This window comes from Ranitomeya imitator, chromosome 2 (genome assembly GCF_032444005.1).
Source record: "Ranitomeya imitator isolate aRanImi1 chromosome 2, aRanImi1.pri, whole genome shotgun sequence".
NCBI lineage: Eukaryota > Metazoa > Chordata > Amphibia > Anura > Dendrobatidae > Ranitomeya > Ranitomeya imitator.
This window is the reverse complement of record NC_091283.1, coordinates 837,198,820-837,270,908: the sequence shown is the minus strand read 5'-3', so window position 1 is coordinate 837,270,908 and position 72,089 is coordinate 837,198,820. Positions and strand designations below refer to the sequence as shown.

The following is a 72,089-nucleotide window of genomic DNA, read 5'->3' as shown; positions in this document are numbered from 1 at the left end:
TTCTAGTACTGATATACTGCCACACAGTGTGTACATACTACCTTCTAGTACTGATATACTGCCACACAGTGCGTACATACTACCTTCTAGTACTGATATACTGCCATACAGTGCGTACATACTACCTTCTAGTACTGATATACAGCCACACAGTGCGTACATACTACCTTCTAGTACTGATATACTGCCACACAGTGCATACATACTACCTTCTAGTACTGATATACTGCCATACAGTGCATACATACTACCTTCTAGTACTGATATACTGCCACACAGTGCATACATACTACCTTCTAGTACTGATATACTGCCATACAGTGCGTACATACTACCCTCTAGTACTGATATACTGCCACACAGTGCGTACATACTACCTTCTAGTACTGATATACTGACATACAGTGCATACATACTACCTTCTAGTACTGATATACAGCCACACAGTGCATACATACTACCTTCTAGTACTGATATACTGCCATACAGTGCGTACATACTACCTTCTAGTACTGATATACAGCCACACAGTGCATACATACTACCTTCTAGTACTGATATACTGCCATACAGTGCGTACATACTACCTTCTAGTACTGATATACTGCCATACAGTGCGTACATACTACCTTCTAGTACTGATATACTGCCACACAGTGCGTACATACTACCTTCTAGTACTGATATACTGCCACACAGTGTGTGCATACTACCTTCTAGTACTGATATACTGACATACAGTGCATACATACTACCTTCTAGTACTGATATACTGCCACACAGTGTATACATACTACCTTCTAGTACTGATATACTGCCATACAGTGCGTACATACTACCTTCTAGTACTGATATACTGCCACACAGTGCGTACATACTACCTTCTAGTACTGATATACTGCCACACAGTGTGTGCATACTACCTTCTAGTACTGATATACTGCCATACAGTGCGTACATACTACCTTCTAGTACTGATATACAGCCACACAGTGCATACATACTACCTTCTAGTACTGATATACTGCCATACAGTGCGTACATACTACCTTCTAGTACTGATATACTGCCATACAGTGCGTACATACTACCTTCTAGTACTGATATACTGCCACACAGTGCGTACATACTACCTTCTAGTACTGATATACTGCCACACAGTGTGTGCATACTACCTTCTAGTACTGATATACTGACATACAGTGCGTACATACTACCTTCTAGTACTGATATACTGCCACACAGTGTATACATACTACCTTCTAGTACTGATATACTGCCACACAGTGCGTACATACTACCTTCTAGTACTGATATACTGCCATAGAGTGCGTACATACTACCTTCTAGTACTGATATACTGTCACACAGTGTGTGCATACTACCTTCTAGTACTGATATACTGCCATACAGTGCGTACATACTACCTTCTAGTACTGATATACTGCCACACAGTGCATACATACTACCTTCTAGTACTGATATACTGCCACAGTGTATACATACTACCTTCTAGTACTGATATACTGCCACACAGTGCGTACATACTACCTTCAAGTACTGATATACTGCCATACAGTGCGTACATGCTACCTTCTAGTACTGATATACTGCCACACAGTGCGTACATACTACCTTCTAGTACTGATATACTGCCGTACAGTGCGTACATACTACCTTCTAGTACTGATATACAGCCACACAGTGCATTCAAACTACCTTCTAGTACTGATATACTGCCATAGAGTGCGTACATACTACCTTCTAGTACTGATATACTGCCATAGAGTGCATACATACTACCTTCTAGTACTGATATACAGCCACACAGTGCGTACATACTACCTTCTAGTACTGATATACTGCCATAGAGTGTGTACATACTACCTTCAAGTACTGATATACTGCCATACAGTGCATACATACTACCTTCAAGTACTGATATACAGCCACACAGTGCGTACATACTACCTTCTAGTATGGATATACTGCCGTACAGTGCATACATACTACCTTCAAGTACTGATATACTGCCACACAGTGCGTACATACTACCTTCTAGTACTGATATACAGCCACACAGTGCGTACATACTACCTTCAAGTACTGATATACAGCCACACAGTGCATACATACTACCTTCAAGTACTGATATACAGCCACACAGTGCGTACATACTACCTTCTAGTATGGATATACTGCCGTACAGTGCATACATACTACCTTCAAGTACTGATATACTGCCACACAGTGCGTACATACTACCTTCTAGTACTGATATACAGCCACACAGTGCGTACATACTACCTTCTAGTACTGATATACTGCCATAGAGTGCGTACATACTACCTTCAAGTACTGATATACTGCCACACAGTGCGTACATACTACCTTCTAGTACTGATATACTGCCATAGAGTGCGTACATACTACCTTCTAGTACTGATATACTGCCATAGAGTGCGTACATACTACCTTCTAGTACTGATATACTGCCATACAGTGCGTACATACTACCTTCTAATACTGATATACTGCCATAGAGTGCGTACATACTACCTTCAAGTACTGATATACTGCCATACAGTGCGTACATACTACCTTCAAGTACTGATATACTGCCATACAGTGCGTACATACTACCTTCTAGTACTGATATACTGCCATAGAGTGCGTACATACTACCTTCTAGTACTGATATACAGCCACACAGTGCGTACATACTACCTTCTAGTACTGATATACTGCCATAGAGTGCGTACATACTACCTTCTAGTACTGATATACTGCCATAGAGTGCATACATACTACCTTCTAGTACTGATATACAGCCACACAGTGCGTACATACTACCTTCTAGTACTGATATACTGCCATAGAGTGCGTATATACTACCTTCTAGTACTGATATACTGTCATACAGTGCGTACATACTACCTTCTAGTACTGATATACTGCCATAGAGTGCGTACATACTACCTTCTAGTACTGATATACAGCCACACAGTGCGTACATACTACCTTCTAGTACTGATATACAGCCACACAGTGCCTACATACTACCTTCTAGTACTGATATACTGCCGTACAGTGCGTACATACTACCTTCTAGTATGGATATACTGCCGTACAGTGCATACATACTACCTTCTAGTACTGATATACTGCCGTACAGTGCATACATACTACCTTCTAGTACTGATATACTGCCATACAGTGTGTACACACTACCTTCTAGTACTGATATACTGCCACACAGTGCGTACATACTACCTTCTAGTACTGATATACTGCCGTACAGTGCGTACATACTACCTTCTAGTACTGATATACTGCCATACAGTGTGTACATACTACCTTCTAGTACTGATATACTGCCATAGAGTGCGTACATACTACCTTCTAGTACTGATATACAGCCACACAGTGCGTACATACTACCTTCTAGTACTGATATACTGCCATAGAGTGCGTACATACTACCTTCTAGTACTGATATACTGCCATAGAGTGCATACATACTACCTTCTAGTACTGATATACTGCCGTACAGTGCGTACATACTACCTTCTAGTACTGATATACAGCCACACAGTGCGTACATACTACCTTCTAGTACTGATATACTGCCATAGAGTGCGTACATACTACCTTTTAGTACTGATATACTGTCATACAGTGCGTACATACTACCTTCTAATACTGATATACTGCCATAGAGTGCGTACTTACTACCTTCTAGTACTGATATACAGCCACACAGTGCATACATACTACCTTCTAGTACTGATATACTGTCATACAGTGTGTACATACTACCTTCTAGTACTGATATACTGTCATACAGTGCGTACATACTACCTTCTAGTACTGATATACTGCCATAGAGTGCGTACATACTACCTTCTAGTACTGATATACTGCCATACAGTGCGTACACACTACCTTCTAGTACTGATATACTGCCACACAGTGCGTACATACTACCTTCTAGTACTGATATACAGCCACACAGTGCGTACATACTACCTTCTAGTACTGATATACTGCCACACAGTGCGTACATACTACCTTCTAGTACTGATATACTGCCACACAGTGCGTACACACTACCTTCTAGTACTGATATACAGCCATACAGTGCGTATATACTACCTTCTAGTACTGATATACTGCCATACAGTGCGTACATACTACCTTCTAGTACTGATATACTGTCATACAGTGCGTACATACTACCTTCTAGTACTGATATACTGCCACACAGTGCGTACATACTACCTTCTAGTACTGATATACTGCCACACAGTGCGTACACACTACCTTCTAGTACTGATATACAGCCATACAGTGCGTACATACTACCTTCTAGTACTGATATACTGCCATACAGTGTGTACATACTACCTTCTAGTACTGATATACTGCCATACAGTGCGTACATACTACCTTCAAGTACTGATATACTGCCATACAGTGCGTACATACTACCTTCTAGTACTGATATACTGCCATACAGTGTGTACATACTACCTTCTAGTACTGATATACTGCCGTACAGTGCGTACATACTACCTTCTAGTACTGATATACAGCCACACAGTGCCTACATACTACCTTCTAGTACTGATATACTGCCGTACAGTGCATACATACTACCTTCTAGTACTGATATACTGCCGTACAGTGCGTACATACTACCTTCTAGTACTGATATACAGCCACACAGTGCGTACATACTACCTTCTAGTACTGATATACTGCCGTACAGTGCGTACATACTACCTTCTAGTATGGATATACTGCCGTACAGTGCGTACATACTACCTTCTAGTACTGATATACTGCCGTACAGTGCGTACATACTACCTTCTAGTACTGATATACTGCCGTACAGTGCGTACATACTACCTTCTAGTACTGATATACAGCCACACAGTGCGTACATACTACCTTCTAGTACTGATATACTGCCGTACAGTGCGTACATACTACCTTCTAGTACTGATATACTGCCGTACAGTGCGTACATACTACCTTCTAGTACTGATATACTGCCATACAGTGCGTACATACTACCTTCTAGTACTGATATACTGTCACACAGTGCGTACATACTACCTTCTAGTACTGATATACTGCCATACAGTGCGTACATACTACCTTCTAGTACTGATATACAGCCACACAGTGCCTACATACTACCTTCTAGTACTGATATACTGCCGTACAGTGCATACATACTACCTTCTAGTACTGATATACTGCCGTACAGTGCATACATACTACCTTCTAGTACTGATATACTGCCGTACAGTGCGTACATACTACCTTCTAGTACTGATATACTGCCGTACAGTGCGTACATACTACCTTCTAGTACTGATATACTGCCGTACAGTGCGTACATACTACCTTCTAGTACTGATATACTGCCGTACAGTGCGTACATACTACCTTCTAGTACTGATATACTGCCACACAGTGCGTACATACTACCTTCTAGTACTGATATACTGCCATACAGTGCGTACATACTACCTTCTAGTACTGATATACTGTCACACAGTGCGTACATACTACCTTCTAGTACTGATATACTGCCATACAGTGCGTACATACTACCTTCTAGTACTGATATACAGCCACACAGTGCGTACATACTACCTTCTAGTACTGATATACTGCCACACAGTGCGTACATACTACCTTCTAGTACTGATATACTGCCATACAGTGCGTACATACTACCTTCTAGTACTGATATACTGCCATAGAGTGCGTACATACTACCTTCTAGTACTGATATACTGCCACACAGTGCGTACATACTACCGTCTAGTACTGATATACTGCCATAGAGTGCGTACATACTACCTTCTAGTACTGATATACTGCCACACAGTGCGTACATACTACCTTCTAGTACTGATATACTGCCACACAGTGCATACATACTACCTTCTAGTACTGATATACTGCCGTACAGTGCATACATACTACCTTCTAGTACTGATATACTGCCGTACAGTGCATACATACTACCTTCTAGTACTGATATAGTGCCGTACAGTGCATACATACTACCTTCTAGTACTGATATACTGCCGTACAGTGCGTACATACTACCTTCTAGTACTGATATACTGCCATACAGTGCATACATACTACCTTCTAGTACTGATATACTGCCATACAGTGCATACATACTACCTTCTAGTACTGATATACTGCCGTACAGTGCATACATACTACCTTCTAGTACTGATATACTGCCATACAGTGCATACATACTACCTTCTAGTACTGATATACTGCCATACAGTGCATACATACTACCTTCTAGTACTGATATACTGCCATACAGTGCGTACATACTACCTTCTAGTACTGATATACTGCCATACAGTGCATACATACTACCTTCTAGTACTGATATACTGCCATACAGTGCATACATACTACCTTCTAGTACTGATATACTGCCATACAGTGCATACATACTACCTTCTAGTACTGATATACTGCCGTACAGTGCGTACATACTACCTTCTAGTACTGATATAGTGCCGTACAGTGCATACATACTACCTTCTAGTACTGATATAGTGCCGTACAGTGCATACATACTACCTTCTAGTACTGATATACTGCCATACAGTGCATACATACTACCTTCTAGTACTGATATACTGCCATACAGTGCATACATACTACCTTCTAGTACTGATATACTGCCATACAGTGCATACATACTACCTTCTAGTACTGATATAGTGCCGTACAGTGCATACATACTACCTTCTAGTACTGATATACTGCCGTACAGTGCATACATACTACCTTCTAGTACTGATATACTGCCGTACAGTGCATACATACTACCTTCTAGTACTGATATACTGCCGTACAGTGCGTATATACAGTGGGGAAAAAAAGTATGTAGTCAGCCACCAATTGTGCAAGTTCTCCCATTTATAGAGATGAGAGGCCAGTAATTGACATGATAGGTCGACCACAACTATGAGAGTCACAATGAGAAAACAAATCCAGAAAATCACCGCGTCTGATTTGGGAAGATTTATTTTGCAAATTATGGTGGAAAATAAGTATTTGGTCATTACCAAAATTTCATCTCAATACTTTGTAATATATCCTTTGTTGGCAATGACAGAGGTGAAACGTTTTCTGTAAGTCTTCACAAGGTTGCCACACACTGTTGTTGGTATGTTGGCCCATTCCTCCATGCAGATCTCCTCTAGAGCAGTGATGTTTTGGGCCTGTCGCTGGGCAACACGGACTTTCAACTCCCTCCAAAGGTTTTCTATTGGGTTGAGATCTGGATACTGGCTAAGCCGCTCCAGGACCTTCATCTTCTTCTTACGAAGCCACTCCTTCATTGCCCTGGCGGTGTGCTTGGGATCATTATCATACTGAAAGACCCATCCACGTTTCATCTTCAATGCCCTTGCTGATGGAAGGAGGTTTGCACTCAAAATCTCTCGATACATGGCCCCATTCATTCATTCATGTACATGGATCAGATGTCCTGGTTTCTTTGCAGTGAAACAGCCCCAAAGCATGATGTTGCCACCCCCATGCTTCACAATAGGTATGGTGTTCTTTGGATGCAACTCAGCATTCTGTCTCCTACAAACAAGACGAGTTTTTTTTCTACCAAACAGTTCTGCTTTCATCAGACCGTATGACATTCTCCCAATACTCTTCTGGATAATCCAAATGCTCTCTAGCAAACTTCAGACGGGCCCGGACATGTATTGCCTTCAGCAGCGGGACACGTCTGGCACTGCAGGATCTGAGTCCCTGGCAGCGTAGTGTATTACTGATGGTAGCCTTTGTTACGGTGGTCCCAGCTCTATGCAGGCAATTCACTAGGTCCCCCCGTGTGGTTCTGGGATTTTTGCTGACCGTTCTTGTGATCATTTTGACCCCACGGGGTGAGATCTTGCGTGGAGCCCCAGATCGAGGGAGATTATCAGTGATCTTGTACGTCTTCCATTTTCTTATTATTGCTCCCACAGTTGATTTCATCACACCAAGCTGCTTGCCTATTGCAGATTCAGTCTTCCCAGCCTGGTGCATGGCTACAAGTTTGCTTCTGGTGTCCTTCAACAGCTCTTTGGTCTTCACCATAGTGGAGTTTGGAGTGTGACTGAGGTTGTGGACAGGAGTCTGCTATACTGATAACAAGTTCAAACAGGAGCCATTACTACAGGCAATGAGTGAAGGAAAGAGGAGACTCTTAAAGAAGTTACAGGTCTGTGAGAGTCAGAAATCTTGCATGTTTTTACATGACCAAATACTTATTTTCCACCATAATTTGCTAAATAAATCTTGGCAGATCAGACAAGGTGATTTTCTGGAGTTGTTTTTGGAGCGCCCCCAGACACAGGGCCACGAGTTCTCGGTTCCGGGCCTCTCCGGTTCGGTGCTGAGGCTGTCACGGTGGCTAGACCCGGTCCGCGACCCTGCTAAGGGGCGTCCAATAAAGGTGGTACAGTCTGTCAGGGGTTCGTGACGCCACCTGTGGTGTTCGGTCAGGGTGACCGATGCTGATGTGGGGTCCGCTGGGGTGATGGAATGGCAGCTGGATGGTATACCTTCCCACAGGTGAAGTATGTCCCCAGGGCTTCCCAGTAAGGTGGATGGTGAAGGTGTGAGGTGCAGTCAATAACGAGAACACAAGGTTGCAGTCTCTTTACCTCTTTACTGAAGACTTCAGGATCCTCAATCCAGAGCACGTTTAACAGGGCAATCTGAGACCGGCCGGTCCGATGGGCACATCCAGAGTTTCCTTCGCAGATGGAAATCGTTGCCCACCACTAGCGCCTGTGTGTTGTAGTCCTACCCTGCTGAGCATTCGGAATAGTCCTCACAACTGCTGTTCTCGTTCGTTCGTTCTCTACAGCTCTCTCTCTCGTTCTTTGGTTCCAGATGTTACTAGTTTCTAACGTCCCCCAGGTATGTTATGGCTAGGACGCCACCCGTATGACGGGAAGGCTCGGAGCTCTTCCGGGACCCTAGAGACGCCCCTCTCCACGCGTTGCCCCCTATGTCTTCGTAGGTGTAGTAAGGTAGACAGCCAACCTATAATTAACTGTCCGGCGGAGTTTGAAGTAAGGCCTGAAGTCAGTTACTCTTGCGGTGTTCCGGCCACCGGCTACGCGTCTCAGTAAGATGTTGCCTCTGTCTCTTGGCACGACTCTTACTGGCTCTCCTTTGTGCTTGATCTCGTTTACACTGTTCCACAATATCCTTCCCTTCGTGTCTCTCTCCTGGATACCGCCGCGGGGTGTGCAGGCGCTGTTCCGTTACGTTCTGTTCGTTAGGCACCTGCCAGGTTCCCACGCCTGACAGGGACCCCCCTGTGTCTTCTCCCTGCAACACCCCCTGCCACGGGATGTTGCCTGAATCCAACCCAGTCAGCTTCTGACTAACTTCCTCCCCAACCCCTAGTTTTACCAGTGTGAGGAGTGGCCCAATAAATAAAGCCTTTTGCTCCCCCTAGTGGCCGGAGTATGAAGTGTAAAGTGTTCTGGTGATACCTGGTCAGGAGAACTCCTTCAGTGCCATCAGACGTACCATCACTCCCCTTAGTGGCAGAGCGTCATACTGCAACGACCAGGTCTCTGGGGCGCTGCACTTTCTCATTGTGACTCTCATAGTTGTGGTCTACCTATGATGTCAATTACAGGCTGACTAAATACTTTTTTCCCCACTGTAATTCTGCCATACAGTATTGAAATACATCCGCACTGTAACAGTACCTCACAGAATATAACAGTGCCATACTGCCTCTCTGATCGTCCACAGGGGTCTTAGATTCTTCTGGCAGTGAGGCCCACCTGGTCACATGGAGTGCGACACTTCAGCACCAGAAGAACCAAAGATCAGCGCGGAACGTTGCGCTGTTGCGATGGTGTAAGGAGTCAGGCGAGGGCCTAGGACAGGGGAGTACAAAGTGTTTTATTATTTTTTTAACCCCTTCTCTGCCCCCGTTTATTATGCTTTGGAGTCTGGATAAACAGCAATTTGGGCACTTTTGGTTCGGACAGATTTTTTTCGGATCAAATTGAATCGAGCGAATCCGTCTGAAAATAAAATTGTGAGTTTCGCTCATCTTTACTCCTTCAGAAGCACAAATTAAACGGAGGTATGGAAAAAATTGCTACCACTGCACCGAGACCCTCCAAGCCCTACGCAAAGCATGGAAACCCCCACGTCCCCCCGTCCTGGCGCTGGGCCGCAGAATGCTAGCTCCACATACGCTATGGATAATGTATCCAGCAATGTCTACAGCTGGCATGGCAAATTAAGTTAGGAATCATTGCTTTCCCTCTCTTCCTCCTCGCTGCCCTCAGTATAACGAATGGAGAAAATGTTTTATTCAGGGAAAAGCTCTCGATAAATAATTGATTGTAACTTAATACATGCGGCGACGGGAATATCACATGGCCACGCTGCCACCTACTGGTAAACCTGCGCAATACCCGGCTATAACACAAATACCGCCATCTAGTGCTGAACCGAAAGCCAGGCAGCCCAGGAGAAAGGGTTAAAGGGGTTTGCCACTATAACAAAAGCGCTCTATAAAAGCTTCTATACTTGTAAATTAATAAACAGAGCAGAGACTCTCCTCTCCTGGGTACGGAGCCAACTCTCTGCTATTTCTAGCCTTTGTCTGCAACTACTGCCACACATCACCACTGCAGCCAATCACTATGCATCAATAACAGCATAGACTTTGTGCTTAGCGATTGGCTGTAGTGGTCATCACTGCTGCTAATACACAAAGCCCAAGCAGCCGCAGAGAGTCGACGCTGCCCCGTGCGTGGTCTGCTGTGCTTGTTATTTCACAAGTATAAGAGCGTTCATTAAAGTGGAAAAGTGATGACATATCGCTTGTACATCAGTCATAGACGACTACGTCAGGAAGAGTCTAAACATCGGAAACAAAATGATCCTGAGACCATATTTGGGCCACTCCCACCCATTTAATTAAGTCACATCCCTTTCAATAAGACACGTCCCTTTAATTAAGACACACAAATTGCTAGTTTTTCGCCAGCTTGGGATATTTAGTACTCTTCTGGAATTCTCATCTTACTACGGAACCTCGTGGACACTTGTCACGAACACCGGAGACAAAAGGAAGGTTTCCCTCCTCCAGTTTCCTTTTTTCTGCCTATCTACTGTTACTTTGCGGTGTGAATGATCCTCGGTGATGAGGAGGCCGGCACCCAGGTAGGAAACCGTCACAGCCACATCGGATGACAGTGTAGACCCCAAAATGTAACACTCGTGTTCTCCCCCTTGTGTTCACCCTCTTACAATATCAGGAGGATACTTTTTGCTACGAGTCGCCTCCTGGATGGTCTCGTGTTACTGGAGAATGGTTGTGGCGGTGGTCGCGCCTGTGGTGGTGGAGCCACCGGTTGTGCATATTTTATTAGCCTTAGTGTTTAATGGATGATCTGGAAGCTGCGCCGCAGTCAGGCCCCAGAGAGGGTCCAACGTAATATAACTTTAACTCTTTACCAGTCTGTGGTCATCAAACTTCAAGAGTCAAGTCATGAACGTCACCTCCACTGGTCATGGCGGAGCTACCAGTACCAGAGGTGGACACACCATTTGGTGCAACCTGAGGAGCCGCACAGGGGCCCAAGGGGTAACGGGGCCACTTCTCCCTTCAAAACTTGGGCCTTATGAGGAGCTATTGGGCTACTAAGGGCCAATATATTGTTCTTTCACAGGGGCCTCTTCTTTCTGTGTCCAACGCCGACTGCTACCCTACGCAAAATCCTGATCTACTGCTGGTGGCCAACTGAAGACTGATGGGAGGCAGCTCAGGTAAGAGGCACTTTTTATAGAATAGGGGCCAAGAACAGATGTGGCCTCTCAGGGGCCAAGTCCAGTGCCCACTGCTATCACCTTCCTGGAATAGTTCATGATCTGTCCACTTTCCTGAAAGCGACAGTCATAACACTGGCACCTGCTATGAGGGCAGCCTCAGCTCCACCTAAGCCCACTTGTCTGAGTGGTGTGAGCCTGCAATCAATAAGGAGGGGACAAATGCTCCCAGGGGCACATACTTTTCTGCACAGATTAGGTTTTATATTCAGAAGGCGGAGGTGTAACTATTGCAGTTGCACAGGTTGTGACCACGATCGGGCCCGTGCGGGTGAGTGGCCAGCCGACGTCAGTGCAAACTTCAACTGGATGTGCGTCCTCAGATGCACCTTCAGCCAAAGTGTATTGCGGCATAGAGACCTGTCGGGTTCGTGTGCTGCAATACATGCTGCCTGCAATCAGAGGCCAGCAGCTGACTTCAATATGCATGTAATTGGGGGCCTATGTTAGTGATATCATGTGCTCCCACTGCATGCACTCTGAAGTCAGTTGCCGGCTTCAGAAGAGGACACCTTACGGTGGGGGAGCAGAAGGAAGGTGACTGTAAACTGTACAGAGAGTTGCTCTGCATTCGGCTGCAGGTCTGCGTTTGGCATTGCATACGCCTTCTTAATCCTGACTTTTGGATCCAGTGGCAACCTCCCTCTGGCTCTAATTGACACAACGGGACCTGGGTGTTTATAGACTCTCAGTCTGCTTCAGGGAGTCGCCGGTGATATTCACATTTTCCCTTGTGAAGGCTTAGAGCTATAGCAGTCGGCTTACTTCCTCTATGGTGCTGTTAGAGGATGTTTACTGTTACCGCACCGAGTCTGCTCTAGTTAACCTGCTTCCCCTTGTTTGTCTCCCTTCTTCTCTTTAGTGTACAGTGGGGACTGACCAGTGCTCATCCCCCCATTCCCTATTCAGGGCCTAGCTCTAGGGATATAGAGAGCATAGGTTCCTGCTCGACGATTAGTGTGGAACGAATAAAGGGTAGGAGATGCAGGGCAGGGCTGGTCCCCTCCATGTCTTGCTTCCTGCCTCCTAAATGTGCAATTAAATCCCTAGAAACAAGGGACCTTTGAAAATTGCTGATTTCTGAGGGTCTTCAGCAAAAGGACCAGGGAAATTTGCCAATTCTTTCCCTCATTTCAGACCTTCTTGGAGAGTGGTTGTGATATAAAGCATAAGACTTTGATCATTTAGAGATTCCTTATTTTGGTTTTAGTGACAATGTCTTTTTGGAAGAAGGTAATGACAATTATCCACCAACCTTCTGGAACACTGCAGGATTCGGCAAAGCGGGACCAAATCCGGGAACATCATCCCGGGCAGTGACGGAGACCTGCAGACAAAATAGTAGTCATTCCCTCACTGCACAGACAAATCTTCACATAGAAACCAACAAGACTGACCCCGGTATCACGGCCTGAGGAAGCTGAGATATGGGGCGCTGTAGGTTGGGTTCCCACACTGGTCAGCTTCTTTACACCCCTGGTGATCACATTGCTTCCCCCACATTGTCGGCCCCACAGGGCCACTGGTAGCTCCACAGTGGGACGATCATCAAACAGCTCCTCAGATCTCAGCTTCCAGAACTCTTGAGAGGTATCATGTGGACGTTTTCTGTCTTTTTTTTTATATCCTCTTTGGTCTTCAACACTTATTAATATATAATTAGAAATGTACCAAGATGTCTCTGCAGCACCCCAGGGTCCTGGTCGTTGCAGTAATGTCATTCTCTTCTAGGGGGGGGGGGGGTGATATTATGTTTCCAGGTATCACAAACATGCAACATATTTCGCACTCCAGGCCACCAGGGGGAGCTATGCTCCTATTTATTAGGGCACTCCTCACACTTAGGTAAAACTGGTTGCCTGGGGAGGAAGTTAGGCAGTTGCTGGCTGAGCTTTGCTCAGGTAGTTGGTCCCTGAGAGGGGTGGGATCTGTCAGAGATCGAGACAGAAGGACACGGAGCTGTGCATGCCCTGAATGCGGCAGCTTCCAGAAAGAGACACTGAAGGAGAATTGTATTGTAGAGAGGGTGAAAAAGTCATAGCAAAGGAGTGGATACCAGAAGGGGATCAGCCCTACAAAGGCTGCCTCCTTCTGAGGCGCAGGCTCCCGGTAGCCAGAACACCGAGGGAGCAACGATCCTATATGCCTTGCTCCAGAGACCGGCAGGACAGCTGTTTTCACGTTACCTGCCCGCCCCTACACCCAGGAGGCAAGGTGGCACCGCTTAGAGGCTGGGGCATGATAGAGTCCCTGTAAAACGCCTCAAGCCACCAGTCATACGGGTTTGTCCTATCCATCTGGGGACAGAGAGAGACATAACATCTACAACAGTTGTGAGGACCTTATGAGAGGCTTAGCAGTAAGGTACTACAACACTACGGCACTAGAGGAAGGCTACTGATTTCCACCTGGATAAGGGGACTCTGGATTTGCCTCCAAACCGGCCGGACTCTGCCTGCCCTGTGATCGGGTGCTCTGGACTGTGGATGCTGAAGCCTTCAGTAAAAGGTAAAGAGACTGCAACCTTGTGTCCTCGTTCTTCACTGCGCCTCTCACCATCCACCATCTACACACTGGGAAGCCCTGGGGACACACTTCACCTGTGGGAAGGTATACCATCTAGCTGCCATAACATCGCCCCAGCGGACCCCTTAAAGCAGCGGTCACCCTGACCGAATACCACAGGTGGCATCACGAACATTTCCCCTTTAAAGACCCTTCCCTTTTATACGGACGTCCCAGGGCCACGGACTGGGTCAGCCACCGTGACATCCCCCTTGTGAACCGAAGGACCCGGTACCGAGTACCCCACTGCCCTTGGGGGCGCTCCATCTCCACCTACAGTAGTTTATATGGCGTGGACTCCAGTCTTTATGATGTATCATTTATATTAGATGGGATTTTACTTCGGCAATCACTTTTGTCTCGGGATTATTTTATCTTTATATATCTCTGCTAAAAGCTGGAGACATTTATTAACCTCAATGGAAAGTTATTGTGTCTTTTGCAGGAGGAACACAACGCAGGAAGTCAGAGACCACCACGGTCAAGCAAATTAGCTTTACTCCAGAAGTGCCCCCTATGGAAGTATGACCCTATAAAGAAGGAATTAAACCAAAATGGATGGGACTCCGTGCTGACAGAGGTGCCTAGGATTGGAGCAGGTCTGACTGCTGGGCCTCCATAGATCACAACTTCCAAGGGCTCATGACTCTAGATAAAAGGTCATGGTTCCTTCAGCTTTCACCAGACGCAGCGCCACCATTGTCATTACCCCACGTTTGGTATTGCAGTTATCCCCACTCTACTGGATAGGACACAGCTGCAATACCGAGCAGAACCTATGTGCAATGGTGGCACTGTGTGAAGTATGGAAGGTCCTCTGTTATGCACAGGTGTATAGCCCCGGTCACATTGATGGAATATAAAGATATCATCCAAGCCCAGGCTGCATTCACCCGCTGGGACATGAGGTCGTACCTTGTACAGGGAGTCACCGCTGAGGCTTGGGGGGCAGGACTGGATCACCATGTAGCAGTGCAGGAAATGGGAGGTAATGATATCGGGGGAGAAGACGGCGCCATCGTCCTGATAGACCAGGGACACAATGTCATTTCCAATGTGACGCTTCCTCTGGAGCTGAAAATACAAAACTCAGTGGCCTCTATATACTACTGAGATAATACACAGTAAAGTGGGGAAAATAAGGATGTGATACACTTCCGGTTTTGCAAGAATGGAAAGGTCTGTCATTTTTATCGTAGATACACTTTTATTGTAAGAGATAAAATCTTTAAAAAAAATCCAGAAAATCACATTGTATGATTTTTATAAATCATCAAAAATCATACAATTTTACACATACTTCTATTAGGCCAACACTGTTAGCGTTATAATAATAATAATATATTTATTTTTATATAGCGCTAACATATTCCGCAGCGTCTTATATACATACATAACTGTACTGGACACTTCTACCTAACACTTGTACGTTTATACTCATTGGTTTTTTTTTTATAGGGTTTAAACCATCACTTCTATTTTGTACAACCTTCATTTCAGTACAGATTGCTATTTGATTACACCACGCATGCAAATATTTCATTGTGATCACTTTTGCCACCATTTTGCTCTATTTGATCCATGTACAGTATATGGTTGACTGTTTGGCGGGGTGAAGCCGTATTGTGAGCTCTGTTATTTGTGTCTATTTTTAAATTTTTTTGTGTTTTTAATTTGTGTTTGCTGTTTGTTCCAATCCAATAAAATGTACTTGTTTTCATTTGGGGTGATCCCTGTGTTTATAGCGTGTGACTTTTTTTTGCTTTTCACATGACGTCTGGTGGTGCCTTCTATCTATGTAGTTTTTTGCCTCCTGGATGAACCCATAGCATTTCTTGGAGTCGAAGAACCTCACGGAACCGTGCATTATCCGATCGCCAACTGCTCCACCACCGGGGAGATCTAACTGGGTCCGTACCCACTTCTCTCACCTCTTTTTCCACTTACTGACTTCCGCCGCCCACTTAGCCTTGGCGTGGTCCAGGGCCCGGGGCCCCTCCACCATGTACATTGTACATAGTCGGGGTATGGGGGCTGCTTCCTTGACCGGTGCCCCTTTTGGGGGCTGTGGGGTACTCATCGCCCAGGATTCCAACAGAGACTTCAAGGTTTGCGCCCTGCCGCAGGGCCTTGACCACACCGACACGGCTGCCTCCATCTTGGAATCAGGCTCCAGATATGGGACCTCTGGTGTCCTAAGTCCATCTCCTCCTCCAATTGAGCCATCCTCTGCTTCCATTGCGACCGTCCTGGACCCCCGCGGAGCACAAAGCCATATGCCGGCCGTTTCTCTCCACAGGAAACCCGTAGCCTTCCATTTTTTGTTCCTCACTCTTCTCCTCGCTCCGTGTTGCCCTGACACTTTACAGGGAAATTTTGTCCCAGACCCAGTGTGCTGTCATATGTGGGGCACATCATACTCAGTTGCAGGCCGCAGGCCTCAGTTTTTTTTCACATCTTCGGTTGCAGGAGCCGCTGCACACAGATCAGGGGGACACCCAGTTCGATCTACCACTCAAAGATTTCCTGGACAGTTCAAGTTCATCAGATCATAGCACGCAGTATCCGGCACAGCATCCTACGTTTCTTGTTACCGTAATACAGGAGATTTTCAGCTTCTCTTTCTGCTCTACCTGGACTTTCTCTAAATTCACTGATCCTGTCAACCCCGGGGATTCCCAGTCCAGTTCCACAGTATTACCAAGATCAGTTACCTTTCCCAGACGCGGTTTCACGTCCATAATCCTCTGTATAGAAGGGTTTCAGGTACTCTCCATAGCACCTGTATTGAGCCTTGAGCTCCAGACATTGCAGGAATGTCCGCAGGAAATTTTGTAAGGCCTCATATTGCCCAGAACAATATGTACTCCTCCTGCTAACAGCTGACTGCACCTTGAACTTGACCTTATCACTGTTCCTAATGAATTCCTCATAAGGACACATGAGCAACATGAAGCACATGAGGAACATGAAGCACGTGAGTTGCATGACGCACAAAAGGAACATGAAGAACATGAGGAACATGAAGAACATGAGGAACATGAAGCACATAAGGAACAGGAAGCACATAAGGAACAGGAAGCACATAAGGAACAGGAAGCACATGAGGAATAGGAAGCACATGAGGAACATGAAGCACATGAGGAACATGAAGCACATAAGGAGCATGAAGAACATGAGGAACATGAAGCATATGAGGAACAGGAAGCACATAAGGAACAGGAAGCACATGAGGAACATGAAGCACATGAGGAACATGAAGCACATGAGGAACATGAAGCACATAAGGAACATGAAGCACATAAGGAACAGGAAGCACATGAGGAACATGAAGAACATGAGGAACATGAAGCACATGAGGAACATGAAGAACATGAGGAACATGAAGCACATAAGGAACATGAAGCACATGAGGAACATGAAGCACATGAGGAATATGACGCACATAAGGAACATCAAGCACATGAGGAACATGAAGGAGTTCTCTTTATATTTTAATTATCCCCTCCCAATGTTATCGAGTCCCAAACATTAACTGTATCTTGTATTAATGTCCTAGCTTACCTACAGTTAATGTCTAATTTAATCCTAATCACTAAGCTTAGCCTTATCATGTGATCACCCTGCATTATACTCTGTGCATTACTTACACATTACAATAATACATGGCAATTCACACTGTATCACTGAGTTTACAATATACACCGAAAAACCACCGGACATAATTCACACTTCACATTACACAATATACGTATAAAATGCATGACACTATTCACTATGCACTTTCTCCCTAAGGACGCGACGCTGTGTGGCGATACTCATGGGGTTTATCCCCCTCCTCTATGATGTGACCGGGTTACTCTTGTGGCACCCCTAGGGGTATTTGCCACAAAAATAGTTACTGACAGTAAATGCAAATACTAAAATAGCAAGACTGCACTACCACCTCCGGCCAGAAGGGGGAGCTCCAGAGACTCCCCTTGATCCATTCTGGTCTGAGAGAAGAACTGGCAGTTGGGCTAAGGATCTGATAGTGAGAGGTCATACAGTTGAATCTCTAACAGCCCTGTGACTGTTACCAGGCCTAAATCACCGGCCTGAGGAGAAGAGGGATAGAGAAAAAGGACATTGTGAGAACCGGGTAGCATTAATCACTACCCAGAACAGGCGCAAAGACAGATACCGGATCCGTGGCTGTATTCATTACATATAATACAGCAACCGGAAAAACGTGAGGTGATATCAGCTTCACTAGGGTCGGACGCAGCAACAGACACAGAGTTCAGCGGTACTCCTGGAGGGGGTAAGCCGATAAAAGGACTCGGGTTGCCCGTCGAACCAGGACCCGGAGGGGACAGATTGGGCCGGCAGCCAGTTCACATACAGCAGCAGGGCCACACAGATATTGCGTACAATAAGAGGCGAAGACCCCGGCAGGGTCAAAGTAACTCAGAGTTCCCATACAGACTCAGGTGACAGGACTGGTTGTAAATTTTTTTTTGTTAAAGTAAACTGGTTAAACGTTTCAGTGCCTCAGTCTTTCATTTGGACAATAGCCATCTATCCAGGATTGGGATCATCACCGCTGGGAGAACCTGCTGCTGATCAAGTAAGTGCCTGTTCCCTCACGATACCCTTTACACTGTGCATTGCCTGAGGCCACAGCACCGGGTCAAGCCACCCGTGACACCCCCCTCAAGAGACAGACCCCATTGGTCCGGTGCTGGGTACCCCGGTCTCTTGGGCGACACAATTGGCGTCACGAACAGGATCTAGCCAGCCCGTATACCGGGTATTGTGTGCCGTGATTGGAGCCCAAAACTGTGAAAACTTGGATGAAAAATCTTGAAAATTGACTTTATTAAAGAAAAATTCATTCTCCATTGAAAACTATTGAAAGTGACTTTTCTCCATTGGTTATAATGGAGTAAAGATGGCCGCCATCCCCTGAGGTAATCACTTCATAACCGTTAGGCACGAGACTGTTAATTGAGCTACGCTATCACCTGAGCCCCAGTCTAACTGAAAAACTTCAGAATCCGCCATTACAGAGCGCGCGGCGGGCGGGAGCAGCAGGGGGCGTGTCATTGTGGGCGGCACCAAGCTGAGCGCTCTGACGTCAGAGCAAGGGGAAAATCGATCCTGCTGCACAGCGGAACGAATCTACACTATCCCGACGGAAGCGGAGGACCGGAAGGGTCCGGATTAACTAAGGGGGCACAGTATGTCGCAGCACGGAGACGCCGCAGCACTCGGCGACGCTAATGCAGCTGAAAGACAGAGTGTCGATAGAGAGTCCGGTAGCGCAGCGGTGCAAGGAGTGGCGCCCATCATGCCGGTGCTGATGCCATATACCCCGGGTGGCCCGTGGCTTCCAATGTATGAAGGTGAGCCTAATACCCTTGACGATTTCAGAGAAAAGATGCTGGCCCATTTTGACATGTTCCCTGTGGGTGAAGTTCAGCGTGTTAGTCTCCTGATGATGCAGTTAAGTGGCCATGCTAAGCGAGAAGTCACAGCATGGGCAGCTGATCTAAAAGGCACTGTTGAACGCATATTTGCTGGATTAAAAGCTACATTTGAAACCACTGCCAGCAGCAAAGCTAAAGTACGCTTCTTTAATTGCAAACAAAAAGTTAATGAGGGCGTGAGAGACTTTGCCTTAAACCTGCAGGAAGCCCTTAAATCACTTACACTGGCTGAACCCATTTTTAACACCGGAGCGGATAAACTGCTAAGAGATCAATTTATTGAGGGACTCTACACCCCTTCTCACCGGGGGCATGTGAGCATGCTTGTTTTTAAGAACCCTGAATTGACATTTGCCCAATTAAAGGAGAGCGCTATACGTCTCCAGCTGGCAGAGGCACCTCGGGATCAGGATCCTGCGCAACTCATGGCAGAGGCTCCTCAACAACATGGAGTACCAGTGACATCAGCTATGTCCGGGGCCATTGCTAAGCCCCTGGGGCCCAGTACTAATGAGGCTCTTCAACAAAAGCTTGACTCTTTAACTGATGTTGTTGCTTCAATGGCTAAAACCATGCAGGAGATAAGAGGACCCAAGATGGAGTTGTCAAACCGTAGAGAAGGTGTTCCATGGATGAGACCCCGGAGATACCCGACATGGAGAGGACGACCCCGCGACCGCTACCAACCGGATGGACAGCCCATTTGTCGCCGTTGCCAGCAGCCAGGCCACTTTGCACGAGATTGTGATTTAAACGGGAATCCCCTGGGAATGCGGGCCGCTTCGCAGGAATGAACTTTCAAGGCCCAACACCCTGGCACGACAGGTACATCGGAGGACGACCCATTATCCCTATCGTGCTGGACGGAATGCCCCTCAACGCTTTGCTGGACACAGGTTCCCAGATTTCATCTATACCGTATATCCTTTATAAGAGGTACTGGGCTGATGCAGATATTGATAAAGGGCCCTCTGATGTTGAACTAGATATATGGGCCAGTAATGGTAAGTTGGTACCGAAACTAGGATTCAGGGAGATGACCATAAAGATTGGTAAAGTAGAATTGAAGAAACAGGGTATAATTGTTGTTGATGTTGACCGGCGGAACTGTGAACCAACTGTATTGATAGGAATGAATGTGTTAGAGAACTGCTTTTCCGAAGTCATTTCTGTCTTACAGCAAATTGCTGAAACTGCCCAATCCTGCCAGCAGAGAGTTCTCCGGAGGGAAATAAAAGTATTGATGTTAAGGCAACAGGTAGAAGTTGCAGGTGGAGAAATCGGCAGTGTGAGGGTAAGTGATCCAACATCTATTGTAATCCCACCAAAAACAGAAATGCTGGTATGGTGTAGAGCAGCCATTGGTACTAAGGGACGAGATTATCAAGCCTTAATAGAACCAGTGTACACCGACAGCAGGCCCACTATACTCACAGCACGAGGGATAGTCGAGGTACACCGGGGACGAGTGCCGGTACGACTTTTGAACTGTGGAGAGGAAGAGGTCACTTTGCCAAGGTATGCTACAATGGCAAAGCTATATACTGTTGACAACAATGCCATCACAACCATTGAGCCCTTAGAACCAACCTGTCAGGTGGAAGGCAATGGCTCAGATGGAGAAATGGAGGATTGGTGCCAACAGCTACACGTGGGCATAAATTCAACACCTACCCATCAAAAACAAGGGGTGTATAGGCTAGTGACGGAATATGAACAAGTCTTCAGTAAACACCCATTGGACTTCGGACGGATAGAAGGGGTAGAACACACAATCACCACCAGTGACCATCCCCCAATAAAAGAAAGATATAGACCCATACCGCCCTCTCACTATCAATGTGCAAAAGATATGCTGAGGGAGATGAAACAGGCCGGGGTAATAAGAGACAGCTGTAGCCCCTGGGCGGCCCCTCTAGTGATTGTCAAAAAAAAGGACGGAACCATGAGAATGTGCGTAGACTACCGGAAGATTAATAACATCACCCATAAAGACGCCTACCCCTTGCCTAGGATAGAAGAGTCCTTAACTGCTTTGAAATTTGCTAATTATTTTTCCACCTTAGACTTAACAAGCGGGTATTGGCAAGTCCCTGTGGCTGAGCGAGATAAGGAAAAGACGGCATTCACCACACCAATGGGTCTATGTGAATTTAATCGCATGCCGTTCGGACTCTGCAACGCATCCGGTACCTTCCAGCGGCTGATGGAATGCTGCCTCGGACACAAGAACTTCGAGACCGTCCTCCTGTACCTAGATGATGTGATCGTCTACTCAAAGACTTACGAACAACACTTAATAGACCTGGCAGAAGTGTTCGAAGCCTTATCCAGGTATGGCATGAAAGTCAAGCCATCCAAATGTCACCTTCTCAAGCCAAAGGTACAGTACCTGGGACACATCGTGAGTTCAGAGGGAGTAGCACCAGATCCCGAGAAAATAAGCGCCATAAGGGATTGGCCAAGACCTACCAGCGCAAAAGAAGTGAGACAATTCCTGGGATTGGTGGGTTACTATCGCAGATTTATAAAAGGATTTACCAAGTTGGCAGCACCCTTGCAAGACACCTTGGTAGGGCAGACGAAGAAACCTTCAAACCGAAACCCTCCTTTTCAGTGGAACGACGAAAGGGAAGACTCCTTTGAACAACTAAAGAAGGCACTAACCGGAGAAGAGGTTCTGGCATACCCAGATTACCATCAACCTTTCATCCTCTACACCGATGCCAGTAATGTGGGACTAGGAGCGGTGCTGTCACAAAAGCAAGAAGGTCGGGAGAAAGTCATCGCCTTTGCAAGTAGAAAGCTCCGGCCTACTGAAAGAAATTCAGAAAATTACAGCTCCTTCAAATTGGAACTACTGGCAGTAGTTTGGGCTGTGACTGAACGTTTCAAACACTATCTGGCCGCTGCAGAATTTATTGTCTATACTGACAACAATCCGTTGACCCACCTGGACACAGCCAAATTAGGTGCGTTAGAACAGCGATGGATAGCCCGGTTATCTAATTACAACTTCAAGATCAAGTATCGAGCAGGTCGCAAGAATGGAAATGCCGATGCCCTATCCCGGATGCCACACTTGAGAGATGTAGAAGAAGAAATGGGGGAGCTTGAAGAAATTGAACTACCAGCCTTCCATCATCCCAAGGCAAAACATCATCAGTCAAGTACCTATCAGAAACAACAAGAGGTGAATTTAAATCCGTTAGCACACCATAGATGGGCTGACACCCAAGACAGCAATCCGGCTGTGAAGTTGGTGAAGGAACTGTTAACTGAGCAAAGTGCATATCCCGATGAGGATGCCCCAGAAGAGACGCATCAACTCTGGAAAGAGAGAGGCAAAATGTTCCTGTATCAAGGGAAGCTCTGTAGAAGGTACACCAATCCGAAAACACATGAATTGGTTTGGCAGATTATCGTGCCTAAACAAGATGTCAAGATGGTCCTCGAAGCTTACCATAATGGTGCTGGTCACTTCGGTTGGAAAAAGTTAGAAGTACTTCTAAGAGAAAGATTTTATTGGGTCGGGATGAGAAAATCAATCGAACAGTGGTGCAGAAATTGTGGCCCGTGCAACCTCAGAAGAAACGATCAAAAGAACCAAAGAGCACCACTGCAGCCCATAATCACCAAACAACCACTTGAACTTGTAGCCATGGACCACGTGAAGTTGACACCAAGCTGGTCTGGCTATGTCTATGCCTTGACCATCGTGGACCATTATTCACGCTTCTTGGTAGTAGTACCCGTAAAAGATCTGACAGCAAAAACAGCAGCCAAAGCGTTCCAAACGTACTTTTGTAGACCCCATGGATATCCGGAACAGGTTCTCACCGACCAAGGTACAGCCTTTGAATCAGAGATCTTCAGAGAATTCTGTAATATGTATGGTTGCAAAAAGATCCGGACGACGGCCTATCATCCACAAACAAACGGCTTATGCGGGAAGATGAACCATATTGTAATAGAACTACTAAAGACTTTACCTGAGGCAGAAAGGAATCAATGGCCAGAGAAATTGCCTGACTTGGTGGATCTGTATAATCATGTCCCGGTGAGCTCCACCAACTGCACCCCAGCTTACCTTATGCGTGCAAGACCCGGCCAATTACCAATCGATCTAGAAATGGGAATTCTGAAACCAGACGCAGAAGTCCAAGACTCCAATTGGGATATCATACGGCAAAAGCAGTATCGCCAAGTGCAAGAGAGTGTGGAAAGAAGCCTTCAGCAAACTAGAGAAAGACAAGAGCGAACTTTCAACCAGAATGCTCTAGCGACCCCATTAAGACCAGGTGACCAAGTGCTCAAGAGAAATCGTCGAACCAATAAACTGGACAATCAGTGGGAAGCCGTACCCTACACAGTTTTACCAACAAGAGTGGATAATCCTAAAATGTGTCTCATTAGCAAAAACGGAGGCTTAACATCTGTACTAGTGTCAAGAGACAATCTTAAATTATGTCCGGAAGCATTGAAAGAGCCAGACGTTGTCCAGCCAGAACCAGAAGTTATTCAACCCATACAGGTTCAACCAGTAAAGGAAAAAGAAGAGGAAGTGTATCACACCTGTATAGGAGACTTTCCCAAAACCCTACTAACATACCATGGTGCAGTAGTGGTTCCCATGGTGGCCTTTTACCCAACACCGAACCCAATACCAGAAGTCCCAAGACAGGAAGAGGCTGACCCCGTACTACAGGAGGTTCCAGGCCAGGAAGAACAGATTCCTGGTCAGAGTAATCCCATTCACGGTGGACTTGCCAACTCCATAGTCGTGGAATTATCTTTAGCAGAGCGGGCAGATACTACATCCGCAGTAGACAGTAGTACACCACATGAAGAGACACCGCTATTACGTAGATCACAGCGTAGTACCCAGGGTCAATTACCGGCCAGGTATGCAGATTACCAACTATAAAGCTCATAATGTGAATTGTATATATGTTATGCCGTATATAGTTAAACAGAAAATGTAGTATAGTCATTGTTATCAGTCTGCAACGTTTAAGCCCAGTGCCTACAGAGACTTGTCTGTATGAACTTCTTGCATATTCTTGAACTTTTTATCAGCCCGGAGGCACTAAATCAAAGCTCTGGAAAGACTGCTTTTTGAACTTTGCTCCTCGCTCTTTTTGAACTTTCTTTAGACTTTATATTGATAACTCCGTTGGAAAAATGGAACTAAATTCCTGGACACTAAGTACAGTGCCTTTCCTAATACCTTCAAGGATAGAACTGTATTAATGGACGCTATTTGAAGTGACTTTGTACAGAACTATATTTTTGTTTCCTCGAGTGGTTTTTGTAACTTTTCATTTTTAAGACTCTGTACATATTAATTGTTATTTCAAAATGTTATTGTCCCACAGTCCCGGAGTACTGTTCTTAACTAAGGGGGAATGTGGCACCCCTAGGGGTATTTGCCACAAAAATAGTTACTGACAGTAAATGCAAATACTAAAATAGCAAGACTGCACTACCACCTCCGGCCAGAAGGGGGAGCTCCAGAGACTCCCCTTGATCCATTCTGTCTGAGAGAAGAACTGGCAGTTGGGCTAAGGAGCTGAAAGTGAGAGGTCATGCAGTTGAATCTCTAACAGCCCTGTGACTGTTACCAGGCCTAAATCACCGGCCTGAGGAGAAGAGGGATAGAGAAAAAGGACATTGTGAGAACCGGGTAGCATTAATCACTACCCAGAACAGGCGCAAAGACGGATACCGGATCCGTGGCTGTATTCATTATATATAATACAGCAACCGGAAAAACGTGAGGTGATATCAGCTTCACTAGGGTCGGACGCAGCAACAGACACAGAGTTCAGCGGTACTCCTGGAGGGGGTAAGCCGATAAAAGGACTCGGGTTGCCCGTCGAACCAGGACCCGGAGGGGACAGATTGGGCCGGCAGCCAGTTCACATACAGCAGCAGGGCCACACAGAAACTGCGTACAATAAGAGGCGAAGACCCCGGCAGGGTCAAAGTAACTCAGAGTTCCCATACAGACTCCGGTGACAGGACTGGTTGTAAATTTTTTTTTGTTAAAGTAAACTGGTTAAACGTTTCAGTGCCTCAGTCTTTCATTTGGACAATAGCCATCTATCCAGGATTGGGATCATCACCGCTGGGAGAACCTGCTGCTGATCAAGTAAGTGCCTGTCCCCTCATGATACCCCTTACACTGTGCATTGCCTGAGGCCACAGCACCGGGTCAAGCCACCCGTGACATCCCCCTCAAGAGACAGACCCCATTGGTCCGGTGCTGGGTACCCCGGTCTCTTGGGCGACACACTCTCTTTCTCCAGGATCCAACAGGTCTTATGCAGCCTCAGGCTGCCGTCACACTAGCAGTATTTGGTCAGTATTTTACATCAGTATTTGTAGCCAAAACCAGGAGTGGAACAAATAGAGGAAAAGTATAATAGAAACATCTGCACCACTTCTGCATTTATCACCCACTCCTGGTTTTGGCTACAAATACTGATGTAAAATACTGACCAAATACTGCTAGTGTGGCGGCAGCCTTACTCTTTCTTTTCACTCCTTTAACCCTCTGTTTATTTCCCAGAGGATCATTTATCTTTTTTGACCATCTTTCAAGATTGCTGGACTGCTCTTAGGGGGGTTATAAGCTTTATTTACTTAATCATTATTATTATTTTGCTACATTTTGTGAGTCTGCAGGCCTTATCCCGATGAGTTATTTTTGTCTTCGGTACCACGATTGGATTTTGTCATCACATTTGGTGCTATCGGTTCATTTGCAGGATTTCTCCTGGTGAGCCTCATCAGCTCTGGTTACCATCCTGAGCAGCCTGGTGTGTTTTATCATAACTTACTCCCGCTGCACATGGTGGAGCCAGGTCTCTGTGTGGTGTTGGGGGCACTTACAGTACAAGGCCCTGCACACTGTCCTTCATTTGTTAACCTTGTGGTTTTTTAATTGTTTTTAACTTGTTTGTGGCTAGTCTAACTTAAATTGTCTTAATAAAATTAATATTGTTATTTGTTATATGGTTTGTGGCGATCCTTACCTTTACACGCTACTGTCTTCTCTTTGGTCACACATGTATTTTTGTAGAGTGTGGTTGGTGATCCCATATATTAACCATTACTAGTGCCCTCGGGTTTTTTGTCTCTCTTGACACTATTCACATGACGTGACTGTTGTCTTCAGGGGCAGGAACGTGACAGTACAGTCCACAACCGTGCAATAGTTATCACTGGGGAGCAATATTAGAGGGACCACAAGTACAGTGAGTATCTCAGGAGTCATTATTGTAGAAATAACCACTAGTGGGGCAGCTGAGTGGTCAAAATTAGGGGGTCACAGTTATCAGTTGATTATCCCAAGGGTCAATATTAGGCAGGGTCCCAGTTACCAGTAGGGTGCCCCAATGGTCAATATTAGGTGGTTCACAATTACTAGTAGGGTACCCCAAGGGTCAATAGTAGAGGGGTCACAGTTACCAGGAGGATACCCCAGAGATCAATATTAGAGGGTTCACAGTTACCAGTACAGTATCCGAAGGGTCAATATTAGAGGAGTCACAGTTATCAGAAGGGTACCTCAGGGGTCAGTATTAGAGAGGGCACATTTACCAGTAGGGTACCCAAAGGGTCAATATTAGAGGGGTCACAGTTAACAGTAGAATGCCCCAAGGGTCAATGTTAAAGGGGTCACAGTCACCAGTAGGGTGCCCCAATGGTCAATATTAGGTGGTTCACAATTACTAGTAGGGTACCCCAAGGGTCAATAGTAGAGGGGTCACAGTTACCAGGAGGATTCCCCAGAGATCAATATTAGAGGGTTCACAGTTACCAGTACAGTATCCGAAGGGTCAATATTAGAGGAGTCACAGTTATCAGAAGGGTACCTCAGGGGTCAGTATTAGAGAGGGCACATTTACCAGTAGGGTAGCCAAAGGGTCAATATTAGAGGGGTCACAGTTAACAGTAGAGTGCACCAAGGGTCAATGTTAAAGGGGTCACAGTTACCAGTAGGGTGCTTGAAGTGTCAATATTAGAGGGGTCACAGTTACCAGAAGGGTACCTCAGGGGTCAGTATTAGAGAGGGCACATTTACCAGTAGGGTACCCAAAGGGTCAGTATTAGAGGGGTCACAGTTTACAGTAGAGTGCCCCAAGGGTCAATGTTAAAGGGGTCACAGTTACCAGTAGGGTGCTTGAAGTGTCAATATTAGAGGGGTCACAGTTACCAGAAGGGTACTTCAGGGGTCAGTATTAGAGAGGGCACATTTACCAGTAGGGTACCCGAAGGGTCAATATTAGAGGGGTCACAGTTAACAATAGAGTACCCCAAGGGTAAATGGTAAAGGGGTCACAGTTACCAGTAGGGTGCTTGAAGTGTCAATATTAGAGGGGTCACAGTTACCAGGAGGATACTTCATAGGTCAATATTAGAGGGGTCATCAGAAGGCCTGTGGGTACCCCAGAGGTCAATATTAAAAGGGTCACAGTTACCAGGATGACACTCAGAGGTCAATATAAGAGTAGTAAATGTTAAAGGGGTCATCAGTAAGCCTATGGGGTACCCCAGAGGTCAATATTAAAAGGGTCACAGTTACCAGGATGATACCCAGAGATCATTATATGAGTGGTAAATATTGGAAGGGTCACCAATAGACCCGTGGGGTATCCAAGGTGTCATTGTTAAAGGGGTCACAGTTCCCAGTTTGTACCCCAGAGGGTATTATTGGAGAGGTCAGAGTTATGAATATGGGCAATGTTAGAAGGGTCACAATTACATTGGGTGCCCCAGGGCTCATTATTATAGAAGTGACAATTACCAATGGATTATTTCAGGCATCAAAATTAAAGGGGTCACCCTTACCAGTGCCATATCTCTATGGTCAATTTTGGAGAGCCCCCAGTTAGTAGCTTGTACCTCAGGGGTTAATATTGGAGAGGTCCCAGTTATCAATGGGTTACACCTGGGGTCCATATTAGTGAGGTCACAGTTATGGTCGGTTCCCTATGGAGGCAGTATTGACTCCAATACTTGTCAATATATTGATCTTATATAGGGCTTATTGGCTATAAACTATATTGCTGCAGATGAGACTAAAATCTGCAATCAACAGAGGAGTGGGTAATGTAATATTCCAGAGGGATTTATTTAGGCAAAAATGTGTGGTTCAATTTGTCTAAATTTATTAAAATACACCCCTCCCCCGTGCCGCCTATCAATTTACATGAAGCAGAAGACTGCATCAGCCAGAACAGGGTCACATGACTTCTGGCTTCCAATAAAACTTCACATCACGCAGCCAATCTATGATGGCTATAATAGCCAATATAAAAGCCGAGGCAAGGAATGGAAGAGACAATTTGTTATGAATCTGGATAGTGAGCGGACGTCACACTTTACAGCTCAGCAGTAGAGATAAGGAGAGAAAGCCAAAGCACTGGAGAATCATTGCAGACACATATGAAGACTGTGTAGAATTTCACACCGACCTGTTGCACGTCCCCTGCTGTGTAGGGCAGTTTTGTCGACACATGGAACATAATCTCGTGGCCCCGGAACGTGGTATACACTGACTCTGTCCCCGTCTGACCCTGCGATACATCCAAACCGCCACGGAATCTAAAGTGTCAAAAATGAATCATCAGATCAGCCTCCCCTCCCCCGCCAGACGCTCGGTATCTGCACAACATGGAAAGGCGCGATAAATGTTTACCCGGCCGTCCTGCGTGCATTATTTATGTCCCTGCATTATTGAAAAGTTCATCATGTCTCACAGGGTCCCGGTCTATTAACAATGCGGGGTCCCACAACACACGCGCTCACCGCCACACTCTCACCCTTTGAAATTCTGCAAGTTGATTTTCTCGCCTAAGAAATCGAGAAATTCTGCAAATCCCAAACTCTCCTCTGTGTTTCCAAACATCTCGGACTCAGTCACCTAGAAAGGAAAAAGGAGAAGACAGATGACAATGATGGCTAAGGACATAAGAAAAGGCACACTCCAGGGAAACTGCAGGGAAACGCGGGATTTCCCTGTTATACGATAGGGTCCTTACAGGAGACCTCCATATAAAACCAAAAAGCTCAGGTTTGCATCCTGTGAAGGCTAGAGATCTATTTAGTGCGGATCCCCAGTAGTCAGGAAAACAGGCAGCAGCAGCAGCAAATCCTTTGTATGAATGGAACATTAGTGAGAATGTGCAACACATCTCCATTCACTGTCTATAGGAGTGGTGGTCGCACATGCTCACTGTTACTCCAGAAATGTCTATAGGAGTGGTGGTCGCACATGCTCACTGTCACTCCAGAAATGTCTATAGGAGTGGTGGTCGCACATGCTCACTGTCACTCCAGAAATGTCTATAGGAGTGGTGGTCGCACATGCTCACTGTCACTCCAGAAATATCTATAGGAGTGATGGTTACACATGCTCACTGTCACTCCAGAAATATCTATAGGAGTGATGGTTACACATGCTCACTGTCACTCCAGAAATGTCTATAGGAGTGGTGGTCGCACATGCTCACTGTCACTCCAGAAATGTCTATAGGAGTGGTGGTCGCACATGCTCACTGTCACTCCAGAAATATCTATAGGAGTGATGGTTACACATGCTCACTGTCACTCCAGAAATGTCTATAGGAGTGGTGGTTGCACATGCTCACTGTCACTCCAGAAATGTCTATAGGAGTGGTGGTCGCACATGCTCACTGTCACTCCAGAAATGTCTATAGGAGTGGTGGTCGCACATGCTCACTGTCACTCCAGAAATGTCTATAGGAGTGGTGGTCACACATGCTCAGTGTCGCTCCAGCAATATCTATAGGAGTGGTGGTCGCACATGCTCACTGTCACTCCAGAAATGTCTATAGGAGTGGTGGTCGCACATGCTCACTGTCACTCCAGAAATGTCTATAGGAGTGGTGGTCGCACATGCTCACTGTCACTCCAGAAATGTCTATAGGAGTGGTGGTCGCACATGCTCACTGTCACTCCAGAAATGTCTATAGGAGTGGTGGTCACACATGCTCAGTGTCGCTCCAGCAATATCTATAGGAGTGGTGGTCGCACATGCTCACTGTCACTCCAGAAATATCTATAGGAGTGATGGTTACACATGCTCACTGTCGCTCCAGAAATATCTATAGGAGTGGTGGTCGCACATGCTCACTGTCACTTCCCCAATGTCTATAGGACTGGTGGTCGCACATGCTCACTGTTGCTCTAGCAATGTCTATAAGAGTGGTGGTCGCACATGCTCAGTGTCGCTCCAGCAATATCTATAGGCCTGGTGGTCGCACATGCTCACTGTCACTTCAGCAATATCTATAGGAGTGATGGTTACACATGCTCACTGTCACTCCAGAAATGTCTATAGGAGTGGTGGTCGCACATGCTCATTGTTGCTTTAGCAATGTCTATTGGAGTGGTGTTCACACATGCTCACTGTCGCTCCAGAAATGTCTATAGGAGTGGTGGTCGCACATGCTCACTGTCACTTCCCCAATGTCTATAGGACTGGTGGTCGCACATGCTCACTGTTGCTCTAGCAATGTCTATAAGAGTGGTGGTCGCACATGCTCAGTGTCGCTCCAGCAATATCTATAGGCCTGGTGTTCGCACATGCTCACTGTCGCTCCAGCAATATCTATAGGAGTGGTGGTCACACATGCTCAGTGTCGCTCCAGCAATGTCTATAGGAGTGGTGGTCGCATATGCTCACTGTCGCTCTAGAAATGTCTATAGGACTGGTGGTCGCACATGCTCATTGTTGCTCTAGCAATGTCTATAGGAGTGGTGGTCGCACATGCTCACTGTCGCTCCAGCAATGTCTATAGGAGTGGTGGTCACACATGCTCACTGTTGCTCCAGCAATGTCTATAAGACTGGTGGTCACAGATGCTCACTGTTGCTCCAGCAATGTCTATAGGAGTGGTGGTCACACATGCTCATTGTTGCTCCAGCAATGTCTATAGGAGTGGTGGTCACACATGCTCATTGTTGCTCCAGCAATGTCTATAGGAGTGGTCGTCACACATGCTCATTGTTGCTCTAGCAATGAACATAGGACTGGTGGTCACACATGCTCACTGTCGCTCCAGCAATGTCTATAGGAGTGGTGGTCACACTTGCTCACTGTCGCTCCAGCAATATCTATAGGAGTGGTGGTAGCACATGCTCACTGTCGCTCCAGTAATATCTATAGGACTGGTGGTCACACATGCTCATTGTTGCTCCAGCAATGTCTATAGGAGTGGTGGTCACACATGCTCACTGTCGCTCCAGCAATGTCTATAGGAGTGGTGGTCACACTTGCTCACTGTCGCTCCAGCAATATCTATAGGAGTGGTGGTAGCACATGCTCACTGTCGCTCCAGTAATATCTATAGGACTGGTGGTCACACATGCTCACTGTCGCTCCAGCAATATCTATAGGAGTGGTGGTAGCACATGCTCACTGTCGCTCCAGTAATATCTATAGGAGTGGTGGTAGCACATGCTCACTGTCGCTCCAGCAATGTCTATAGGAGTGGTGGTAGCACATGCTCACTGTCGCACCAGCAATATCTATAAGACTGGTGGTCACACATGCTCACTGTTGCTCCAGTAATATCTATAGGACTGGTGGTCGCACATGCTCACTATCGCTCCAGCAATGTCTATAGGAGTGGTCGTCACAGATGCTCACTGTTGGAGTGGTGGTAGCACAAAAATGCAGCAAAAAATGCAGGTCTCAGGTTTTGCTCCATTTTTAGTGCAAAAACCTTAAGGAAGTTGTATCACGATTTTTAAGGGGTCACTAAACTTTATCAGCAGGCACAAGAGAGAACAAAAACACAGCGAAGAAATGCAGCAAAACCTGCTTTTTGTAAGCAGCTTCTTTTCTGTCAAGAAAGCAGATTTTGCCTGCAGAAAAATGTAGCAGAAACGCAATATGTGAACATAACCTTAAAGCCAAATGGTGCAAAACTTTAAAATAAAAAAATAGTTTTAGCCCAAAATACATGCATTTAAATTAAAATTAATAAATAAACAAATAATTATTGCCATTGAAAGTGACCATATCCCATAAAGGGTCTTTCCAATCCCATGTAAATAAAGCTTATTCATCATGTAATGAAACTTTCTGCAACTTTCTAAGACACTTTGTTCTTTAATTACTCGCCGGCTTTGTGTCAGTGAATGTAGAATTCATTATTTACAGGATGAACACGTCTCCGGCTCATATCCCGCACAGTGTTACAGTGTTACAGAGCACTTTCCTGTAACGAGTCCTGTGTCAAGAGATACTGAAACATTGATAGCCTAAGCAGGTCCTACAACCCCCGGCAAAAATGATGGAATCACCGACCTTGGAGGATGTTCATTCAGTTGTTTAATTTTATAGAAAAAAGCCGATCACAGACATGGCACAAAACTAAAGTCATTTCAAATGGCAACTTTATGGCTTTAAGAAACACTGCTGCTGCTTCCTAGTAAGTGGTTTATCTCACCACAGAGCTGGACTCAGGACTACACTGCTCAGTACAGCTGTAAAATGTGCTCCGTGCTGCTGCTTATGAAGATGTGTACTAGATAGAGTCAGGAGGGCCGGAATCCCTCATAGCTGTGTGCGATCTGTATGGGACACATATCCAGTATAATGAGCTCCATCCAGGTATATACTGTATGTGGCCCATCCCTTTATAATGTCCCCCATCCGTGTATAATGTGCCCAATCCTGGTATATATGTCCCCCATACAGGGCTTATACTGTCTGTCCCTTATCCAGGTATACAGTGATGGCACCCTTAAAATTGTTCCAGAAAATGAAGAATTTCTCCCAGAAAACTATTACAATTACACATGTTTTGTTATACACGTGTTTATTTACTTTGTGACTATTGCGAAAACACACAAAAAAAAGGAAAACTGGCCACAATTTCACACAAACCCCCCAAAACGGGCCGAATTTTTGTAATCAATCGCTTCCTATAACCAACAATAAGCTTCTCACACTTCTCAAGTGGAAATTTCGACCACCCGTTTGCAAACTGCTCCAGGTTTTTCTTATTTAAAAGTGCCTTCTTCCAATATCAATTTTAAGATCTCTCCACAGGTGATCAATAGGATTTAGATCCGGTCTCATTGCTCCCACTTCATAACTCTCCAAGGCTTTGTTTCCATCCATTTCTGGGTGCTTCTTGAAGTATCCTGCTAGAAGACCCATGACGCAGCTTTCTGACACTGGGCACTACATTGTGGCAGCAAAATATCCCCCAAACATCTTTGCATTTCCACCATATTTGACTGTAGGTACTGTGTTTTTTTTTTGTAGGCCTCATTCTGCTTTCGGTAAACAGTAGAATGATGTACTTTATGAAAAAGCTCTATCTTGATCTCGTCTGTGCACAAGACGCTTTCCCAGAAGGATTTTGGCTTACTCAAGTACACTTTGACAAACTGCAGTCTAGTTTTTTATGTCTCTGTGTCTGCAGTGGGGTCGTCCCAGGTCTCCTGCCATAGCATTTAATTTCATTCACATATGGACAGAAATTTTGCGCTGACACTGATGCCCCCTGAGCCTGCAGGACAGCTTGAATTTCTTTGGAACTTGATTGGGGCTTATCCACCATCCTGCATTACAACTTTTCATCCATTTTTCTCTGCCGTCTACGTCCAGGGAGATTAACTATAGTGCCATGGGTTGTAAACTTCTTGATTATATTGTGCACCGTGGACAAAGGAACATCAAGACACACAATGCAAAGATTGGATGTGGATATTAATGCAGATACTTTATTGTTAGAAGAGTTTATGTAAAAAAGAATTCTCTACCCCAGGGGAGCCGCATTACCATAAATTAAGGACATTTCAACTTATTGTAAACATATTAATAGAATGGCCAAACAGATCGAAGATGGATATGTCTAAAGCGAACTCTACTGTCCCATTGTTGTATTTATGTCCCTTACCTGCCCTGGTTTCTGGTATATAACTCCAAACTTGAAGTTGTTCGTTAGAACATGTTCATCAAAAGTCACCAGAAGCTGAGAGGCCTAAAGAGCGAATAATAGTCATGAATGTAATGTACTGTAACTATTCTACATATAGAAAAATAACTACTGCTCCTACGTACAAGAATATCACAACTATAATACTGTCCCTATGTACAAAAGTATAACTACTATAATACTGCCCCCTATGTACAAGAATATAACTACTATAATACTGCTCCTATGTACAAGAATATAACTACTATAATACTGCCCCCTATGTACAAGAATATAACTACTATAATACTGCTCCTGTGTACAAGAATATAACTACTATAATACTGCCCCTATGTACAAGAATATAAGTACTATAATACTGTCCCTATGTACAAGAATATAACTACTATAATACTGCTCCTATATACAAGAATATAACTACTATAATACTGCTCCTATGTACAAGAATATAACTACTATAATACTGCCCCTATGTACAAGAATATAACTACTATAATACTGCTCCTATGTACAAGAATATAACTACTATAATACTGCTCCTATGTACAAGAATATAACTACTATAATACTGCCCCTATGTACAAGAATATAACTACTATAATACTGCTCCTATGTACAAGAATATAACTACTATAATACTGCCCCTATGTACAAGAATATAACTACTATAATACTGCCCCTATGTACAAGAATATAACTACTATAATACTGCCCCTATGTACAAGAATATAACTACTATAATACTGCTCCTATGTACAAGAATATAACTACTATAATACTGCCCCCTATGTACAAGAATATAACTACTATAATACTGCTCCTATGTACAAGAATATAACTACTATAATACTGTCCCCTATGTACAAGAATATAACTACTATAATACTGCTCCTATGTACAAGAATATAACTACTATAATACTGCCCCTATGTACAAGAATATAACTACTATAATACTGCTCCTATGTACAAGAATATAACTACTATAATACTGTCCCCTATGTACAAGAATAAAACTACTATAATACTGCTCCTATGTACAAGAATATAACTTCTATAATACTGTGCTATGTACAAGAATATAACTACTATAATACTGCTCCTATGTACAAGAATAAAACTACTATAATACTGCTCCTATGTACAAGAATATAACTTCTATAATACTGCGCTATGTACAAGAATATAACTACTATAATACTGCCCCTATGTACAAGAATATAACTACTATAATACTGCTCCTATGTACAAGAATATAACTACTATAATACTGCCCCTATGTACAAGAATATAACTACTATAATACTGTCCCCTATGTACAAGAATAAAACTACTATAATACTGCTCCTATGTACAAGAATATAACTACTATAATACTGTCCCCTATGTACAAGAATAAAACTACTATAATACTGCTCCTATGTACAAGAATATAACTTCTATAATACTGTGCTATGTACAAGAATATAACTACTATAATACTGCTCCTATGTACAAGAATAAAACTACTATAATACTGCTCCTATGTACAAGAATATAACTACTATAATACTGTCCCCTATGTACAAATATATAACTACTATAATACTGCTCCTATGTACAAGAATATAACTACTATAATACTGCCCCTATGTACAAGAATATAACTACTATAATACTGCTCCTATGTACAAGAATATAACTACTATAATACTGTCCCCTATGTACAAGAATAAAACTACTATAATACTGCTCCTATGTACAAGAATATAACTTCTATAATACTGCGCTATGTACAAGAATATAACTACTATAATACTGCCCCTATGTACAAGAATATAACTACTATAATACTGCTCCTATGTACAGGAATATAACTACTATAATACTGCCCCTATGTACAAGAATATAACTACTATAATACTGCTCCTATGTACAAGAATATAACTACTATAATACTGCCCCTATGTACAAGAATATAACTACTATAATACTGTCCCCTATGTACAAGAATATAACTACTATAATACTGTCCCCTATGTACAAATATATAACTACTATAATACTGCTCCTATGTACAAGAATATAACTACTATAATACTGCTCCTATGTACAAGAATATAACTACTATAATACTGCCCCCTATGTACAAGAATATAACTACTATAATACTGCTCCTATGTACAAGAATATAACTACTATAATACTGTCCCCTATGTACAAATATATAACTACTATAATACTGCTCCTATGTACAAGAATATAACTACTATAATACTGCCCCTATGTACAAGAATATAACTACTATAATACTGCTCCTATGTACAAGAATATAACTACTATAATACTGTCCCCTATGTACAAGAATAAAACTACTATAATACTGCTCCTATGTACAAGAATATAACTTCTATAATACTGCGCTATGTACAAGAATATAACTACTATAATACTGCCCCTATGTACAAGAATATAACTACTATAATACTGCTCCTATGTACAAGAATATAACTACTATAATACTGCCCCTATGTACAAGACTATAACTACTATAATACTGTCCCCTATGTACAAGAATAAAACTACTATAATACTGCTCCTATGTACAAGAATATAACTACTATAATACTGTCCCCTATGTACAAGAATAAAACTACTATAATACTGCTCCTATGTACAAGAATATAACGTCTATAATACTGCGCTATGTACAAGAATATAACTACTATAATACTGCGCTATGTACAAGAATATAACTACTATAATACTGCACCTATGTACAAGAATATAACTACTATAATACTGTCCCCTATGTACAAGAATAAAACTACTATAATACTGCCCCTATGTACAAGAATATAACTTCTATAATACTGCGCTATGTACAAGAATATAACTACTATAATACTGCCCCTATGTACAAGAATATAACTACTATAATACTGCTCCTATGTACAAGAATATAACTACTATAATACTGCCCCTATGTACAAGAATATAACTACTATAATACTGTCCCCTATGTACAAGAATAAAACTACTATAATACTGCTCCTATGTACAAGAATATAACTTCTATAATACTGCGCTATGTACAAGAATATAACTACTATAATACTGCGCTATGTACAAGAATATAACTACTATAATACTGCTCCTATGTACAAGAATATAACTTCTATAATACTGCTCCTATGTACAAGAATATAACTACTATAATACTGCGCTATGTACAAGAATATAACTACTATAATACTGCACCTATGTACAAGAATATAACTACTATAATACTGCTCCTATGTACAAGAATATAACTACTATAATACTGCCCCTATGTACAAGAATATAACTACTATAATACTGTCCCCTATGTACAAGAATATAACTACTATAATACTGCCCCTATGTACAAGAATATAACTACTATAATACTGCGCTATGTACAAGAATATAACTACTATAATACTGCTCCTATGTACAAGAATATAACTTCTATAATACTGCGCTATGTACAAGAATATAACTACTATAATACTGCGCTATGTACAAGAATATAACTACTATAATACTGTCCCCTATGTACAAGAATAAAACTACTATAATACTGCTCCTATGTACAAGAATATAACGTCTATAATACTGCGCTATGTACAAGAATATAACTACTATAATACTGCACCTATGTACAAGAATATAACTACTATAATACTGTCCCCTATGTACAAGAATAAAACTACTATAATACTGCTCCTATGTACAAGAATATAACTTCTATAATACTGCGCTATGTACAAGAATATAACTACTATAATACTGCCCCTATGTACAAGAATATAACTACTATAATACTGCTCCTATGTACAAGAATATAACTACTATAATACTGCCCCTATGTACAAGAATATAACTACTATAATACTGTCCCCTATGTACAAGAATAAAACTACTATAATACTGCTCCTATGTACAAGAATATAACTTCTATAATACTGCGCTATGTACAAGAATATAACTACTATAATACTGCGCTATGTACAAGAATATAACTACTATAATACTGCTCCTATGTACAAGAATATAACTTCTATAATACTACGCTATGTACAAGAATATAACTTCTATAATACTGCGCTATGTACAAGAATATAACTACTATAATACTGCACCTATGTACAAGAATATAACTACTATAATACTGCGCTATGTACAAGAATATAACTACTATAATACTGCTCCTATGTACAAGAATATAACTTCTATAATACTGCGCTATGTACAAGAATATAACTACTATAATACTGCGCTATGTACAAGAATATAACTACTATAATACTGCACCTATGTACAAGAATATAACTACTATAATACTGCACCTATGTACAAGAATATAACTACTATAATACTGCTCCTCTGTACAAGAATATAACTACTATAATACTGCTCCTATGTACAAGAATATAACTACTATAATACTGTCCCCTATGTACAAGAATATAACTACTATAATACTGCCCCTATGTACAAGAATATAACTACTATAATACTGCTCCTCTGTACAAGAATATAACTACTATAATACTGCCCCTATGTACAAGAATATAACTACTATAATACTGCCCCTATGTACAAGAATATAACTACTATAATACTGCTCCTATGTACAAGAAGATGGCGGTGATAATCCTCACAGTGTGCAGAATTATATTCAGTGAATTATAAGGATTAGGAGAAAATATTAGAAATGATGTCCTCACCTTCATGTGCAGGACAGGGAAGAACTTCTCCACAGACAATTCTTCGCATAAGACCTGTAAGAAGATTAAAAAAAAAATGGCTGTGGTCTTGATGATGAGAGTTATAGTCATGCAGCAGCTGGAAGGCGGCTTTACTTTGGAAGGAAGAGATAAGCCCACCTGGATGAGAGGATAGCCCCCACAGAAAGGAGCATAGAGGCTTATTCTGACTGTGAGGATTGCTGTACAAGAAGTGTCTACGTGCTGGATCATTAGTGTGAAGAGGGTCACCACATCAGAGATTGGAGACTGTGTGAGGAATGGTGATGGGGTAACTAACTATGCCGCCAGAGCGTGCAAGTTACCTGACAAAAACTACTGCAGCTATGTTATAGTGCAAAGATCAGAGCGCCTTTTGTACAAAAAATTAAATTACCAAAAAGTGAATTTTTCCACCTGATATTGTGCCTGTCCTTGTAATCTGAATAAGTTTTTTTTTTTTTTTTTAATGAAAAATCTAATAGAACACCCTATATTTTGGAGAACCCATTATCTCTGAATTACTTCATTTTTTATTCCTACATCTTTAAGATCTAATGCAGAGCACTGCTGTCAAAAGAGGCGACTGTGAGAAGGGACAGTGAGTAGCACTGACGACATGTACTGTACTACATTGTGAAATAGACGACTGAGTGATGGAAGTGCTGCTGAAGTGTTTGCCAGCAGTTTCTCTTATGCGTGAATAAAGCGTTGCCAGTGTTTAAAATACATAATGCCTCCCTCAATAGCATTTTGTTTTTTCAAATACTACTACTATTGAGGGAGGCATTTTGTATTTTAAAATGAAATACTAAGTTTCGAAATGGGATACATTTTAAAGCGTCTGTCGATTCATCATCTGTATATGATCTCGCTAATGGAGTTACTTTAAAGCTGTAATGTTATGGCATAATGTGAACCTTCGTTATCTTAGTGGATGTTTGCTGGTGGTCGTCAGTGGGACTGGGACCCACAAGCTGAGAATATGAAAGCAATGTCGATCAACAGCATGTAGTGTTGTTCAATGTGTATTACATAGTTCAGCCACCAGATGGCACAGTTGTAACACAAAATAGCAGTAATAATATGTATTTATGGGTTTCTCAAGCACCTTGGCAAACAGAAGCAATGGTGCATTATTTATTACGCCCTATCCTTCACCAATAAATCACATCTAGAAAACTTATTAGCTGATGTTCTGCATTAAACATTTTCCTTATTAAATTAAAAACATAAATGCCCTGATGCAAAGTGTCCTACATAATTTAGCCATCAGATGGCGCAATAATAAACACGTTTGATTTTATACTAGTCCCCATTCTACAGGCAAGTAAAAAAAAATCCAATAATCATAAATATTGGACATTTCCTATTTTAATTTTTCACTTGTCTCGATGTCATATTTTCTAAGGTTTAAATTATTTTATTTGGACTTTTGTAATTAATGGCTGCGCATGAAATTTAACCCCTTTCAGGCTCCATCACATTTTTCTGATTTTGGATTTTTTTCATCTTTTTTTTAATTAAGTTCCGGCTTCCTTTATCTTTGTGTCATTTTAAGAAACGAGATAAAGAATAACAATCCAACTTGCAATTAAATGTGTTTATAGGCATCCACACCTCCCCACGCAACTAAAATAATATAAATGATAAAATTACCAATATGGAAGAATTATCTGCTCAAATTACCATAGTTGCTCAAAAATTACCAATATACATTGGCCAAATAATATCTCCATAGAAAGAAATCAGAGCACATACCGCCACGCAAGTAATACTATTAGAAACTGATGAAATAATACGACTGTGGCTTAGTAAAAGCAGCAAAGTCGAAGTAATGCCGTCATACAAAGCTCAAATAATACTGCCACATGGTGCTTAAGTAATCTGTTAGTTAAGGACATAAAAAAATCAATAATGGCCAAGTAATATTGCCATAAAATCACAAAATAATATGGCCCTGAAGTGCTAATAAATATTGTATGCAGATAAACAGTACATTGCACAGAAGGTGACACGCACGACCCATATTGTGTATATGGTACCTACATAAATATTGCCATTCAGCTATAAAAAAAAAGACCACATTATTAAGATAAATACTGCTTACATTTTTGTAAACAGTGTCACACAGTGTCCAGGCACGCAATGACATACAGTGTCCAGACGTATCATACCATATAGTGCCTAGACACATATGATAACACCATATAGTGTTCAGACACATAATCCCATATAGTGCCTTGAAACATAATGCCTAGACACACAATACCTTGCAGTGCTCAGACACATAATGCCATGCAGTGCTCAGACACATAAAGGCATATATAGTACAGACACATAATGCCATACAGTGTCCAGACACATAATGCCATACAGTGTCCAGACACATAATGCCATACAGTGTTCAGAAACATAATGCCATACAGTGTCCAGACACATAATGCCATACAATGTCCAGACACATAATGCCATACAGTGTCCAGACACATAATGACATACAATGTCCAGACACATAATGCCATACAGTGTCCAGACACATAATGCCATAGTGTTCAGAAACATAATGCCATACAGTGTCCAGACACATAATGACATACAATGTCCAGACACATAATGCCATACAGTGTCCAGACACATAATGCCATACAGTGTCCAGACACATAATGCCATACAGTGTCCAGACACATAATGCCATAGTGTTCAGAAACATAATGCCATACAGTGTCCAGACACATAATGACATACAATGTCCAGACACATAATGCCATACAGTGTCCAGACACATAATGCCATACAGTGTCCAGACACATAATGCCATACAGTGTCCAGACACATAATGCCATACAGTGTCTAGACACATAATGCCATACAGTGTCCAGACACATAATGCTATACAGTGTCCAGACACATAATGTCAGACAGTGTCCAGACACATAATGCCATACAGTGTCCAGACGCATAATACCATACAGTGTCCAGACACATGCCATACAGTGTCCAGACACATAATGCTATACAGTGTCCAGACACATAATGCCATACAGTGTCCAGACGCATAATACCATACAGTGTCCAGGCACATGCCATACAATGTCCAGACACATAATGCCATACAGTGTCCAGACACATAATGCCATACAGTGTCCAGACACATAATGCCATACAGTGTCCAGACACATAATGCCATACAGTGTCCAGACGCATAATGCCATACAGTGTCCAGACACATAATGCCATACAGTGTCCAGACACATAATGCTATACAGTGTCCAGACACATAATGTCAGACAGTGTCCAGACACATAATGCCATACAGTGTCCAGACGCATAATACCATACAGTGTCCAGACACATGCCATACAGTGTCCAGACACATAATGCTATACAGTGTCCAGACACATAATGCCATACAGTGTCCAGACACATAATGCCATACAGTGTCCAGACACATAATGTTAGACAGTGTCCAGACACATAATGCTATACAGTGCCTAAAAAAAGGTACCAACAAGTCACAGATAAACTGTGTATACGGTATTCAGGTGTCAGGGGCTCGCTGTTCCTAAGCTGAAATGCAAAATTTACTTTATAACTCTCCACTAACTTCCCTGTGACGCTGTGTGTCTGACCTTAGAAATTGCAGTGCAGTCTTATTTATTATAGTTGTACGAAATTGATGCAGATTTCCACTAACTTCATAAACATTGGATATAGTACTGTAGTAAATGGTTATCACGGTACCTGCGCCATCTGTCCTGCGGTCGGGAACTGACTGAAGCTGGATATATTCACCAGCTGATGTTTGGTGCCAGATTTCGTTCTGCAAAAACAAAGAGAGATTTTATATAATTGCTGCAGTCTAATAAATATATTAGTAATCTACACATATTTATGGGCAGCAAAAAAGTGGGCGAATATTATTTTTTTGCAGTACTAATTTTCTGATTTTCTTTTTCAAAATTTGTCCACAGGGGTCAAGATCAATAAGGGGTTTAATGGTTCCTTACAAATATGTAAATTATAGTAAAATCATGATGGATGGAATTTTTCTAATTGTTTTGTCACTTTTTCCCCAGATGGAAACCTTGTATTCGTACTATAGTCACAATGTTACTGTGATGAATGCACAACTGTGAGCTGCTCTGGAGCCCCAGCTGTAAGGCTATGTAGAAGTTGGGAAAAGTAATGCAACTATGGTGCATGGAGAGGGACCAAGTAGATCTCCACATTTTTGTAAAATTTGTAAATACAATATTCCATATTTAATTTTTTTTTTTTTACTTTTTGCCACGATTCATTTTTGGAGTTGTGACAGCTTTGGATCTGCTTTAATTTAAGCATTGTTTTTTCTTTTGGGCCAGCAAGGGTTAATGTCAGTTTCCTTGCTGGCAGCTGCTTTGTTACTGGTCAGCTGATGTGGGTAGTGACCACTCCCACCATCCTTTAAATAGTCACATGATGCATCAGCCAACTGTTGGTAATAGAGTTTGTCTATGAAGACCAGCCAAGGAGTTTGGAGCTCTCTGGTGCCAGCGGCGTATCTGCTCTTCTGAGGAGTTTGGGATCCTGGTTCCGTATCCTCTGTGGTGTGGACCTTGGCAGCAGAGACTGGAGCTAAGTATCCTTGTTCCTTTCCTTGTCTGTCTTGTGCTTGTCACTACCCCCTGTGTTTTTACCATCTGCAGTGGTGAGGCAAGCATCCTTGCCGGCCAGTGCAATAGCCAGGGTATAGTGAGGTGACAACTATAGAGAAGGCACATGACAGCGGCGGGGGGAAGGACCTGCTTAGGGCATTAGGGGAGTTTAAGGATAGGCAGAGATACAAGAGGTACCGCATTCCTTCTTCTCCCTTTTTCCATCGTGTTGTTTGCGTGTATTGTGCCATCCACCAGACTTTCTCATCTCAAGCAGGACACTTGTCTTCTAACTTTATTTCTTAGTTTTCCTTTACATGTTGTAGCCATCCTTGCTCAGGTCAGACTGGCTGATCTGAAAATCAGAACTGCCGGAGTGCAGCTAGACATGAGCGGAGGCGTTACCTTCCTACCTTATAAATAGGGGGCCATCGCAGATTCCTTCACCGATGACAAGAATGTAACGCTAACACAGTGTGAACAGAACCTTAGCCCCGAGCCTTACCTCAATATTAGACGTAACCTGTCGGTTTTCTGCTCAAGTTTTGCAGACAGGACAACGGCTCCAAGACGTGGATCCTGGGCACAGAAGTTGTAGTGCTCCTAGTAATGGGGTCAAAGAAAAATATATTCTTTTTTTGCTTTCTAAATTATTTTTGTTTCACATTTTTTTAGAAACAGCTCAATAGAGAGAGCATTTGCTCCTTTAAATGTCCATTAAAGCAGAAAATACAAGTCCATGAGTCGTCCTCCTTAGTGAGGCTTTTAATTTTAGATTTCCAAATTATATACATTCTTTGGAATTTTTGGATAGAAAAAATAAATACAGCAACAACAAAATTGTCCACACATCTCAGCTACATCAGACTCGTGAGTGAAACATGTATCTAGCCAAGCACTTGTGTGAAATCCCTTCTCCCATGTAATCAAATTTGTGTAAATATTTTTTTTAGGAATTGACTGAACCCAGCAAATGACAATTTAGTGATTAAATTTGCATGAATTAGCTAAAATGGTTGCTGCCATTTTACAGAACGCAGAAGATTGTATCATCCAAAGAAGTCTCATAATATTGCGTGCAGTCAGGTGCACTTCCCCATAATGTTTTTCTGCTATCACATCACATGACATAGCACAGCCAATCAGAAGGGACTTTTCTAGCCAATATAAAAGCCGAGGCAGGGAATGCAGCAGCCATTGTGTGATGAATTTTGATAATGAGAAGTCGTCACAGCTTAGCTATAGAGATAGGGTGAGAAAGTCCTAAAACACTTGGCAAATTGGAATTTTGAAAAATTTGCTCTTCTCTAGCGGTGACTGATCTGGGATCTGTAATGACCTCAATATATTAAGGGAAATTGGCTACACAGTTACTCATGTCTCTTTCTAAAATGTAACAATGATAGCCGATCTCTTTAATCCTCTTCACAAGTGGTCCTATCAGTAGAGTCACAATTGATGAGGCGTTCCAACATGTAACAGAGACCCATTATTTCCCTGAGAAAACACCGCTCTTGTCGCAATTAGTTTTGTGAACGTAGGCGACCATGGTGCTTGGATAAGTTTGTAGTTTTTGACCCTTCATTCCAGACCATTCAGTAAGACTCATACCCATTTTACCCATGCTAAATTTTAAGCCACACCCTTCATTATTATTAAGATTATCATACCTTTCCCAGAAAGTGCTTCCTATAAAAACGCGCTGTAGGGTCGGATTGCAGGAGGCGTAATCTGTCATACGGAGCTGGAAGATCGGATTCAGGGGAGGTCAGAGAGTGGTTAGTCCCCTCTATCCAGTACCCACCTTGTGGGGGCACAACTAAGAGGGGCAAAGGGTGGCCTCTTCTCAACACCTATGAGAAACGTCGGGCAAAGCTTAGCAGCAAGAAATAATCAGGACAACAGGAGATCTAGGAGAATATTGGGGAACTTACTTCTTGAATTCCGGGATGTGTTTTCTCCATCCTCCTCTAAAAATAAAAGATATCAAATCAATCATAACCAACTGGTTTAGGCATGAAATGATGTTTTTTTATGAGAACCTAAAGTCCGTTTCATTGAAAAAAAGTAAATGATTGTTTTCAGTAATTGGTGTAACCATCGAAAAGCAATGAGTCTGACCCAACATTTAAGGCTACTGTGCCTCAATCCCAACCTTTGACCTATTGTAGTGATCATCTTTTTTGCACCGTTGTGTCACTTTAGACCTTGCCACCACTTTTTCATTGGATTCAGGTCAAGATTCTGGTGAACGATTCTCTGATCCAACCATCCAGTAGTGCCGATCTTTCTTACGATTCTCTGATCCAACCACCCAGTAGTGCCGATCTTTCTTGGACCATCACCCAACTTTATGCTTTGCCACAACTTTTTTCGTTGGATTCAGGTTTCGATTTTTGAAGGACATTTCCGAGATAGGTCATCGAGGTGCAAATGGTGAGGATCCAACTTCGAGAACAGGAGAATAACTGCAGCAATATATTTTTTCATTGTACTAAACGCTACTGTGGATCTGTACTTTTGCATCCTTCACAGCACGGCTTTATGTACCGATGTGCAACTGCAACTTCTGACCAACAAGAGTTCTAGGTGTCGAACCTTCATGCATCAAACATTAGTTGCCTAGACTAGAGGTTGGCCATTGTTGGTGATTTGTGGAGAATTCGAACAGGTAGTCTTTATCAAAATTTGCTCTATGTACCTTTCCTTAGTCTTTCTGTTCACACACTAGTCTTCTGAGGCATGCGCCTTTTGGTAAACTCATAAACGTAGAAACTAAAGAGCAACTAGTCTTAATAGATTTGTCCGGCATGGAAAGTTATGACATTTTTGTAAATCATTTTATTAGGGGATTTGGCTTCATTGCTGCATTAATAAAAGTATGTACTCATTTGGAGTACAGATGATGGCAGTGAAAGGGTCAGCGCCTGTCTCCTCCTCTGAGTGTAGAGCTTATCAGAACAAATCTCCTCCCCAGAGTTAATGAGACATAGGTGTTGTGCTGTCCCTTTCACTGCCATCATCTGTACTCCAAATGAGTACGTTCTAATATCAATGTAGGTAAAGGCGAGCAAATAGACTGGGAAAGGAAAGGGTTTAGAAGTCACTTACATGTATTTTTTACAGGGATGAAAACAAATCCTCTAATAAAGTGATTTGCGAAGTGTCCGAACTTTCAATGTTGGAAAGAATTAGAAAAGTTTAAGAATTGGATGAGAGGCCATTAAATCCTTAAATAGTATCGGGCTATATATGCGTCTTTAGTTCACTGGAACATGGAAATAACCAGAACTCCAGACCAGGATTGGACATGTCGAAATTAATCCCTCCAACTCTGACATCAAGGGTCAGAGTCAGGAGACTCCATGCACATGAGATAATCGACCAATATGAGCTGATTTATAAGCAATTATTTTTGCATCAATATGGTGAATTTGGACTAAATTAGACACCATACAACTCGGTGTCAGTTTTTCACACGCTGGGGTATTACAAAAGTGGTGCGAAAACAATGTAAAAGTGGTGCAAGAACAATGTAAAAGTGGTGCAAGAACAATACAAAAGTGGTGCGAGAACAATGCAAAAGTGGTGCGAGAACAATACAAAAATAGTGCGAGAACAATACAAAAGTGGTGTGAGAACAATACAAAAGTGGTGTGAAAACAATGTAAAAGTGGTGCAAGAACAATACAAAAGTGGTGCAAGAACAATACAAAAGTGGTGCGAGAACAATACAAAAGTGGTGCGAGAACAATACAAAAATGGTGCGAGAACAATACAAAAATGGTGCGAGAACAATACAAAAGTGGTGCAAGAACAATACAAAAGTGGTGTGAGAACAATACAAAAGTGGTGCGAAAACAATGCAAAAGTGGTGCGAGAACAATACAAAAGTGGTGCGAAAACAATGCAAAAGTGGTGCAAGAACAATACAAAAGTGGTGCGAGAACAATGCAAAAGTGGTGCGAGAACAATACAAAAATAGTGCGAGAACAATACAAAAGTGGTGTGAGAACAATACAAAAGTGGTGTGAAAACAATGTAAAAGTGGTGCAAGAACAATACAAAAGTGGTGCAAGAACAATACAAAAGTGGTGCGAGAACAATACAAAAGTGGTGCGAGAACAATACAAAAATGGTGCGAAAACAGTACAAAAGTAGTGCGAGAACAATACAACAGTGGTGCAAGAACAATACAAAAGTGGTGTGAGAACAATACAAAAGTGGTGCGAAAACAATGCAAAAGTGGTGCGAGAACAATACAAAAGTGGTGCGAAAACAATGCAAAAGTGGTGCAAGAACAATACAAAAGTGGTGTGAGAACAATACAAAAGTAGTGCGAGAACAATACAAAAATGGTGCGAAAACAGTACAAAAGTAGTGCGAGAACGATACAAAAGTGGTGCGAAAACAATGCAAAAGTAGTGCGAGAACAATACAAAAATGGTGCAAGAACAATATAAAAGTGGTGTGATAACAGTACAAAATAGACAAAAATAATGGAAAACTATAAATGATGTAATATTAACACTAAATCTACACCGCTGCACGATATGCAATCGAGACCAATCAAAAATAAGCTTCACCTCTTTCGTACTCTCTACCCTCCCCATGTTGTGGATGACCACAGATAAAAGATATGTACTGCCCCTTTAAGACCATTTTTTAAAGCTAAAATCAGATACATGGAAATAAAACATGGAAATGATATCTAAGGTCCAAACATGGACACGTGAATAGATGACTGACCTTCAGAGGAGAGGGGAGGACGCAGCGCTGATCTTCCAGGCGGCTGCACTGACATGATCAAAAATATATATATACAAATTAAATAATATATACAAATTGCATAGAAAGAGAATCAACATAAAAACATTTACATATAAAAATAAAAAGGTTATAAAATGAATAGTAATACAGCCCTGAGTGCCATTGTTAGGCCCAGTATGGTCACCTCCAGTGACCACCAATGACCAGTGACCCATAAACCAGTCCGGGGCAGGCGGTTCCTGAGGATGCTCCTCATACTTTGTGGTCCCTGCTATCAGTATTGTTTATGGCATGTAAAACAGTGATAATCACAGATTTAGCAGGTCTAACATTATTTTTTTGACACAATGATGGCAAACTTGGATCTTTTGGCCAGTTTGGAAGCATTTTGGGGCGAGATTGGGGGAGAAACGAAACTATTGATATAGTAATGTTGCTGGTAAGTGTGAAACACCTAGGACATTTTGGCACAATTTGGTCAATCATAGGTCTCACGTTGGCACCACTGCTGTGCTGATATGAGCCCAGGGCCTCCCTGCAGACATAACTCAGGGTCAGGCACTGACATAGGACTGCTATGTAACGGCACATGGGACCCTCGTATGAGCCCCTTGTGTTCCAGCAGCTTTTCATAGATTAGTAATTGTGACTAGAGATGAGCGGACCTCAACTTCAAAGTTCGGAGTTCATACCGGACAGTTAGTCCATTGCAGAAAGAGAGAGAGAGGAAGGAGAGAGGGAGGGAAGGAGAGTGGTAGAAAGGGAGAGAGAGAAGGAGAGAGGAACAGAGGGAAAGAGGGAGAGAAGAAGAGAGGTAGAAAGGGGGAGAGAGAGGGAGAGAGGGAGAAAAGGATATAGGAAGAGAAGTAGAGAGGGAGAGGAGAGAGAGGTAGAAAGGGGAGAGGGAGAGGAGAGAGGAAGAGGAGAGAGGTAGAAAGGGGACAGGGAGAAAAGAAGAGAGGTAGAAAGGGAGAGAGGTGGAGAGAGAGAGAGGGAGAGAGGTAGAAAGGGAGAGGGAGGGAGATTGAAGGAGAGAAGGAAAGAGGGAGAGAAGGGTAAAAGGAGACAGGAAGAGAAGGAGAGAGGGAGAGAAGGAGAGAGGTAGAAAGTGAAGAAAGGGGGAGAGAGGGAGAAAAGGAGAGAGGAAGAGAAGGAGAGAGGGAGAGAAGGAGATAAAAAGAGGGAGAGAGAGAGCAGGCAAGAGAAGGATAAAAAGAGGGAGACAAGGAGAGAAGTAGAAAGGGGGAGAGGGAGAGGAGAGAGGTAGAACGGGAGAGGGAGAGAGAGAGGAAGAGGAGAGAGGTAGAAAGGGGACAGAGAGAAAAGAAGAGAGGTAGAAAGGGAGAGGGAGAGAGAGAGAGAAGGAGAGAGGTAGAAAGAGAGAGGGAGAGAGGTAGAAAGGGAGAGGGAGAGAGAAAGGAAGAGAAGGAGGGAGGTAGAAAAGGAGAGGGAGAGAGATTTTTTGGTCCCCAATTATTTTGAATGGAGTTCAGGCTCTAGCTCAAGTTTGGGGACAGTTCTGGTACCGAATCAAACTTTTGAATAAAGTTCGGTTTGGGATGAGAACCTGAACTTCCACGGGTCCACTCATCCCTAATTGTGACCCCTTCCACTCAGCCTTTAACATGTAATGTGTTTTAACCCTACTGGAGCGGTCAATTTGGTTTTATAGAATTTAGTCAAATCGAGACAATTTCTGAGCAGCTGTAACCTGCGGGGTTAAGATTTACGGTGCAGGTTCGGTCGGATGCTTAAAATGGTCATCATAAATGGTAAACATTGCTTAGTGCTTGCAAAAACAAGAAACTTTGCAATGTTTGTAAGAACGGAGGGATATTAATGTTGATATTTGACTGCTCGTTGCCAGAGTTGCTGGCCACCTCTGCAGTATATCAGTGGTGGACAGTTTTCTAGATAAGGCGCGCGTGCTTCTAATCTATGTGCTACACAGTTTTGATGCACAGCTCTGTGATCCGGTCAGCTTTAGTTCACAGTTTGGACCAAAGGTTCAGCCATGAACTGTCAATCATCAGGAGCACTTTGCCCCTTGGCAAGCAGGAAGCCGGAAGGCAGGGAGTGGTGCGCTCCTGATCATAGGATCCTGAGACAAACCCTTTATTATGATCAAATCCACTTCTGACTTCATGCAAAACTAATTCTGAAAACTTTAGGAAAGTTCTGTGAAAACACTTTAGAACATAAAAAAAGTTAAAAATAAAAAGTTCTGAAAAGTGATTATTAGGGAATGGGTGCAAGAGAATTATTTCAATGGGGGTTGAATCTTAGTGAACCCCCTCCAGTGATAAAGGGACACTTGTAACAATGTCGTATGGAGAATATGATTCACTCCATATTCCTCAGTTGGGTCACATTCTCCTGATGGCTCATCGCATTCATAATTAATGTGGTTCTATAGATCCCCCGTACGCTCAATAATTGTGTTTATTGTCATTAATTAGTTAATGACATTTCCCTGTGGGGAGAACCTTGGTGTCACACCGAGCTGGGAGCAATTAAGGGTCGACACATAGTAGCTTTTCATAGCAAAAAAAATTCCGTTTTTAGTGTGTAGTTACATAACTTACCTCCTCCACCCTTAACGAACAATAGCTGTAATGCAGAAGATATAGTATACAGTATACGGAAACTGCATTTACATGGAGACCATCAGCATGCTGCTGCTGACTGATCTTATTTTGTTGTTTACACTTTGTACTTTTTAACACTGTGGATAAATTTGGAGTTTTTGGGAAAAAAAAATAATTTCATATTGTTACAGCGTATTTTAGGCTTCCCCTTTGTCCTTCTAAGGCATTGGTGCCATTGCATGAAATCCCAAAGGTGGAAAAGGAGCTAAAGTGAATGCTGACAAATCGGAAGCTGTACTGAACAATGATTGACTTTTCTTTTTAGGGACCAGTTGTAAATGGAAAATTTGGAAAAGAACAAGATTTTATCATTGCTATAAATATTCCTTACCTGCATTTTCTCAATCATCTCAAACAAGTCGGAGGACTGCGGAAAAAAAAGTCAGAAAGAGTAAAAAATAAATTGCAACATACTAGCACCACCTCTGACAGGGTATGTCCAACTATTTTTGCATCGCTTTAATGCATTTACAATAACCCAAAAAATTGTCAGCTTCACAGTCACTAACCAGATTGTGTATACAGCTCCTATGCAGACTAATGTGTCTCCATTTTTACTTAAAGGGAACCTGTCACCCCGTTTTTTCAGATTGAGATATAAATACTGTTAAATAGGGCCTGCGCTGTGCGTTACTATAGTGTATGTAGTGTACCCTGATTCCCCACCTATGCTGCAAAATACATTACCAAAGTCGCCGTTTTCGCCTGTCAATCAGGCTGGTCTGGTCAGGTGGGCGTGGTGACATCGCTCTTTTCTTCCCCAGCTTTCCGTTGGTGGCGTAGTGGTGTGCGCATGTCGCAGTGACGACTCCACTGCGCGCACGTGAAGAAGCAGCGCGCGATCTGCGCTATCACCCCCTGTCATCGGTGGGGGCGGCCATCTTCCTGGGGCCGCGTGTGCGCAGATGGAGTGCTCTGCTGCACGGGGCTTCAGGAAAATGGCCGCGGGATGCCGCGCGTGCGCAGAAGAGATCGCGGCGGCCATTTTCCCAAAGCCGAGTTTGCATCTGATTGACAGGCGAAAACAGCGACTTTGGTAATGTATTGCGCAGCATAGGTGGGGAATCAGGGTACACTACATACACTATTGTAACGCACAGTGCAGGCCCTATTTAACAGTATTTATATCTCAATCTGAAAAAACGGGGTGACAGGTTCCCTTTAATATGGACTTGAACTCCAATGATACCTATAGGAAGTAGCAACCCTAAAAGTCAATATCAACCCTTTTAACGAGCCTTGCTACGTGACGTAGAACAAAAGCCAAACCAGAATCTCAATTTTCAGACACGTGTTTCCTTAGTCCAAGTCCAGGGTTACAGACAACTAAGAACCCCTGTGCGGTCTTCTATCAGTCCGCACCTTTGGGTGGGTTAGCATCCAGGGGGCAGATGGGAGTATGGCTGTAGGATCAGACTACGCAGAGTTTGTTTGTAGTCTGTAACCGTGGAGACACATCATTTGTGTATAGAAGCTGTGTACACAAAACAGTGAAAATTTGCACAGATGCTTGATTTTTATATGTTGTATTAGGCACTATCACTGGCCTGGCACTGTTAGTATTACACTTGGGGCTAACATGGTACTCAGGGACTCTGTAAACACCAACCCTGATTTCAACCATTGCTGGCGGAGTGCCCCGCTGTTCTCCACTTCCCAATATAATGAGCACATCCATCGACACAAACCATAATCAATAAAGTTACGAGACACCTCCAGACCTTGTTTCGTGAGGTGGGTGGATGAGACATCTCTTCTAGTTGTCTGTTGGATTTGTCTGGAACGCACACGTCAGGTTCCTCAGACTTTCTGAAAAATATTAAGCTGCTTCACTCCTAAATCAAAACATAAAACATAAGAAATCATCTCTGAAATACAGAATTACAAAACTCCACAGTAGCGGTGGTGCACGTGGAGGGTAAATAGCGCAAAATCAGAGAAGTCTGGCTCTCATGGAAGCATTCTCTGATATCTGAAATACAAACAATGTGAAAGAAAAATTAGGCAAAAAAAAAAAAAAAAAGAAAAATTCAACATTCCAAAAAAATAGACATTTGGGTCAAGATTCAAGAAGTCCCTTAGGGATCACAGACAGATCAATAGTGCAAACAGAGACGTTTCATCTCATGTTTTAGACAAGCACTGACCCAAAACAGAGGAAGATCAAAATGAACGGAGGAGCAGAATAAAACTTAGATATAACCAAGAAGAAACCATAATTATGAACATGACTACTGCTAAAATGCTAAAAAAAAATAGAATGAGATGGTTGATACACTTGACCTAAGAGACAGCCGGTAGCTACTCACCCTCCATACGCACCGAATGTGAAGCTCTTTTTGCGAGAGAACATCCAGAATCTCTACAAAATGACTCTCTCTCGTGAGATTTGTCAGCTATGAAGAGATTCTGCTTGTCCAAGAGACGAAGAGACAGCTTGATTCAAAGAGACCACCTGCCTGGTACTGACTGCCAGACACTCAGCCTGTCTAATAAATGTCAAAGTCAGCACTTGAAAGAAGAGGAAAATGTCAATGAGACAATCAGTCAATGTGCCCCATTGAGCGTGCAGGACCCCCCGGCCAGAGACAGACAAGATCCTCTCTTATGGGCCCTCTCTGCGCTCTCAGCACTTTCTTTATTCCTGTCGTCCTCATTGTCTCTTTCTGTCTTCTAAACAGTCAGACGTTTTGGGACCTCCTGCTGTTGCGCTCTCCTGTGGGGACCATGACATTAACTATGAGGAGCAGCTCCGATTTCCCATCGGATACATGACCAGAGATCTGCTTAGTAAGAAAACACATCAGTATAAAAAAAAAAGAAAATAGAACAGAACAAATATACCGTAATTACAGATCAATTCATTTCCAAATTGTGTCAAGAGTGAGGAACAGATATTTTCAGTAGCTGTGGTGGAATTCGGTCAAAAAGTTGGACACCATTAACTCAAAGTTTCTCTTGATCCTGAAAGGCTTGTCCATTTTAGTTGGAAGGATTCCCTGATACTAGATGATGAAAGGATGTCCGACTGCTTTGACCCCCCATTGTCGTAATCTGTTGGGGAACAAGTGTTCAATTCTCCTATAGCGCCATCACTGGGAAGAGTAAGAATTGTACAGTTCCCATCGAAATCAATGTGTTGGCTGTGCGAAGTGATGACACGTCAGGTCCTCCAGAATGCAAGTCACTCTTTGTTATTACTCGAAGAGTTGTGAGTTGAAGACTGCCTTAGTTTTTCTCGACCTTCCCCTATAAAATAAGTTTTGCCTTTTGGAAGCGACTGTGTGACAATGTGTGGTGGGTTATAGGCCATCCTCTGATCGAAGGCGAAGGAGACCCATCAAACCGATGATACCCAAAGGGCGGTAGAAGTGGTCAGTTTATCATTGGAGGGGCCTTTCTATTAAAAAGGGATTGACCACATCTGATATCACTGATACGTTGGTGCCTGTTTTTTATTTTTGTGGTTACAGACAATGGCAAGAGATGAGCAAATCTTTTTTACGTGAATCACATTCACTTAGAATTTAACACAAAAAAAAAAATCGAAATTTTTCTCAATTCGCCTGTGATGGATTCCATTGGGCTGGGAAGGAGTTCCAACAAATTATACTCACTTTGACGCTTGTCCTGCCCCAGATCCCAGAGCATGAAAAAACAAAATTTCTGAAAGTTATACTCACTTTGCAGCTCACCGATCCCACCATTGCAGTTCCCCACTCAGTCTTCCAATCTCTCCCCGATGTCTTCTTTTCTTCAGGTGTTGGGACATCTTCTTCAGTCTTCACCGGCTCTTTCATTGCCAACTAAACCTGAGCGACGAGCGTCACGACATCCTGATGCCATGATGTCACAAAGTCACGACGTGCGTTGGCCAAAGTGACTGCCAAATTCTCATTTCTCACAGATATCTCTGCCTATGTGTTCATGTTCTTACCAGGTCAGACAACTACTGTTTTCTGCCATTACCCCCACTTACTAGTGGTGGTATACGAGGTCTAAATTCTTCTGACAATGGATCTACTGGAGATGAGGACACTAGATGTCACTAAACCACCGCAAAGTCATACAACAGTGAACCAGAGCACAAAGTAGTGCTGCAAATATAACAGCCAAGTGGCGGTACAATGATATTACACACCGGATAACGAAGGGTTACTCCATTAACATCAGAATTAGAATAGAAATTAACATTACAAAAGCAAAGATTATGCAGGAGAGAAGCCTGACCCTCACTGGAAGCCATGCTCTCTAGAAATGATAAAATTGCAGAAAATCATACTCTTCAGAGAGGTATAGCTTGTTAACCTCATTATTAGGTCGTTTTAACTATTTCCTTTCCAGACCGCGCAGCTTAGATCTAACTCAGGGAACACTATCACCAAAAATATATTTTTTTTTAACAAAAAAATCGCTGAAAAATTTATGCAATATGGGGCCGTACTCATTATTACATTTTCACCTCTGTTTTGTTGAGTTTTTGGTATTCTGCACCTTTTTTTGTTTGCAACAAAAATCATCATTCCATTTGCGCCTCCTCTTTGGAAGTCTGTTTTATATAGACTTTTGCGTCTTTTTATAATTTATGACTTTTCAAAGTGTCGTAAAATTTGTCGCAAATGTACTCCCGTCCCCCTTTCCCCTCACCCACAGTGATCTTATGCCCACAAAGATTTTTTTATTTTTAAGGAATTTTTTGCAAAGCATGAGACTTTTAAAAAAGTCGCAAAATTGGTTAAAGACAGACAAAATATAATTTTTGACTTTGCGATAAATTCATCATCTGCTGCATGCACCATGTTGATGAATTTGGAGAAAAAAACGTCAGCAAATACCACAAGATTAAAAAAAAAAAAAAAAACTTAAAAACCCCCCACAAATTATATAGTTTTAATAATAAAAAATAAACAAGAACGTACACATAATTAGTATTGGTTGTCAAAAATTGCACTCTAAAAACACAATAAAAAATTTGTTTCAAAAGAATAAGCAAAAAATGGAGTCCATAAAAGTAAAAAAAAAGTTCAAAACAAAAAAATGGGATCCAAAAAGATCATTAAAAAATCTCTATTGAAACACATTGTACATTTTTTCATTGCAATATATATTTTATCTTTATTGGAAAAGGGCCCTGGACATGGCGTAATAGAAGCCGCAGGGTGGACAGCAGTCACATTTATCCTATGTGCCATATTACAGAGTTGTGTTTGCATTTGTACAACCACCGTTGGTGAGAATAACCATAGCTATCATGGTGGTGTGGAGTGGCTGCACTATAGAGCGCTAATCGTTTTATGGTAATGTTAGACAGAAGGGTTTAGAATGAGCTGTTGCATATAAGTTCTTGCCCAGACAAAGACAAGATGGGAACGTGCCCAATTTTCATCCATCATACGTTTGCTTTTCCATTGAATGCCAGGTCCACCATGATATCTTGGTGGCATGATTTTCTACTCTGGCGTCTCAGAGAATCAAGCTGCTTGTGGTTTGGGCACCATGAATCAGATAACAGGTCATATTTAAATGAAAAACAGAACTCCTAGGGGTCCAAAAAAACAAAAAGCACAAACCTACGGAGATCCCACAAAACCACAAGTTGAAAATAGTGGAAAGCATAACTAAGCCAAACACAGAAACCCTCAGAGCCTCATATAGCCAAAAATTGAAACCCTCAGAGGAGAGACCATGCTGATGGTCTGAACACTAAATCATCAGGAGCGGACCGTCCCTTGGAAAGCAGGAGGCAGGAACACTGTGAACTCTTGAAGAAAGCCTTTAATATACTGTACCGTGTCTTACCATTTATAATTGACAGGTGAATCACCGTTATTTTGGTTATTAGTTTACCACATATCATAAAACATTCTGATCCAAAAACGTCATAAAAAAATTACAGTATAAAAAATATCATCGAAATTTGCGATCCAAAATAAAATCCAAAATTTCAATCTAAAAAATCTTCCCGTCTCTGGCAAAATCTCAGCTGCATCTTCATTGCTTTCTATCTTCATTCAGATTCCCCAAGAGTTGTTTGTGTCAAATCAGACAAAAGTCAAGGATGGGGCCACTAAGATGAAAAATGAAGTTCGCAAAGAGCCAGAATAAACTGAAAAACGTTAATTTATTGGAAAAGTATATGAAATGAAAACCGAAATTTGCTGTGTGTCTGTCCAAACCGAAAGCCATAATGTCATTGTGTCTTGTGATCGGCTTCTCTATCCATCGAGCCACAGCAGATACACCTTTTCTCTGGGTACTTAGCTTCTGTTGTCCTTGCTTCAGTATTTTTAGTGTAACAGGTGTTTTCAATTACTCATTTGTCTGCCCTATCACCTTCCAGGTGCTGCTTTATATTCTTTACCCCTGCTGATATTCCCTGTGGATGATAATCTCATTCGTACGTCCAGTCATTCTGCTTTATTTTATGCCAGTCAGTGAAAATCCAGATTGAATTTATCTCTTTGCTGTTTATGTTCTTTACCCTGTGCCTATCTTCTGTTTCTTTTAGGAAGTAGGTGGCACATTCTCAAACAATACGTACTTAATCCTTTATTTAGTATTTTGTGGTTTGTTTTACTCACTCTGGGATGTCTTTCTATTCCAGCACACCTTCCCTTCTGTAGGTAATTTACACTCTGCTCTGCCTTACGGTTCTTTAAGAGGAACATGAAGAGCTTGACTTCCTTTCAGGTAGCATAGTTCCAAGTTGCCATAGTCTAGTCCGCGGTTAGGGTTATCTCTGCTCACACAGTTACCAGTAGGGACTTCAGGGTCAGGATCTCTAGTCTGTTCAGCAACCGGCAGGGTCAGTTGCAGTTTTTAGTGTGTTACCTATTTTCCCGAGTGTGTTGCTACTCTATCTCAACACATAACTCATGGAGATACTAACTAAACTAAACTCAGAAAGTCACAGGTGCCTGAAGTAACGGAAAGCCGAAACCAACAGGACAATTAAGCCACATGTGGATGACACTCACAGGGCTCGACTTGGACAATGTACAGATCTAGCAAAAGTGACCATGACTTTGTTAAAGGGACTCTGTCACCTGAATTTGGCGGGACTGGTTTTGGGTCATATGGGCGGAGTTTTCGGGTGTTTGATTCACCCTTTCCTTACCCGCTGGCTGCATGCTGGCTGCAATATTGGATTGAAGTTCATTCTCTGTCCTCCGTAGTACACGCCTGCGCAAAGCAATCTTGTCTTGTGCAGGCGTGTACTATGGAGGACAGAGAATGAACTTCAATCCAATATTGCAGCCAGCATGCAGCCAGCGGGTAAGGAAAGGGTGAATCAAACACCCGAAAACTCCGCCCATATGACCCAAAACTAGTCCCGCCAAATTCAGGTGACAGGTTCCCTTTAAGGTCTTTGGAAGCAGGATGATGCCCGCCTATGGTCAGTCTACAGTATCTACAGGTGCTTCTCACAAAATTAGAATATCATCAAAAAGTTAATTTATTTCAGTTCTTCAATACAAAAAGGTGAAACTCATATATAGAATCATTACAAACAGTGTGATCTATATCATGTGTTTATTTCTGTTGGTGTAGATGATTATGGCTTACAGCCAATGAAAACCCAAAAGTAATCTCAGTAAATTAGAACAATTAATGAAAAACACCTGGAAAGTCTTCCTAAGCGTTTCAAATGGTCAGTAGCTCCACAATCATGGGGAAGACTGCTGATTTGGCAGATGTCCAGATGGCAGTCACTGACACACTCCACAAGGAGGGGAAGCCACAAAAGGTCATTGCTAAAGAAGCCGGCTCTTCACAGAGTGCTATATCCAAGCATATTAATGGAAAGTTGAGTGGAAGGAAAAAGTGTGGTAGAAAAAGGTGCACAGGCAACCGGGATAACCACAGACTTGAAAGGATTGTTTAAAAAGGCCATTCAAAAATTTGGGGCAGATTAACAAGGAGTGGACTTCTGCTGGAGTCATTGCTTCAAGAGCCCCCACATACAGACGTGTCCAGGACATGGACTACAAGTGTCACATTCCTTGTGTCAGCCATTCATGACCAATAGACAATGTCAGAAGCGTCTTACCTGGGCCAAGGAGAAAAACAATTGGACTGTTGCTCAGTTTTCCAAGGTGTTGTTTTTCTGATGAAAGTAAATTTTGCATTTCATTTGGAAATCAAGGTCCCAGAGCCTGGAGGAAGAGTAGAGACGCCACAACCCAAGCTGCTGGAGGCCTAGTGTGAAGTTTCCACAATCAGTGATGGTTTGGGGAGCCATGTCATCTGCTGGTGTAGGTCCACTGGGTTTTATCAAGACCAAAGTCAGCGCAGCCGTCTACCAGGAAATTTTGGAGCACTTCATGCTTTTCTCTGCCAACAATCTTTTTGGAGATGGAAATGTCATTCTCCAGCAGGACTTGGCCCCTGTCCACACGGCCAAAAGTACCAATACCTGGTTTAAAAACAACAGTATCACTGTGCTTGTGTCATGATCCTGCCAGGGGGTCGGTCACACACAACGGGATGGAAATGGGGAGAGTAAGGCTCTACTGTCAGGGAATGATGGATATCTTCTGACCTCCAACCTGAGCTTGTCCCTGAACTCCCCTAATGCTCTAAGCGGGTCTCCACCCCCCCCTCCGACGCCGTCACAAACCTCGTCCCTCGCTGTCATCTCGCACTGCCCTGGCTAGTGCACTGGACGGCAAGGGTGCTAGCTTCACCACTGCAGATGGTACAACACAGGGGATGGTGACAAACACGAGGTGTAAAAGGTAAAAACACCACACTTAGCATCCAGACCAAGCTCCACACCGCAGACGGCACAACAACAGGACTCCAAACTCCAGAAGTAGCTAACACCAGAGATCTGCAACTGCATGGCTGGTCTCCATAGAATGACTCTATCACCAACAGTCAGCTGATGCATCAGGTGACCATTTAAAGGATGATGGGAGTGATCAACACCCACATCAGCTGACCTAGCAACTCTGCAGTTGCAGCAGGCTGCCAGCAGGGGAAACTGACATTACCCCCTGCTGGCCTGAAAGGAAAAAAGCTACATTTAAAACACAGTGGAACCAGAGCTGCCCGAATCCAAAAATGGATCATGACAACTTGATTGCCCAGCAAACTTGCCTGACCTTAACCCCATAGAGAATCTGTGGGGTATTCTCAAGAGGAAGATGAGAGACACCAGACCCAACAATGCAGACGAGCTGAAGGCTGCTATCAAAGCAACCTGGGCTTCCATAACCCCTCAGCAGTGCCACAGGATGTTCGTCTCCATGCCACACAGCACTGATGCAGTAATTGATGCAAAAGAAGCCCTGACCAAGTATTGAGTGCATTTACTGAACATACGGTACATTTCAGTAGGCCAACATTTTGGATTTTGACCCCTTGCCGACATTTGGCGTGATAGTACACCGATGTCGGTATCTCTCCCTTTGATGTGGGCTCCGGCGGTGAGCATACATCTTTCCTGGAACATGTCAGCTGTTTTGAACAGCTGACATGTGCCCGCAATATCCGCAGGTGGAATCGCGATCCACCCGCGGCTATTAACTAGTTCAATGCCGCTGCCAAACTCTGACAGCAGCATTTAAATGTCGCTTCAAGGTAATCACGCCGGGAATACGCACACCACTGACCCGCGTCACGTGTTCACAGGTCACCGGTGTGTCGGCATGACAACCCGAGGTCTCCTGGAGACCTTTATAGTTGTCACTGCTCGATTGCTGTGAGCGCCACCCAGTGGTCGGTGCTCATAGCAACTCAGCAATTCTACTACATAGAGGCGATCTGACCATCGCCTCTATGTAGCATAGCCGATCGAGTTGTGCCAGATTCTAGTCTCCAATGGAGACTATTGAAGCATGGCAAGGGTAAAAAAAAGTGTTTAAAAATATAAAAAAAATAAAAAAATATAAAAGTTCAAATCACCCCCAAAAATAAAAAATATAAAAGTTCAAATCACCCCCCTTTCGCCCCATTCAAAATAAGACAATAAAAATAAAATCAAACATACACATATTTGGTATCACTGTGTTCAGAATCACCCAATATATCAATAAAAAAAGGATTAACCTGTTTGCTAAACAGCATAGTGAGAAAAAAAGTCAAAACGCCAAATTATGTTTTTTTTGGTGCCGCTACACTGCATTAAAATGCAATAACAGGCGATCAAAAGATCGTATCTGTACCAAAAAAGTGTCATTAAAAACATCAGCTCGGCACACAAAAATAACCCCTCACCCAACCCGAGATCGCGAAAAATGGAGATGCTACAGGTATCGGAAAATGGCGCAATTTTTCTTTTTAAGCAAAGTTTGGAATTTTTTTTCACCACTTAGATAATAAAGAACCTAGACATGTTTGGTGTCTATGAACTCGTAATGACCTGGAGAATCATAATGGCAGGGCAGTTTTAGCATTTCGTGAGCCTAGCAAAAAAAGCCAAACAACAAATGTGGGATTGCACTTTTTTTTGCAAATTCTCCGCACTTGGAATTTTTTCCCCTTTTCTAGTACACGACATGGTAAAATAAATGGTGTCTTTCAAAAGTACAAGTCGTCCTGCAAAATATAAGCCCCACATGGCCATATTGACGGAAAAATAAAAAAGTTATGGTTCTGGGAAGGAGGGGAGCGAAAAACAAAAATGCAAAACTGAAAAAAGCTCATGAAGGGGTTAAACTCATTTTTCAAGCTGGTGTTATAAAGTATTCTAATTTACTGAGATAATAACTTTTGGGTTTTCATTGGCTGTAAGCCATAATCATCAACATTAACAGAAATAAACACGTGAAATAGATCACTCTGTGTGTAATGACTCTATAATATATGAGTTTAAATTTTTGTATTGAAGAACTGAAATAAATTAACTTTTTTGATGATATTCTAGTTTTGTGAGAAGCACTTGTATGTGAACAGAGATGAGGCACAGACTTGTGTCCTGACTCCTGATGAGTAACAAGAATTTTTTAATTTTAGTACTTTTTGGCATTTGATTCAGGCTACTGGCAGTTGTGCTGATCAATTACTCTTTAGGCCATGTGCACACTTTGCTGTTTTTACCGTGGATCCGTGGCGTTTTTGACGGAAAATCTGCAGCAGTTTTCCATGTGGTTTACAGTACCATGTAAACCTATGGAAAACCAAATCCGCTGTGCACATGCTGTGGAAAAAAACACGCGGAAACGCAGCGTTGTTTTTTCCGCAGCATTTACATAAATACAACATACTACATACATACAACATACTACATACATACAACATACATACATACATACTACATACAACATACTACATACATACAACATACGGGCCTCTCGGGGGTCTTTGTGTGTGTGTGTGCAGGCATTGTCTGATGGGACTACAAGTCCCATCAGGCTATGCCTGCTACAATGACAGTGATTGACACATTAGCCAATGATGGGACAGTAGTAGTCCCATCATCCGGCTAATGTGTTGAATGTAAAAAAAAACCCACAAACATACATACTACATACAACATGCAACATACTACATACATACAACATACTACATACAAACAACATACTACATACATACTACACACAACATACTACATACATACTACATACAACAAACGACATACATACATACTAAATACATACTACATACATACATACTACATACAACATACTACATACATACAACACACTACATACATATTACATACATTCAACATACATACTACCTACATACAACATACTGCATACATACTACATACATACAACATACATACATACTGCATACAACATACTACATACATACAACATACATACAACATACTACATGCATACAACATACATACTACATGCATACAACATACATACTATATACATACTACATACATACTACATACATACAACATCATACTACATACAACACACTACATACAACATACTACATACAACATACTACATACATACTACATACATACTACATACAATACATTCATACATTACATACAATGCATACAAATAGACATACAGTACATATAACAGAGTACATACTCACCATCACTTGTCACCTTGATCCCCGAAGCCAGTGTCACCTGTAAAAAATATTAAAATAATAAACAAAAAACTATACTCCCTGATTCACAGAAATCCAATAAAAACGAGTGTCCCACGACGATCACCTATGGAGAGCAGCAGCATCAGCTGATGCGACCGCTCTACAGGGGCTCCAGGAATACAATGACGGAAGATATCCTTCCGCACTGTATTCCTCCGCCACTGTAAAAATAGTCCCTAGTCTCACTTGTGGCACTGCAGTGTGAGAAAATTCCCATGCAGCAATGCCATAAAGTGAGACCCTGAACTGAGGTAACCTTTTCAGTGATGCACTGCAGGAGCCATTGTCTCCTGTCAGTGTGTCACTGGAGGTCTATAGAGCAGTGACATCACCCGATGTCACTGTTCTATAGGGGAGATCGTCGTAGGAAACTCATTATTAATTGGACTGCGTCGGACAGGGAGTACACGGTTTATTATCTTACATTTTTTGCAGGCGCTCAAGTATGGTAAGTATGGTTAAATTAAGAATAGTAAAATACTTTTTTCTGGCTGTATCTTTTTTTTTTTTTTAACTCTTCCAAAATGGCGGGCGCATGCACAGTGCGCCCGCCGAATCTGCCGGCCGGCAGATTCGTTCCAAAGTGCATTTTGATCACTGAGATAGATTATATCTCAGTGATCAAAGTAAAAAAAATAGTAAATGACCCCCCCCCCCCTTTGTCACCCCCATAGGTAGGGACAATAAAAAAATAAAGAATTTGACTGAGGGCGTCTAATTTTGTAATGTAAAGGCGTCTCCTTTTGTAATGTAACACGCCACCTCCCAGGTCGTCGCGACTGAGGGCGTCTCCTTTTGTAATGTAAAACGCCTACCTGGCTAGAAGGAGACGCTGCGACGCCCCCTATTCTCGTTGCTGGCGTCGTTGCTTTTGATGTCAAACATGACGATACACGCCGACCTGACGACGAAATAAAGTTCTGGACTTTTAGCTCCGACCAGCGGGATCCAGATCGCTGCTGCGTGTCAAACACAACGAGATCGCTATCCAGGACGCTGCAACGTCACAGATCGTTGTCGTTCTCGTTGCAAAGTTGCTGAGTGTGAAGGTACCTTTAGATGCTGCTGTCAATAGTGACTACATCATTATAAATGGTTAACAGAATGTGGGGGCTTCCACTTTATCCAAACTGGTGCCCTCAGATCATTATTTTGTGGTCCTGATGTTTGCGATGGCAATTCATGACCAAATAGCGGCCTTAGAGTCTGATGGCTGTAGTAATCTGTTCAGAAGTTAGAGGCATTTAGGTGGTAAAAATGCACATTTTCATTTCTGTCATACCACTATTTTTTTTACTTTGATCACTGAGATAGATTATATCTCAGTGATCAAAATGCACTTTGGAACGAATCTGCCGGCCGGCAGATTCGGCGGGCGCACTGTGCATGCGCCCGCCATTTTGGAAGATGGCGGCGCCCAGGGAGAAGACGGACGGACGGACACCGGGAGGTCGGGTAAGTATAAGGGGGGGAGATGAGGGCACGGGGAGGGCGTCGGAGCACGGGGGGGTGGCATCGGAGCATGGGGGGGTGGGATTGGGGCACGGGGGGGGCAGCCACACTGCAGCGGTTCTGCACCACAAACCGCAGAAAACCCGCAGATATTTTTTTCATCTGCGGGTTTTACTGCGGGTTTGACCTCACAATGGAGGTCTATGGGTGCAGAACCGCTGCAGTTCCGCAAAAAGAAGTGACATGGTACTTCTTTTTACCGCAGCTATTCAGCGCGGCTTTTTTCGGGATTTTCCGCAATGTGGGCACAGCAGTTCCTGTTTTCCATAGGGTACATTGTATTGTACCCTGCATGGAAAACAGCTGCGGACCCGCAGCGGGAAAATCGCGGCGATTCCGCATGAAAAAAAGGATGGTGTGAACATGGCCTAAAGATGGAAATAGGAATACTATCTTGCCTCAGAGCAGATTCCCAAAGGATAGACAGCCCCCCACAAATATTGGCGGTGAGTCGGAGAGGAAAAAACATACACAGGCAGAAAAACAGGATTTAGCACAGGAGGCCACTCTAGCTAGATAGGACAGGATAGGACAGAGTTCTGTGCGGTCAGTATTAAAACCCTTCAAAAATATCCACAGCAGAATATACAAAAACTTCCTACATCTAACTAAAAATGTAGGAGCGTATATCTGCAACTCCAGTGAATCCTACAATCAGAGCAGGAATACAAACAAAAACAAGCACACAGCAGTGTGCCACAGAAACAAAAACCAAACACTTATCTTTGCTGAATTTGGCAGCAAGCAGGAGAAGCCAGAAAGTGATCCAACACTTCACAAAGAACATTGACAACTGGCAAGGGCTAATGGATCCTGCACACCTAAATATCCCAGTCAGAATTGTAATCAGCAGATACACCTGGCCAGGACTGCGACTCAGAGACAACTGCATTCCCACCTACAACCACTGGAGGGAACCCAAGAGCAGAATTCACAACAGTCTACTCAGTCTTTCCTTTGGAATCACTTGTGCATACTCCGCCACCTACGAGCTTCACGTGTTTGGAAATCCAGAACTCTGCATCGTCTTCATTCTCTGTCTCTTTCAGCTTATCAACGTTAAGTAATATCTTTGTGCTGTTTGTTTCATCTGCCATGCAGCAATGCTTATTTATGTGTATTGTAGAGTGATGTATACCACATCTCTGCAGAGATCTGTTTGAGCTTGCAAGTTTGTAAACAAATACGCTTTTGCACTGGCTGGCAGCCATTTTGAGCTTTCACTATATGGAAAGGTTAACAAATACGTTTTTGCGCTGGCTGGCAGCCATTTTGAGCTTTCACTTTATGGAAAGTGTATTGTAGAGTGATGTATACTACATCTCTGCAGAGATCTGTTTGAGCTTGCAAGTTTGTAAACAAATACGCTTTTGCTCTGTTTTATTGGCCGTTAGTGGCCATTACTGGGTAACAAGGATTTGGTGATGTGGAGTGTAGCCTTAAGATGTTTACCAACAAAATGGCCACCGCCAAATTTGCATTTGCCATCCACAAAATAGCTACCATTAGAATTAACACTTTTTCCATCCACAAAATGGCTGCTAACAATAGGAAAAAGCACACGGCCCATCCACAAAATGGCTGCTAACAATAGGAAAAAGCACACGGCCCACCCACAAAATGGCTGCCATCAGATTAAGCACATGGCTCTGGGCCACCATTATATGGTGGTGGCCCTTCACAGGATATATTTTTGTAATACACAACTCAAAACTCTTTTCTTTTTATTCCTTTTCTCTTCTACCCAATTTTCTCTATATAGACTTTCAGAGACTTTTTCTCATGCCCTAGCAGTAGACAACAATCCATTATCTTCTAGGATACCTTTTTTTTTTTTTCCAGACAATCTTCCACTCCAGGGGCTGTAAACTCCCCCCTTCTGGCATTCCACACAACTTCATCAGCCTTTTACATTGTTTAACATGACTCTTCCCTTCACGAGCCGTTTTGAGCATTTGCTTTATGGAAAGGTAAACAAATACACTTTTGCGCTGGCTGGCAGCCATTTTGAGCTTTCGCTTTATGAAAAGGTAAACAAATACGCTTTTGCGCTGGCTGGCAGCCATTTTGAGCGTTCACTTTCTTGCTTGCTGTAACTTAACTATTTCTTTCATTCAGATGTCTGCCAATGACCAGGAGTTTGTTCGTGCACTCATCGACATGTACCGCTCCCTGCCCTGCTTGTGGAAGATCAAGTCTGCGGATTACAGCAACCGTTTCAAGAAGAAAGCTGCGTACGAAAAACTGGTGGCCCTCTACAAGCAGCATCATCCCACTGAGACGGTGGATGAAAACATTGTGCGGAAGAAGATCTAGGCTCTCCGCACAGTCTACTAAAAAGTAGTCAACAAGGTGGAAAAGTCCATGAAGTCTGGGGCCGGAACCGACTACGTCTATGTGCCCAAGTTGTGGTACTATGACCTGCTGGCGTTCACTCGGGACCAGGAAATCCCTCACCCGTGCCAGACCGTGACAAGCCTTTGTGCCCCATCCGCTGAAGAGATCCTGCCCGAGTCTCCTGACGAGCATGTAAGTACCCCCTAGCTTCCCTTCTTGTAGCATGCCCTGTGTCTTGTATGTTTATGATACTGCATGGTTTCCAATAAGAATAATTCACGTTTTTCATGTTTAATCCAGCAGATAACAGTTGCCACTTCCTGTTCAGATAAGTATGTCCAAACAGTCCTTCCCTACCTTTAAATGCTGTCTTATTTCAAAAGTCTAAAATAAATTAAAATTTTGTGTCTTCCGCACATTCGTACAGTATAGCCGGCAAAAGTAGTTCAGCCCAGCTCTGTAAGCTCTTGCTACCTAGATAACTGTTCCTCATAGCTTCCCACGGACGGGCATAGAAGTGTTGGGGAGGTGGGGGGTCTCTCTAGGGCTGATTTGTTTGTATGTTATTGACTTTTTTTTTTTTCCTGTACTCGCAGGTGCCTTCTCAACAGCTGCAAACACCGGAAGGCAACGATGACGAGACCCCTCAGTCCTCCATAAGCCCGTGTGTCAAGGAGCAGACACGTCCACAGCGCCCATCTCGCAAAAGAAAGGCGACTGCGGGCACACCTGTGGATCTCCTGGCACTGGCCAACAACATTATGACCCAGCATGCCACAACCCAGCTCACCGGATTCCCATCCTTCGTTGCGGAACGGTTAAACAGATTGGACATTACCCAGCGAACGCACGCGGAGAGAGTAATGTTCGAGGTTTTGAACGCGGCAGCCGCAGGCAAACTGACTGAGACATCAACGGTGACCAGCAGCGACCGTCAGCCCAGTGGCCAGTTTTATTGGGGACACAAGCAAGAGCCCATGCACAGCACTCCTGTCCGCAGACCGGCCCCACATCATTTGCAGTTCCGGACACCACCTCCACCCCCTTTTTTTGGTGACTTTTTGCAAGGACCTTCTACGGCCACACACCAGTACAGCGAGATGGACACCTACTATCAACATCTGTAGGTTTCTTGGCTTGAAAACGATAGAGACTTCTGTTTCATAATCACTTTATGCGTTCACACTGCCGTTTTTTTTTTGTTCTTCATTTACCGTTAGCTTTGTGGGCCACATTTTTCACTAGTTACTGTTGTAATATGTTAATAAACTTTATCAGCTTCACATGGTCTCTTATCTTTTGATTTATTGTTTACATAGTCACATAATGTATAAGTGAATATATTATATATATATATACAGTTAGGTCCATATATATTTGGACAGAGACAACATTTTTCTAATTTTGGTTATAGACATTACCACAATGAATTTTAAACAAAACAATTCAGATGCAGTTGAAGTTCAGACTTTCAGCTTTCATTTGTGGGTATCCACATTAAAATTGGATGAAGGGTTTAGGATTTGCAGCTCCTTAACATGTGCCACCCTGTTTTTAAAGGGACCAAAAGTAATTGGACAGTTGACTCCAAGGCTATTTCACGGACAGGTGTGGGCAATACCTTCGTTATGTCATTCCCAATTAAGCAGATAAAAGGCCTGGAGATGATTGGAGGTGTGGTGCTGCATTTGGAAGGTTTTGCTGTGAAGTAATCATCTACCTTAGAGGCGTTCATAATGTCTCGATAATGCTCCCTTGCCCTGATTTTGATCGACCTAGAAGTAAGTCCCACATATACCTTGGGGCAGGTACAGGTCATTGTTTTATGGTCAAAATTGCTTTTTGTTCTTTTTTTTGGATGTCTATATTTACTATTGATGCTGTCTATGCAGCATCAATAGTAAAAATATGTAATGTTAAAAATAATTTAAAAAAAACAAAAAACCTGCTATACTCACCCTCCGCTGCCTTTTCCGCTCCTCGGGACGCTCCCGGGACCGCTCCATTGCAAGCGGCAGCTTCCAGTCCCAGGGCTGGTGTGCGACAAGGACCTGCTGTGACGTCACGGTCATGTGACCGCGACATCATCACAGGTCCTGCTCATACCAGCTTTGGGATCGGAAGCTGACACTTGCAATGGAGCGGTCCCGGGAGCGTCCCGAGGAGTGGGAAAGGCGGCGGATAGTGAGTATAGCAGGACTTCAACGGGCCTTCGGAAGGTGAGTATATGTTTATTTATTTTTTTAAGTCTCTATACTACGTGGCCCTGTGCAGGTCAATATACTACGTGGCTCTGCTATATACTATGTGGCTGAGCAATATATTACGTGGCTGGGCAATATACTACGTGACTGGGCAATATACTACGTGGCTGGGCAATATACTACGTGGCTGGGCAATATGCTACGTGGCTGGGCAATATACTACGTCACTGGGCAATATACTACGTCGCTGGGCAATATACTACGTCTCTGGGCAATATACTACGTCGCTGGGCAATATACTACGTGGACATGCGTATTCTAGAATACCCGCTGCGTTAAGAATCGGGCCACCATCTAGTATATATATATATATATATATATATATATATATATCAGGAAAGCGCTAGGGCAGAGGATGCTGCGGACTCCCAGGATTCATATGTTTGATACAGAACTAGAGTATGTGCATAGATAGATATATTTATGTAGACATTGAGACAGAAAAAGGAATTGCATGGGTCATCAACAAAATGGTACACGAGAGCACATCAACCCAAAAAAATGTATTCCATAATACATGGGTACAAGGAAATGGCAACAGTTACGCTACTGCTGGAGATGCTGCCATGGGACAGCCCCTGGCCCATTGAAAAAGTCACAATACTTCTCCCTGCAAATCGACGCATCATCAGAGTTCCTTCCGGATCCAAGACTTTCCAAGCCTGAAACCCTGTGCTCGTCTAGACGCCATTCACCCTGGGTTACATCTCCGTTTGCAGGGTCAACAGAGTCAACATATTGTGGAGGGCTGTATGCACTGGCATCACGGCGGCGTAGAAAGTTGTGCATGACGCAACAGGCAAGCACCACAGAGTCAATAAACGAGAGTTTCATGTTGAGTGCAGTGTGGAAAACCCGAAATTGGTTTGCCATAATACCAAAAGCATTCTCCACAACGCGTCGAGCTCTGCAAAGTCTGTAATTAAAAATTCGTCGCACCGGTGTCAGAGTTTTCTGGGAGTAGGGCTTCAGAAGGTTGGGATGCAGTGGGAACGCCTCATCTCCGACAAACACAAAGTTCATGTTTTCAGTAGTGTCGCTGTTGGGCGGCAAGGCCAGTTTGTGTTCTTTCAAGCTTTCCCCAAAATCGGTGTGCTCCAAAACTCCGCCATCAGATACTCTCCCATTGATCCCTACAGCCACACTTATAAATTCATAGTTTGCATTAACGAGGGCCATGAGAATAACGCTGAAATAACCCTTGTAATTGTAGAAAAATGGTGGTTGGGTGATGCGGACATGTTTCCCATCCAAGGCCCCACCGCAATTTGGGAACTGCCATTGCTGCTGAAATCCATGGGAAATCTGTTTCCAATCATCCTGGGTCTCCGGGAAAGGCATGTAAGTGCGGTGTAAAGCTGAGACGATTGCTTTACATGTCTCTGGGATGATGACGCTGAGCAGGGATCGGGAAATAGCTGCGCAGTAATGCAAGTCTTGCATAGACCTGCTAGTCGCCAGGAACCGCAGCGTGACAGCCAGTCTCTCATCCACAGGGACAGCAGCTCGCATCCTGGTATTTTGCCGCCTGATAGAAGGTTCCACAGCAGCAAGTAGCACATTAAAGGAATCCTCCGTCATTCGCAGAATCGCAGGTAGTTCCTGAAATCATGCGGGTTGTTCTCCTGCAGTTCCCTTATTAGGCCCATATGGGACAATTGATTCCTCTTCTGCAGCCACTGTCTGGTCCACATGCGGTGCTGTCGCTTAGTACGAGTGTTCCGCGCGTGAGCCTCCTGCTGGCGGTGAGCTTCAACCAACAACGCAGCCGCTAAAATCACAGGTACATCTGTGATAGACATGGCAACCTGAAAAAGCCAAAAAAAGAATTAGTACTTATGATTAGCTAAACTGACACAAGACATCCAATACTGTAAGGGAGCGTTCACACATCGCGTATTTGCCGCATATTATACGTCCGTTAAATAAGCAGGGCTAATAAGCAGCGTTGACGCAACAGCCGTTCCCCATAGATACCCTAAAATCACTATACAAGCCGCTGAAACGCTGAAACAAGGACGATGAGCGCTGCGGCTTGAAACCGGGAACGCCAAAGAGTGATTTCAGGAGCCGGTGCCACAACCACGATGCTGTGCATAAACGGAGACGCTATAGCGATGCGGATCGCGTGGCATCACGCCTGAG

The 72,089-nt window shown here is 43.0% G+C and overlaps 1 protein-coding gene across 1 annotated transcript; it reads right to left on the bottom strand.

Moving 5' to 3' along the window:
- Window positions 1-13,174: 13,174 nt before the first annotated feature.
- LOC138666867 (rap1 GTPase-activating protein 1-like) lies at window positions 13,175-46,310 on the bottom strand. The gene is made up of 10 exons (XM_069755047.1): window positions 46,279-46,310; window positions 46,015-46,197; window positions 44,850-44,947; window positions 43,452-43,530; window positions 39,690-39,743; window positions 34,919-35,002; window positions 29,801-29,901; window positions 29,453-29,582; window positions 15,412-15,570; window positions 13,175-13,258 (listed from the first exon to the last, which is right to left on the bottom strand). The coding sequence occupies exons 1-10, from the start codon at window positions 46,306-46,308 to the stop codon at window positions 13,175-13,177; spliced, it is 1,002 nt and encodes a 333-aa protein (XP_069611148.1). The 5' UTR covers window positions 46,309-46,310.
- Window positions 46,311-72,089: the final 25,779 nt, after the last annotated feature.

What these genes read in the sequence shown, in the direction of transcription:
- LOC138666867 (XM_069755047.1), bottom strand. Translation starts at nt 46,308, where the DNA reads ATGGAGAAAACACATCCCGGAATTCAAGAA. An exon ending in CACATCCCGGAATTCAAGAA is followed by an intron (nt 46,198 to 46,278) that starts GTAAGTTCCCCA and finishes CGTTTCTCATAG; the next exon opens with GTGTTGAGAAGAGGCCACCC. An exon ending in AGGTTACGTCTAATATTGAG is followed by an intron (nt 43,531 to 44,849) that starts GTAAGGCTCGGG and finishes TTGTTTTTGCAG; the next exon opens with AACGAAATCTGGCACCAAAC.